The following is a 65,262-nucleotide window of genomic DNA, read 5'->3' as shown; positions in this document are numbered from 1 at the left end:
GAGCCAGTGTAGATAGAACAAGACTGGAGTGATATGGTCCCTGTGACCCACTCCAGTCAAAATTCTGGCTGCAGCATTCTGTACCCACAGGAGACACTCAGCTCTCTTGCACAGGAATTACGCTGGCTCATAGTCAGCTGAATCACTTCTAAGTCACATCAATAGAATGGTTTCCCAAGCAAAACCTCAAGTAAATGAATAAATCTCAGGGTCTGAGAAAAATTGCAACTCTTTACAACTTACATGAAAACTGTATTGCAGTACTTGGATCTTCTTTGTATATTAAGGATACAAAGGTAGTACTCTCTTCCTTAGAAGCTGCTCAGAACCTTCTATCAAACACAGTGCTTTACCGGTACAATGCTATTTACCATCAAAGGTTCACCTTAAGGGAATCTGCCAACTCTGGTCATCAGATATCCAGACCTCTGTGACCCCTGTAATCAATCAATCAATCAATCAATCAATCAATCAATCAATCAATCAATCAATCAATCAATCAATCAATCAATCAATCAATCAATCAATCAATCAATCAATCAATCAGCCCTTATTTTCCACCTGTGTACTCAAGTACTCGAACTTCCAAGCCCAAATTAATCCAAATTACCCAGTTAGACTACAGACACGTTCCAAGTGGCCATATTAATTAATCTCGTTTGCATCGTGCATAGGTGAGCTATAGTATAAAGACTGCATTTTAACAAAGGTTCTTGGGCTTTTAACTCTTGGAGTTATTCTGTGTCTTCTTCCTGCTCTTCTTAAGCATTCCCCCAAGTGCTTGGAGCCTCCCTTTGTCTTCCATTATTTTCCTGATGCATCTTTTTTTCTGTTCTTCCAATGTGCCCCCAAAGTGCCCTGTGCTCTCTGTGTGCCTGTACATCAGGCACCATTTTGGCTTGTGAGTGCAGCTAGCTGTGATCCCTTGCATTTACCATTTCGGAGGTACTCTGGGAGACTGTCATGAGTCAGCCCACTGTGCCCACGACACCGCTGGCCGTTGTGTCCTCCTCAAAGGCCAAGGAAACAGAGGAGCCAGGCCTTGCACCAAAAGAGCCTTCAGGGGAGCATCCATCGGAGCAGCAGGAACCAGAGACAAGATCCACAAAGGAGGTCCCCATGGCGAAGGGCTCATTCTGGGACAAGGGGAAGCCAGGACCATAGGAACCTATGTTGTTGACATCCCCCAAGCCAATCAAGAGACAGAGACACCGGGAGTGGGAGGCAGCCCAGGAGTGACAGAGGAGTGTCCAGCTATGTGCACGGCACCAGGCTGCACTACTCTCTGAGGGCGTGGCACTGGAATCAGAAGAGGCAACACCTGTGCCTCAGCCTGTTAACTAATCAAGAGGATAAAAGAAACTCTGTTTGGAGTGGAAGCAACCTTGGACACCACTTTCTATGTCCTGCATTTCCTCGCTAGAATTTTCTCAACCCTGACCTCCACTCTGAACTCCACAGATTGAATTCCTGGCCTTTGACCCCAGACTGCCTCTCAGACTGGAACCTGCCTGGTCCTGCTTTTGGACTGAATTACTCTTGGACTGCCTTCCGTGAGTACCAACCCTGGACCATTCTATGGACTTGCTCTCGCCTTGCCCCTCAGTGTGGCATTCTGACTCGGGCTGGTCCATGGACTCTGCCCTATCCGAGCCCTCCTGTAGTATGGCCCAGCCCGAGGACGACATGTTGCTTCCAACCAAACTCTCCAAGATGGAGGCTAGGGCAGCCATGGGTCTCGCAGCTCAAAATCAAGTGTTGCAACAGCAAATCGACCAGCTCACCAATGCTGTGACTCTGCTCCAGCAGCGTCTCCAACACCAAGCACAACTGCTCCAGCCGCCTCCTCCCCTGAGTGTGAAGGCCCCACCTCCCAAGTGTCCCATGAGCCCACTAGAGAAGTTTTCGGGAGAGAAGAGTTCCCTGTGGTTTTGGCTCAGTGTCAGCTGTACATCAGCCTATGACCACAGGACTTCCCAGACAATAAAATCAAAGTGGGGTTCATCCTGAGGTACTCAAGGGACAGGCAGCCAAATGGTCCATCCCACTCCTCCTAGAGCCATCAGCTCTTCTGCAGAACCATGACAGCTTCCTAGAGCACCTCCACACGGCCTTTGCCAACCCGGTTCACACCAACAACGCCAACAGACGGCTCCGCCACCTCCAACGAGGGTGCAGGACCATAGCGGCATATGCTGCCAAGTTCCAGCTTCTAGCGCAGGACTTGTCCTGGAATGAGGTGGCACTGATGAACCAATTCATGGAAGGACTCGCAGACAAGATTCTGGATGAACTGTCCCGGACCGAATGCCCCACCATACTCTAGTGGTGCTGTGTCAGCGTATCAACAGAAAGCTCTCAACTGAGTCAGCAAGTGTCAGCTGAATGCCGTTGAACATGGGAAGCATTCACATTTGTTCCCCATGAGAAAGGGTTGACCAAGGGATTTCAAGGAAACCAAACCTTAAGGAGCTATCAGATGAATAAAGTATTTCCATCATGTTCTGTACTAATTAACTGTTTGTATATTTCTGGTAATAGATCAAAATGTTACATTGCTTGGCCTTTTGCTTCCTGGCGTTGTTGAGGCATCCGTTGACCCATGATCCCAGAGGTCCCTTCCAGCCCTGTGATTCTATGATTCAATACTGATTGGCAAGACATCCTCAATCTCTTTTTAGCAGTAACTTCCGTAAGAAATAAATAAAATTTCATGTTTAGCAAAATGGTCCTAGCTAGGGTTGCCAGGCCCCCTCGATCTCCCAGTGGGAGACTGGGGCCTGGCTCTTACCTTGGAGGAGCTCGTGTGCATGCTCCTGCAAGCGTGATGATGTCACTTCTGGGAGTGACGTCATCACGCAGCCCCTGTTTGGGCACTGATCGGGCCTGTTGTGGGCCCCTGCGGAGCACAGGAACACTCCCACACCCCACAGGGACCCACAACGGGCCCAATCCGCACCAAAACGGGCCCAATCCGCGCCCATTTTGGCACGGATCGGGTCTGTTTTGACACAGATTGGGCCCATTTTGGACCCCTGTGGAGTGTGGGACTGTTCCTGCGCTCCGCAGGGGCCCACAATGGGCCCAATCCGTGCCAAAACTGACCCAATCCGTGCCCAAATGGGCGCGGATTGGGCCCGTTGTGGGCCCCTGCGGAGCGCAGGAACGCTCCTGCGCTCCACAGGGGCCCCAATCCAGGCCAAAACAGGCCTGATCCTGGGGCTGCTGAGCGCGGGGGTGAGCAGCACCGCAGGGGGGGCACGCATGGAAGGTGCAGCCCCCCCCGCTGGCCAGGTAAGTGGGGGCGGGGGTGGGAGGGCGGGGGTGGGGGATCCCCCGCCCCCACCGGGGGTCTGGCAGCCCTAGTCCTAGCTTGTTAAGAGGAAGGATGTATCCCGGTTGCTGGGTCAAGGAACAGAGCCCAGCCAGCAAGCTTGGGCGCTACTTGGGAGGACCCAGAGATGCCCGACTGATTGTGGCTGGGCTTCAGCCTGATCAACTCAGGTCCTTCTGGCTGCCCTACGAATGGTGTGAACTGAAATCCGTGGCTGCGCCTTCCCTGCCACGTTGGGTCCTTCCCAGTCCTCGCGGATCAGCCTGTGGTGCGTTGCCCCATATTTCTTTCCCCCCACATTTTGAAGGAAGGGACTCAAGTCCTTTAAAGCATTTTTATGGTCTGCTTCAAGCCTGAATTCTGTTATGTGTCATTTTTAGGCTGCTGTTACCTCGTTGGCTTGATTTTAACAGCTTGCTTTCATATGATGGGTTTTTTGGACATTGTTTTCAATATTCTACTGTATTGTTTTACTTTCTGAGCTGCCTTCAGCAGGTTTGTGGAGAGGCAGGATAGAAATTTTCCAAATAAATAAATGAGCAAGATGCAGGAGGCCGTGGGCCAGGGTTTTTAATGTATTGTGTGCTCCCACAAAAACATGAAACACAATTTAAAGACCTTAACGATGAACAACATTTATTTCAATATGAACAGTTCCTTGTTTGGAACAGGCTTCCCTGGAAGATGTCGGGGTCTCCTTTGGAGGTTTTTAAGCAGAGACTAGATGGCTGTCTGTCAGCAATGCTAATTCTGTGACTCAATATGAACTTAGGCAGATCGTGAGAAGGAGGGCATGAAGGGATGAGCTGGCGCTAGACTCTTGTGTCCCTTTCTTACTTGCCCAGGCTATGCTGATTGCCACTTGGCATCAAAAAGGAATTTTCCTCCAGGCCAGATTGGCCGGGGATACTGCAGGTTTTTTGCCTTCCTCTGGGCATAGAGCAGGGGACACTGCAGGAGCTGGGGGCGGAGGGGGAGAGAAAGCTGTAAATGCCCTGCATTGTGCCGGGGACTGGACTAGCCTCCTTCCAGCTTGTATGAGCTTTTGTGATTCACAACTCACTTCTTCAGATATGTGTGGAAATCAAACTGGGAATCTGTAGAAGCTATGGTGAAGGGAGAGAAGAGAGGATCTAACTCAGAGGCTGCAGCACATTGGGTTTCAAGATATATCATGTTTATTGCCTCTAGTCCATCTGTAGATGTGTGGTCCTTTCTCATACCATCTTTTAAATGGGTTTAAACTATAGGAGTGAAGGTACTAGCTGGACATTAGGAAAAACTTATTCCCATTAAGAGTAGTTCAGCAGTGGAATTGGATGCCTGGGGCTGTGGTGGGTTCCCCCTCATTGGCAGCCTTCAAGGACTGACTGGAAAAATCCTTGTCAGGGATATTTTAGGCAATTCCTGCAGTGGTTGTTGTGGGTGTCGTGTCATGATGGCCTTTGTTCTAATTGGCATTCCTTATCATGACATCCTCTGGGAACACCGTGCATTCCTACCGGCGTGTCAGCGGGCAAGCTAGCAAACCCCTGGGAGTTTGCCCACCACCAGCAGGCACCCGGGAACCGTAATCTGGGTGGATCCTCCCACCCCTATCCTACCACACCATTCAGCAAAGTTTATTTATTTACTGATTCATTTATTAAAATGTTTATACCCCACCTTCCTTCCTTTTGGTTCATGTCTGAAGCCTTTCAATCTAAGGAGCCATCCTCCAACTTAAGCAGCAGAGGAAGAGCTGCTTAAGTTGAAGGAAGGTGTCTTCACTTGGAAGAATCTCTATAGAGAATGGTTGGGCTCTACTATTGGGGCTGATGGTACCTCCTCCCACTGGGTGTTTTCTTTTGAGTGTTTTTGGCTGCCTCCCTCCCTGAAGGAGAGACACAGCAGTGTTCTAATTAAAGCTCTCATGCTATAAAAACCACAAGCAGAGTCCAGAAAAAGGAGCCAGGTTCAGTTTGTGCAGCAAAGTCAGGTAAGTGCAAGGGGCTATTCATGATATCAAGGAGACACTATAGACTTATATCAGGAGGTTCTGAATTACCCAGAACTCTTCATCAGTCAGGATGCTGTGATAAGGATAGCGCGTGAGTCTTTCAGCAATGTTCTCTTCCACATATTCATTGAGGGACGTTTCCACTCCAGGAATCTTTTTGTTGAGGGAGCAGAATGTAAATATTTTAAATAAATAAATTGTTCTGCATGTTTAAGGAAGTTTTACTTATTAAAAGTTTAACTTGCTAAAATTTCCTCCCTGTGCTAATCCAGCGCTGGAGTACTAATTGAAGAGTACAAGATGGGTAGCCATGTTAGTCTGTCTGTAGCAGTAGGAAAGAGCAAGAGTCCAGTAGCACCTATAAGACAAACAACATTTGTGGTAGCGTATGAACTTTCGAGAGCCACAGCTCACTTCTTCAGTAATGAAGAAGTGAAGAACGGAAGTGAAGAACTGAAGAAGTGAGGTGTGGCTCTCGGAAGTTCATACGCTACCACAAATTTTTGAGAGGATAATGTCTTTGAATTCAGTTAAGTAACAGGTTAGAGCTAAAGCCTTCCAACGCTTAAAGGAACAACCTGGAGGACATCGCAGGAACCAGGCCTCTGTCTTTAGCTTGAAAAATACAGCCCTGCAATAATAATATGATTCCAATAATGAAGCCATTCATGCTAAATTTACCACCCCGCTTTCCAATCAACATTTTCAATGTTATACAAGGGGGTTAGAGTCCAGAATTGTACGTATCTCCCCAGCAAACGATCTTTCCCTTGTATTGCAAGCTTCCATTCCCAGGCTCTACCCCTACTGGACTAAACCATTTAGAGCTAAACTACAAGTGACGCCTGACACAGGTTGGACACTTGTCAGCTTCCCTCAAGTTTTGATGGGAAATGTAGGCACATCTTGGTCTTGCAGCTGTAATGGAGAGCCAAGCTGTAAAACCAGACTGCCTACATTTCCCATCAAAACTTGAGGGAAGCTGACAAGTGTCCAACCTGTGTAAGGCGTCACTTGTAGCTTGGCTCTCAGTTCCTGAAGGCATACAAGCACACCCTGATGGGACTCCTGGAAAAAGGGGAACAAAGCCAAGGCACTGAGAAGAAGCCGGGGGGGGGGAGCAAGGCTCCTCCAGCCTAGCCCAGGGGGAGTTTCCTGCTGGTTGGGAAGGCTCCCGCTCTCACCCCAAGGCAGAGAACAGCCAGCCAGATTGAAAGGCTGAGAGACTCCATCGCAAGCTGCTCAACACAGCAGGCAGGAGGACTAGCAAGGTATGCCAGAAGAAAAACCACTAAGAACACATTTACAGGGAAGGAGAGAGACATTTAGGGTCTGTTGGGTTTAATTTAGAAATGTTTTTAATCATTATTGGAGACCACCTTGAACTATGTGGAAAGGTGGGATCTAAATGTTTAAATAAATACAACAATCAGATATGCCACATTCACACAATCTTTAAAATTCCACAGTATCTCTGTCCCAGTAGTCCTTTGGAGGATGAGGTCAGCCAAAAGCTTCAACGTCAGCACTGCGAACCACCAAACTTTTCTCCTAGTTGGCATTCCTGGCATGCGGGAGTACAATTCTTGGATGGCCTTCCCTCTGTTTGTGCTCTATGCTCTAACTCTGCTTGGAAACCTTGTGATCCTCTTTGTCATCAAGACAGAGCAAAGCCTCCACGAGCCCATGTACATCTTCCTCTCCATCCTGGCCTGCTCAGATCTGGGCCTCTCCTTGGCCACCATACCAACAATGCTGAGTGTTTATTGGTTTGACTCCAGAGAAATCTCATTCAATGCCTGCGTCACTCAGATGTTCTTCATCCACTTATTTCAATGGATAGAATCTGGAATCCTTGTGGCAATGGCCTTTGATCGTGTCATTGCTATACAAAAACCTCTAAGATACACTTTACTTCTCCCAAATACAGTGATTGGAAAAATTGGACTAGCTATCTTGGGCAGAAGTTTCTGTGTCTGCTTCCCAGTCCCCTTCCTTATTAAACGGCTGCCCTTCTGCGAGTCCAATGTCCTCTCTCACTCCTATTGTCTCCATCCAGATGCAATGAAGCTAGCCTGTGCAGACACTACAGTCAATGTGTTGTATGGGTTGATTATAGTAATTTGTACATTAGGTTTGGACGTCGTGATCATTCTCGTCTCGTACTTCCTGATCCTGAAGACTGTTTTGAGCATCGCCTCACAAGAGGAACGTTTCAAGACTCTGAACACCTGCGTCTCGCATATCTGTGCCATCTTGATTTTTTACGTTCCAATGATTGGTGTCACTGCAGTTCACCGGTTCGGAAGACACCTGTCCCCCATTGTGCACATGATGATGGCCAACATCTACATTGCAGTGCCGCCCGTTCTTAATCCCATTGTGTACAGTGTGAAAACCCAACAGATTCGGCAAAGGATACACAAAATGTTCCAGCAAAAGATTTTTTAAACAAATTAAAGATTTGTTAAAGGGTTTCAATGAGACTGAAAGTATTAAGAAGCAATCAGAGCAATAAATTATGTCAATCCAATGCACTTTTTAAAGTAATCCAAGTATTTAAAGTAATCCGAGTACTTTTTTAAAAGTGTAAAGATCAAATTAAAAGTATCTTTAGGGAAACCTAAATTCTCTGAAAGAATTTTAATTAAAGAAAATTAATAGATTTCCCCCCCTAAAGACAAATATTTTTGGAGTGATGCAAATATTGTTTCATGTGGAACAATAAAAAATGTGCACAGACCTAACTAGCTTGCTTGGATTCTGAATCATAAGATCATCAGAACATACAAAGAACCAAGTTGGATAGGACCTGACTTCCTCCTGCATCCAGACAACTGGTTACGGCACAAGGAGGAACACTATGAGCTCTTAGACCCAGGACAAGGATGTACGGCCTCAAGTCGCTTGCATGAAAGTGGAAATACAGACCAGCTGCTACCTGGAAGCACGGCGATTCGAACGCTTCTCCAAATGGACGCCACTTGTTCTAGGGGTGGCACGCCTTATCCACTTCTCTCGTCGCCGGAACAAAGATCCGACCCTAGCAGAAGCGCGACGCAGGGCTGAAATCCTGATCCTCCAGAGTGTACAACACGAGTTGTCTATTTAGTCCAGCATCTTGTTCCAAACGGTGGCCAACAGCACCCTGTAGGATGAACACGGCTTTCTTCTGTTGTTGCCTCCATGTACTGAGATTCAGCGGTTTGCTTGTCCTCTGTGAGTGGATATATTTTAAGTCTCTGTGAGAAAAGACAGTCCCAGCATTTCTCAATAAATAACACTAACTTTGCCAAGGTGCCATTTGATTAAGTCCACCAGCTCCTGAGTGCAGGGCAGCCAGTGGTTCCCCTCCTTGCTACAAGATCCACCCCCCCCCCCCCAGCCATGAGCTACTGGTCCCCAGAAAGGGAAAGCACCACCCCCCTGCTCCAGCTTTACATGCACCCAACTTGCTCCATTCAGGAGTTAGACATAAGAACTGGATGCCCCCCCCCGCCCCGAAACGGAATCATCATCAGGGCTGAATTCAAATGTCTGGGAAGAGACTGGCTCTTGCCTCCTTTCATTTGTGTTTCTGTTGATGGGCATTTGCATTTGATTTCGTTTCAATTTGATGTAAACCGCTTTGAGTCCTTTGATTAGAAGAAAATGAGATTCGTTTTAAACTAATTCATTAATAAATTTTAAAAAGCAAATACCTAAGAGAGATCTGCACACAGTACCCACCCCCGGTGGGCACAGCTCACATGCTTAGCGTGGGAGTAGACATTGCTGTGCAGCAGGATTCTCGGACACCATAAGCACTTCACCGGGATTCCAGCGCAGGACACAATTATTCCCAAGTAAACTGCTGATCTCACGAGTGCGGTTTTGGGGGGGGGGTACGCTTGCTAGCAGGTCAGGCACCTGTATCTAAACACTTGTGGGTTGTGTGGCTAGCAGGATGGCATCAGCAGATTATAGAAGCCAGGCTTTCACAACTGCCACACAACACCACCACAACCCAGCTCCTGTACAGCCAAAAATGTTCATCTGTGTGTGTGTGAAATTTGCTAATAGCCCTCAAGAAATCTGCCGCAATCATTCCAAAAAAACACAGAATGATCAACTTATTTATGTATTTTACTTTGTTTATAACCCACCATTCTCTCTGGTGGAGACCCAAAGTGCCTTACAACATCCTCCTCCATTTTATCCTCCAAACACCCCTGTCAGGTAGGCTAGGCTGGGAGTGTGTGACTGGTCCAAGACTGCCTAACAACTTCAATGGCAGAGCAGGGATTTGAACCTGGGTCTCCCAGATCCTAGTCCAATACTAGAACCGCCACACCATAGTGGGGCTTTCACGCTGCTCCACCCTCCTTTTTCAGACATTTCTGGTTGTTCCGCAAGTGGTGAATTGCAGGAACCAACTCGAGAGAGCCCTGCCAGTTGTGTTTGTGCCCATTTAACCTGGAACAGCTGGACACTTTCCAGAGGAGAGGGCAGGATTGATGCAAGACTTTGGGAGATGTGAATGAGAAGGCATCGATGGCCTTCCAGCAGATTGTACAAAGGGTGGTGGCAATTTACAGAGCCCCTAAACCAGGTCCCTCTCTGAGCAGCCACACTGAAATCTTTATTCTAATTCCTAAAATGGCTGTCGATAAGCAGTCAGCAGCAGAACCTCAGCGGGTGCCCAATGTTTAAAAAAAACAAAGCCCTGTCTGTATTCATTTCATTTCCCTACTCTTACAATGATTAGCAATAAAAAATTAGCTTTCTACTAAAAAATCTGCGCTTGCAGTCCTTACTTCCTTCTTTCCTTGTTGTGATTTATTGTTTTGTTTCTGTATGAAGCAGACACACCCAATTTCCTACTGTGGGTGTTGATCACAGCCACCACAGACTACCTAGGCAGTAAGAAGTTTCCTGTTCTGTTTATTTGTGAGACGTTTCAGTCTCCAGGTTCATTCTTTCATAAATATTCATAGTTCATAAATATCTTTTAGTTTATTCAATACAGATACAAATAGTGTTACTGAGCATAAAGCACTCTAGTTCAGACAATAGGCAAGAACAACAAGTATTACTAGCTAACAGCTACCTGTCTAAAAAGACTTTAAAACGTGCTACCTAAGCTTCTTCGATGTAGCTTCTTAGCTCACCATATGGTTCTCACCATATTTGTCAGTTGATATAGCAAAGTTGCAGAGTCAGGAAAGTATGAGATCAAGAGTGGTGAAACACTACAACAACCACTATTTTGCAACAGATAAAACTTGGATTGAAATTGATTTACATTCAGTTACAATTCCTTAGTAGCAAAATAGAAACCTAATGTCAGGCATACTATCCACTGTACGACCATATTGCTTTTCTGATGTATCTCACAACAACTGTAATTTCCCAGAGTTGTCTGTCTGCAGGCTCACAGGAGGCAGCTGTGTTCCCAGAGCGGCTTTATCTATCCCAACTAACCACCGACCTTGGAGGAGCTTCCCTCGCCTTCCCAGGCCTCTGCTTTGACTGGGCAGATGGGGGGGGGGAATGGAAAGGAGGTGTTGATATATTGCTACATGTAACTAACACGTCATTCTCAACAAAGCCTTGTGTTCCGCCAGAAGCACTCTAGCATTTGGATTTATTATGGGCAACTGTACTTTGAATATAATCTTTCAATGAAGACCCTTTTGACTCAAAAAGAGTCCAGTAGCACCTTTAAGACTAACCAACTTTATTGTCGCATAAGCTTTTGAGAATCACAGTTCTCTTCGTCAGGTGCAGATGCATCTGACGAAGAGAACTGTGATTCTCGAAAGCTTATGCTACAATAAAGTTGGTTAGTCTTAAAGGTGCTACTGGACTCTTTTTGATTTTGCTACTACAGACTAACACGGCTAACTCCTCTGCACCTTTTGACTCAAGAGACCTTGGAGTTCTTGCAGCAAGCGGTGGGAGATGAAATCAGAGTAACTTGAATTCCATAAACTGACACCTAATCTAAATAATGTTATTCCCTTTTACAAGTGGCTAGACACTTTGGCTGCACGTGAGCAAGAGTATGGTGGTGCCTCTTGCAAGCTTGCTCTGCAGAACCATCTTCCTTCTTGCAAGACCAGCAGGAGAGAGAGAACAAAGGGCACAGAAGACAGAAGCTTTCACACCAAACAAAGGGAGGAAGCACACAAATATACAGTCTGCTTCTGTTGTAAAGGGTAAAATAGCACCTTCCAGTGTTCAGGCATGCTGAGTTGCTTCTATTCCAACAGATGATATCTTGATGTCACGTCTGCTGTGGCCTACATGTGACATCATTCTCCCAGAGTGATGCAATAGCATTCACCCAAAATTCTGAGTCTTTGATGAAAGCTAGAGAATCACCTGACACAACAGGTCACTTTCAGATCATGCCAGAAGTGACATCATGATGTTGGCATGATGTCAATCGCTCTCCCATTTCCCTTGGCATTCTTCCCATACCACCCAGTTGAGCAATGGTCAGCGGAGCTGGCATGGGGCAGGAGGTCTTTTGCTAAAGAATGAAACCTGACCTCCCTTTTATTTATTTATTTATTTATTTATTTATTTATTCAATTTATATGCCACCCATCCCAGGGGCTCTGGGCGGTGAACAGTTAAAATTGATAAAAACAAAAACTAAAATCAATATACAAATAATAAAACAAATTAACAAGGTGCAGCGGTGGGGAGAACCTTCCCCACCCCAAAGGTGGGAGGCTTGAGGGAGCCCTAAGGATGGCTCCCTGCCCAATGAACTAGCATCTTAGCCTGGATGAGTCTGGCTTAAAGGGGCAACAGAGGAGCCCTCTGTCTTAGCAAGGAGGAATTTGCATACCTGCAGTTTCGACTACAAGACTCTGCTTGCCTGCCTGAAACCCACCCGCCTTCTCCAGGTCTGCTGCCCTCCCAGTGGCTGGACCGTGCTTCCAAAGCACAGATAATATGATCCTTGACAGACCAATGGCTGGACTTTGAATAGGGGAGCATCATATGTTCAGAGTGGCTGCCATCCAATTCTTTTGCAAAGTGAGGACAGAGGCATTGCATTTGGCTCTGCCTCCTGTGGCAGCCATTTTGACTTTAGCACTCATCAAAGGTGCCCAGAGACTCAAATATATTGGGGTCTATTGCAGAGGCAGGCAGGAAAGAGCTTGGGGGGGGGGCAATCTGGGTTGGTGGGGCACTGTCCCATTAGCCCTAATGGACCAGGCTTCACGGATACAGACACACTCACATTTCCCCTCAAAACTCTTCTAGGCTTGCACCTGTTCTGGAAAAGAATGGTTAAAAGAGGCTACAAGGCTTTCTTTAAGCAGCTGCTGTTGTACCAAATGGAGAGCCACAGCTATAGGGAAGTCCTCTTTTATGAGTTACAGAACAAAGAAGCTAGTATTCATTGATTTATCAAAGTAGGAAGGCACATCTGTTAACACAGGTGGGTTCATTCATACTGAAGCAAACTTCAGTGGCAGATGACACCTCTGATGCCTGCTTATATACAACTTGATGCTTTATCACAAGAGAGACACAGAAAGGGGGAAACAGCAGCACCGTACATGGCCTGCATCCACCTGCTTATCTCTATGTTCCTTACCCTGCGATCTGTGCAACTGTCTCGCTCTCCCTCCAATGAAACGGCTGTTTTCTAATAGATTCTAAAATGGCTTCTGCAGTTCTCCACCAATCTCTCAACTTGACTTTTGCCTCACTCCTAGGAGATAAGAGATCCCAACATGCCCACCGAAGCCATAAAATTTGTGCTATTCTTGCACAGGAGCCACGGGGCTTCCACAATCGCTGCTTCTGGGATTTATGGAAATGCCTCCCATGCGGATTTCTTCAGAGGGAGTTGGGCAGCCTCCGTAACCCCTCCCAGGGACACACAGTCTTTAAATATGACTCTAATGATATAAAAAGCACAGGGAGGATTTCTCTTGCCAGCGGTCAAGCACAGTCACCCTTTCAAGCTAAGGAAACTGGGCCAGTTCGTGGTCTGTTACAAAGCGAGGTGAGTGTGAGCATTTGAGAAACCAAGGAGACAAACCTTTTGATTTCTAGGATTGCCTCCAGGAGCATGCAAATTTCTCAAATGCACAGCATCCTTCAGCAGTCACAATGCTATGCAGAATTTAGTCTTTAGGTATTGGCTGGATAACCACACATAAAGAGTAGTTTTCAGTAGCAACACGTTGATTGGAGGGAGGGGTCCAGTGGAGTGCCACAGGGCTCGGTTCTGGGCCCAGTGCTTTTCAATATTTTTATAAATGGTCTGGACGAGGGTATGAAGGGATTACTCATTACATTTGCAGATGACACCAAACTGGGAGGAGCAGCAAATACCCTTGAAGACAGGGATAGAATTGAACAAGATCTGAACACACTGGGAAAATGGACAGATCCGAATGAGATGTGATTTAACAAAGATAAGTGCCAAGTTCTCCACCTGGGTAAGAAAAATGCAAAGCCTGCATACTGGATGAGGGATACACTTCTGGGTAGCAGTGTGTGTGAACAAGATCTTGGGATATGGGTGAATGGGAAGCAAAATGGGAAGAGCTGGTGTAGTGCAGTGGATAAGTGGTTTGGCTGCGAACCAGCACTCTACTGGTTTAAATCCCACTACTGCCATGAGCTCAGTAGGTGGCCTTGGGGAAGCCACTCCCCTCAGCCCCCGGGTCCTCAATTGTATTGTGGGGATAATAACAACATTAACTTGTTCACCGCTCTAGGTGAGGCACTAATCTATCTAGAAGAGCAGTATATAAGCAGTTATTATTATTAAAATATGAGCAGTCAGTCTGAGCAGTGAGCTGCAAGAAAGACAAACACAGTCTTGGGGTGTATCAAGAAAGGCATAACATCCAAATCACAGGATGTCATTCTCCCACTATATACAGTATTGGTTAAGCCCCTCCTAGAGTATTGTGTGCAGTCCTGGAGGGCTCACTGCAAAAGGATGTATACAAATTGGAAAGAGAGCAGAGGAGAGCAACCAGGATGATCAGAGGCCCGTAGACCAAGCCCTAGGAGGACAGACTGAGGGACCTGGGACTGTTCAGATTGGAGAAGACGAGGTGGAGGGGAGACATGATTGCTGTCTTTAAGGGTTTAAAAGGCTGTCACTTAGGGCCAAGGTACAAGTGATGAATGACACTTGAACGGCAAATGAACAGACTCACATGCATTCCTCCCTGTTCTCTTGTTTTTTGTTTTTTGTTTTTTTTAATAAAATACTTTGTTTTATTCCGAATATAACAACCCGTCACCGACATCACCCGTGTAGGGACCTCCAGGCGGTAGATACATAAATATTATTCCATACAATATTATTTCATGTTCACAATTACTCCCTGTACAACTCATTCCACTTAGCCTTATAATTAAATTAACCTCTCAATTTCCTATTAACCGACTAATCATCTCAAAATGTTTAAACGTTTCTAAGTACCCCACCATACTTCTAAACCAATTCTCCTCTTGTTCTCTAACCTTTAACCCATTCATTCTACGTATCTTCTTCGTAAGGTACTCTAAAACTATTATATTATTCATATTTCCCCTCCAGTGATTAATCGTCAATTCCTCAGCTTCTTTCCAATTCCTTGCTATAACCTGTCTTGCTGCTACTAACATCAAATTTATCCACATAGATTCCTCTCTTAACCTTAGCCCTATTCCATCCAAATTAATAAGTGCCATTGCTTTAGATATGCTTACCCTTCTTCTCACTATCCTCGACATTTCCATACCAATTTGATCCCAAAACTTTTTTACTAAAGGACAGTCCCACCACATGTGACTGAACATTCCCAATTCTCCACATTTCCTCCAACAATTTTTACTCCCTGATTTTGAAATATAATATAACTTAACCGGTGTATAGTACCATTTCTGTATCATCTTCAGACCTTGCTCCTGCATTAACCTAGATGTAGTAACTAAGGGAGGTAACCTAAACATCATTTCCCACTCTTCATCCCTAATTTTACCTTGAATATCTATTTCCCAATATTCCTTCAAGAATTCTCTCAGTGACTCCCCTGTGCCTAATAAAACCTTATACAATTTTGAAACTATTTTTGTTTTATCTTCTCCATACTCTTTCACCAATTTTTCAAAGGGAGTAATTAATCGTTTACCAATATCATTAATTTCTTCCTCCTTCAACAAGGAGGAAATTTGTTTTTTTTGCAGCCAATTAATCCTACTCAAAATACTATTCTCCTCTTCCACCATCCCCACACCTTTTTCAACTCTGTAATCGTCATCTTCTTTAATTTATCTCCTACCTCCTTTGACATTGATCCCCTCAACCTCCCTGTTCTCTTGTGCTCTACTCGATCACATAGTGATCAAGTGGAGAGAAAGTGAACAGGGAGGAATATGTATGAGTCTGTTCACTTGCCATTCAAGTGTCATTTGTCACTTCTAGCTTGTCCCTGAGAGGAAGGAAAGGAGCTGTTCCTGTTGTCAGCAGAGGATAGGACTCAAAACAATGTGTTTAAACTACAGGAGGGAAGGTACCGGCTGGACATTAGGAAAAACATCTTCATATTAAGAGTAATCCAGCATGGAGTCAGCTGCCCAGGGATGCGGTGGGTTCGCCCTCACTGGCAGTCTTCAAGGAATGACTGGACAAACACTTGTCAGTGAGGCTTCAGGCTGTTACTGCATTGGGCAAGGGGTTGGACTAGATGGCTTGTAAAACCCCTTCCAACTCTATGATTCTCTGTGATGGGCAGGAGACTTCTTGCACCTGAATTGTCCTATATTACGCTACCAGGAATGCTGACTTATTAAAATTCCCTCCTAGCTGATTACTGCTTGTATGCTGTAAAGTCAGCACTGCAGTAAAAATTGTTCCCTTTTACTCTTTGGAGGGAGCCGGTTGTGTGCAAGGACAGGACCACAGCAACACTTCAGGGACACAGTTCAGCAACACACTTGAAAGGAATCAAGGGCCAGTTCCTTAATGGGTAATTTTGCTGAGCTTTAGATGGTTTGATTGTATTACACATCAAATTAAACCATTATAGTCTACAAATTCAACTGTGACCATATTGGATAAAAGGCTTTGGCCGCAATAGCAACTAGTCCCTGAATCCAATCATCTGAGGCTATTTTGCATGGACATTGTGTTTCTGGTTTTTGCCTTTTCTTGAATTTCTGAAGGAAGAGAGTGCTCCCTAGCAGTCCTTTAACTGGTTGGCTATCCACATAAAGATTTACGCAGCACTTATCATTTGAAAATTCTGTGACTGTTATTTCCATTTGACACATGGTGACTGAGAAATCGGACTCAATCAAGGCCACACATCTTTAATCTTTCACATCATTTCACCAAATGCCTTCAGGAGATGTCAACTTCAATGACAGTGCTGTGAATCACCAAACTTTTCTCCTAGTTGGCATTCCTGGCATGCGGGAGTACAATTCTTGGATGGCCTTCCCTCTGTTTGTGCTCTACGCTCTAACTCTGCTTGGAAATCTTGTGATCCTCTTTGTCATCAAGACAGAGCAAAGCCTCCACGAGCCCATGTACATCTTCCTCTCCATCCTGGCCTGCTCAGATCTGGGCCTCTCCGTGGCCACCATGCCAACAATGTTGGGTGTTTATTGGTTTGACTCCAGGGAAATCTCATTCAATGCCTGCATCACTCAGATGTTCTTCATCCATTTCTTTCAATGGACGGAGTCTGGAATCCTTGTGGCAATGGCTTTTGACCGCTTCATTGCCATTCGTGATCCCCTGAGATATTCTTTACTGCTCCCAAATACAGTAATTATAAAACTAGGAATTGCGATCTTATCCAGAGGATTCTGCCTCATCTTCCCAGTCCCCTTCCTTATTAAACGGCTGCCCTTCTGCAGATCCAATGTTCTTTCTCACTCCTATTGTCTCCACCAGAATATAATGAATTTGGCCTGTGCAGACACTACAGTGAATGTGTTGTATGGATTGATTATCGTCGTGAGCACATTGGGGTTGGACATCGTCATCATTCTTGTCTCGTACATCCTGATTCTACAGACTGTCTTGAGCATTGCTTCCCAAACAGAGCGCCTGAAGGCTCTCAACACCTGTGTGTCCCATGTGTGTGCCATCCTGATTTTCTATGTCCCCATGATAGGCGTCTCGGTGGTTCATCGCTTCGGAAGGCACCTCTCTCTCATTGTGTACATGCTGATGGCCAACATCTACATTGCGGTCCCGCCTGTTCTAAATCCCATCGTGTACAGTGTGAAAACGAAGCAGATTCGGGAAAGGATCTGCAAAATGTTCCAGTAAGAGAGATTATCAGATCAGCCATGTCAAGGCAGGGGGTCAGCAGAATTTCATTGAAAATGGGAAGCGTTCCCCTTTTTTTCCCCATGAGAAAGGGTTGACAAAGGGATTTCAATGAAACCAAACCTAAAGGAACTATCAGATGAATAAAATGAAATATTTCATTCATGTTCTGTACTAAGTAACTGTTTTTCTATTTCTGGTAGTAGATCAGAATGATGGTTGTTGTGGATTTTCCGGGCTGTATTGCCGTGGTCTTGGCACTGTAGTTCCTGACATTTCGCCAGCAGCTGTGACTGGCATCTTCAAAGGTGTAGCACATAAAAACAGAGATCTCTCAGAGTCAGTGTCATGTCAGGAACTACAATGCCAAGACCACATCTATACAGCCCGGAAAATCTACAACAACCATCATTCTCTGGCCATGAAAGCCTTGGACAATATATAATAGATCAGAATGTTATATTGCTCAGCTTTTTGCTTCCTGGCGTTGTTTAGGCATCCATTGACCCTTGACCCTAGAGGTCCCTTCCAGCTCTATGATTCTATGATTCAGTACTGATTGGCAAGACATCCTCAACCTCTTTTTAGCAGTAATTTCTGTAAGAAATAAATAAAATTTCATGTTTAGCCAAATGATCCTGGCTTGTTAAGAGGAAGGATGTATCCCAGTTGCTGGGTCAAGGAACAGAGCCCAACCAGCAAGCTTGGGCGCTACTCAGGAGGGCCCAGAGATGCCTGATCAACTCAGGTCCTTCTGGCTGCCCTACGAATTGTGTGAACTGAAATGCCACATTGGGTCCTTCCCAGTCCTCACAGATCAGCCTATGGTGTGTTGCCTTTTCCTCAGTTTAGAGAGCTGTTGCTACGTCTGGAACTTGTTGCAACTGCCATTTCCCTACCCAGCATTATATTGTTAATTTGACTGTGCTGTGCCATGAAAAATATCACTCTGTGTGTACGTGTAAAGTGCTATCAAGTTGCAACTAACTTACAGTGACCCTGTAGGCAAGAGACTTCAGAGTTGGTTTGCCGATGCCTGCCTATGAGCTATATAGTGGATAACCACAACCAAGGGGAGAAGATGCAAAAGTAATATTAATATAATTTCTAATAAAGTACAAAAATGACAAAGTGCTGGTACATAATAAATATACACTTTCATAGTAAATACATCTCACAAGTAGAATATGCCCATCCACAATCTTACTATATAATTGAGTAAGCGTGTTTCAGAAAACTCACTTCATACCCTGGTGCACCACCAGAGGGTGATGCCGCAGAGGAAAGGCCAGGTAACTCACCATATCGCTCCAGAAAACATGCCATGGTGGGAAGCCCAGGCCGGGAACAGGAGCAGAGCAGGTGGCAGTGCCCTCCCCATGCTTTAACCAGGCTGAAATTAGGAGTGGAGCAGGTGGCAATGCCTGCCCCTCCTTCAGCCAGCTGGTATTAGGAGTGGAAGAGGTGGCAATGCCCACCACCACCTTAACCCAGCTGGTATTAGTAGTGGAGAAAGTGGCAATGCTCGCCCACTTCAACCAGATGGTATTAGGAGTGGAGAAGGTGGCAATGCCCATCATCCACTTTAAACCAGCTGGTATTAGGAGTGGAGCAGGTGGCAATACCTTCCCCCTGCATTAACACAGCTGAAATTAGTAGCAGAGCAGATGGCAATACCCGCCCCCCTTCAGCCAGCTAGGATCAAGAGCGGAGCAGATGCCAATGCCCACTCTCTGCCTTAACCCAGCTGTTATTAGGAGCAGAGAAGGTGGCAATGCCCTCCCCCCTTCACCCAGCTGGGATCAGGAGCAGAGCAGGTGGCTATGCCCACTCTCTGCCTTAACCCAGCCGGTATTTGGAGCGGAGCAGGTGGCAATGCCCATCTCCTGCCTTAACACAGATGGTAAAAAGAGCAGAGTAGGTGGCAATGTCCACTCCCATCTTAACCCAGCTGGTATTAGGAGCAGAGCAGGAGGCAATGCCCGCCCCCCTTCAACCACCTGGTATTAGGAGCGGAGCAGGTGGCAATTCCCGCCCGCCCCCCGCCTTCACCCAGCTGGTGTTAGGAGCGGAGCAGGTAGCAATTCCCCCCCACTGCCTTAACCCAGTTGGTATTACAAGTAGAATAGGTGGGAATGCCCATCCCCCACCTTAACACAGCAGATATTAGGAGCGTAACAGGTGGCAATGCCCATCCCCCCTTCAGCCAGCTGCTATTAGGAGTGGAACAGGTGGCAATGCCCACCACCACCTTAACCCAGCTGGTATTAGTAGCGGAGCAGGTGACAATGTCTGCCCCCTTCAGCCAGATGGTATTAGGAGTGGAGCAGGTGGCAATGCCTGTCCTCCACCTTAAACCAGCTGGTATTAGGAGCAGAGCAGGTGGAAATACCCCCCCCCCCTTCAGCCAGCCGGGATCAGGAGCAGAAAAAAACAGACCAACGTCCCTGTCAGGTTCTGACTATGTTTCTTGTGTGTTCAAACCAAAGAGACTCCATTTTAATCCTGTCAGTGTTTTAAGTGCTTCTTTTGCAGGTGGCAAGCAGTTCAGTAGCAGTTATCTTAGTGAAGAGGAATGTTATGACTACAACCTTTCCAGCCTTGGGAAACTTTCACTTTCTCAGCCTCAAGCCGTTTGTTTTGAGAATTGTGGGGGGAGGATGGGGCCTGCAGGGGTATGCTATTCTGTACCTTAACCTTTGCCTGTCATTCGTAACAATACTCGTGTACCAGCCAAGATATTGCATCTTGGATAGTGGACTATAATGGTTGCTTATATTCAGTAAATCTTTTGAAACCAATGGACTCATGTCTGATTGCAAGGGGTAGTCTGGATTGCAACTTTTAGTAAGCCACTGTCTGACAGTCCCCGTATATCAAACCAATAACGAAAGTTCACAATGTATTGTCGAAGGCTTTCACGGCCGGAGAACAATGGTTGTTGTGGGTTTTCCGGGCTGTATTGCCGTGGTCTTGGCATTGTAGTTCCTGACGTTTCGCCAGCAGCTGTGGCTGGCATCTTCAGAGGTGTAGCACCAAAAGACAGAGATCTCTCAGTGTCACAGTGTGGAAAAGATGTAGGTCATTTGTATCTACTCAGGAGGGGTGGGGTTGAGCTGAGTCATCCTGTAAGAGTTTCCCAGGGTGTGGAATGCTAATGGTGGGAGGCTTCACTGTATCCTGAGGAGGTTCTTTTGCATATGGATGGGTGCTTGATGTGCTAATCTTCCTTAACCCAGATTAGCACATCAAGCACCAATCCATATGCAAAAGAACCTCCTCAGGATACAGTGAAGCCTCCCGCCATTAGCATTCCACACCCTGGGAAACTCTTACAGGATGACTCAGCTCAACCCCACCCCTCCTGAGTAGATACAAATGACCTGCCAACATCTTTTCCACACTGTGACACTGAGAGATCTCTGTCTTTTGGTGCTACACCTCTGAAGATGCCAGCCACAGCTGCTGGCGAAACGTCAGGAACTACAATGCCAAGACCACGGCTATACAGCCCGGAAAACCCACAACAACCATCAAAAGTTCACAACTTATACACCATTTATCTGCCTAAGAAATTAGGCGTCAATGATTATATAACAAAAATAATTCCAAAAAGGAACAAAGGAGCTGGACAAAATAATTGGCTCCTCACAATACACTGGAGCCTACACAGTGATTCCTATTGTAATTGCTAAACAAGTCCAGACCGGAGCTTTAAAATACACTATGACTCCTGTTCATGAATATGAAAAGAGTCCATATGATGATGGTGATATGTTGCCAAAAACGTGAATAGCCAGTAATTTTCCCAACAGGATTCCGTGTATCCTCCTCTTTCATGAGTTTCTTGATCACGGGAATTAACTGCAAAAAATCACATACATGATATGGCAATCTCTATATTCTCTTAAACCATTGCGTTCTTGCCCCCAAAGATACTCACTCCTTTACAGCTTGACAAAAGTTCCCGACCGCATTCCCTGCTTGGTCAACAGCTGTTAACAAGTATCCTAATTACAGAGTATTTAAGGATCCTATGCTATGGAGTCTTAAAGCTCCCCAACTCCTCAGTCACAATAACCATATAGTCCTTATCCCATTAGCATGTGCAAACAATTCAAACAAAGCCTGAGTAATCAATACATGAATTGAGCCCTAATGGCCCTAAATAATTCAACTCAAAGGTCCAAAAGGCTTCTCTTCTCCTGAGTTCTTTATTTAGATCCTTAGATCTGTCTGTCTTAAATACCTCCAGGACCAAATACCTAAATTCCCTTTCATTCCTGTGATGCTCAAGGAAATGTGGTGTAAGAGGTGCTTCCCTCTGATCGTTTCTGATACGAGAAATGTGTTCTTGAATACATATTTTGACAGGTCTGCTGGCACTGCCAACGTAAATACGTGAGCAAGTGCATTCAATAATGTAGACCACCCCAGGATCAGGAGCAGAGCACATGGCAATGCCCACCCCTGCCTTAACTCAGCTGGTATTAGGAGAGCAGGTAGCAATGCCCACTAACCACCTTAACCCAGCTGGTGCTAGGAGCAAAGCAGGTGGTAATGCCCACCACCCTCCTTATCACAACTGGCATTAGGAGCGGAGCAGGTGGCTATTTTTCACTTTCCGCCTTAACCCAGCCCGTATTAGGAGCAGTGGACAGAGAGGGAACAAGCCCATGGGAAGCACACACAAAACTAATCAAAGAATTTACAAAATTGTATTCAAAGTGCAAGTGCTATAAATAGTGGTAATTCATACATATATCAATTTCATTCACATTATCTCATTCCATATTCAGTGCACAAGCAAGTAAACTTAGCCATTGTGCTCCGGGCTTCAAAGATTGATGATGAATTAACATTAGATTAAGCTTGTTCCTCCCATAATGAAGGTAAAATTTTATTTTATTGTTAATTGGGGGTATGAATGGCTGTACATTGGATACGAAAGGATTTTTGTATTTTGTATTATAGCGAACAACACGCTCCTGATGAAGGTGCTACGAAATCTGCAGCGTTTAGCTGGCCCCAGATTGGGCGTGGTTTGAGAGTTTGTTCCTCATTTCAAACGGTGACGCTCCCTTTTCATCTGGGAGGTTCCAGGAATTTGCTTGTTCGACACAAGATTTTGCATAGGAATCTACAATAGACTCTGTTTGTGTTTATGCCCGATTGTTGGATGTACAATTGTGAAGGTGTTCCCTGTACAGTTTGTTATGGATATGGAATGAGATAATGTGAATGAAATTGATATATGTATGAATTACCACTATTTATAGCACTTGCACTTTGAATACAATTTTGTAAATTCTTTGATTAGTTTTGTGTGTGCTTCCCGTGGGCTTGTTCCCTCTCTGTTCACTTGTATATACGGGGGCAGCCAGCTGCTTTTTTCAGGTATTAGAAGCAGAGCAGGTGGCAATGCTCACCCCCCCCCCCTTCACCCAGGTGGGATCAGGAGCAGAGCAGATGCCAATGCCCACCCCCTTCACCCAGCTGGGATCAGGAGTGGAGCAGGTGCCAATGTCCACCCAGCGTCTTAACCTGGGTGGGATCAGGCACAAAACAGGAGGCAATCCCCTTCTGCCCTTCACCCAACTGGGATAAGAAGTGAAGCAGGTGGCAATGCCCACCCCCTTCAACCTACTGGAATATGGCACTGAGCAGGTGGCAATGTTCACCCCATCTTCAACCTGCCAGAATCAGGAGCAGAGAGGGTGGCAATGCCCGTACCCCCTTCACCCAGTTGGGATCAGGAGTGGAGTACATAGCAAAGCCCACCACCCGCCTTTGCCTGTCAGGATCAGGCGAGGAGCAGGAGGTAATGCCCGCTCCTTCCTTCACCCAGCTGGGAACAGGTGGCAGTGCCCACTCCTCTTCACCCAGCTGGGATCAGGCTTGGAGCAGGCAGCAATGCCTATCCCCCTTCACCCAGCCGTAAACAGGCATAGAGCAAAAGGCAATGCCTGTTTTCCTTTCACCTGGCTCGGATCAGAAGAAGAACAGGTGGCAATGCCTGTCCCCCTTTACCCGGCCTGTATCAGGCATGCAGCAGGCAGCAAAGCCCACCACCCCTTCATGTTGCTGAGATCAGGTACGGAGCAGGTGGAAATGCCCACCCCCCTCCTTCTCTGGCCAGGATCAGTGTCAGAGGAGGAGGGAATGCTTGCCTGCTCACTCTCCCCTTTGTAGAGCCCGTTGTATTTTTCCCCACAATGGGCTTTGTTTCTAGTACCTGTCATAATTATACTCTGCATTTGGTACCAGTCAATGCTGTTTGCCAGAGTTATATAATGTATTCTGTATAGATCATCTGAGAGTGTCTTAACTTCTGATATCAAGTGCAGGAGAGCCAGTGGGCCCCTCTATTATCTGTTGAAAATATGAACTTTCCCTTTTTCCAGCAAGTGTCCTTGAGGAAAGCTGCTAGCAGCGAACATTGTAACTTTCCCAGAGACTGGGATATTTTGCTTTGTACTTCATGCAGTCTAAACTAATCTGTTCCCATGCAACCTCTTTGGGGTTTTGCGCCAGAATGTCAACGGACCCCAGAGAGTGGGAAGTTTCCTTAAAATTAGTAATGCCTTTGTTTGAATTGTCACTTCTGCCAAATGCCACCTTCGGGTGAACACCTGTACTGTATGGATCTCAAAAAAGCTACTTCACCTGGAACACCTGCGTGTTAACTGTGGAGGGCTTGAGGGACCTAACTGCCAGGGACTGACAGCACGATGTCAACTGCTCTCCCATTTCCCTTGGCATTCTTCCCATCTCATCTAGCTGGGCGATGGTCAGCAACGTTAGCATGGGGCAGGAGGTCTTTTGCCGAAGAAGGAAGCGCGGTCTCCCTAGAGAGAGCCATAAGGATGGCACCCACCTGCTTCTCTCTATCTTCCTCACCCTGCTGTCCATGCAACTCTCTCATTCCTCCCATAAAATGGCTGTTTTCTAACAGATTCCAAAACGGCTTCTGCAGTTCTCCACCAATCTCTTAAGCTGACTTTTGCCTCACTCCTGGGAGATGAGAGATCCCAACATGCCCACTGAAGCCCAAATCTGTGCTATTGTTGCACAGAATCCACAGGGCTTCCACAATCGCTGCTTCTGGGATTTATGGAAATGCCTCCCATGCGGATTTCTTCAGAGGGAGTTGGGCAGCCTCCGTAACCCCTCCCAGGGACACACAGTCTTTAAATGTGACTCTAATGATATAAAAAGCACAGGGAGGATTTCTCTTGTCAGCGGTCAAGCACAGTCACCCTTTCAAGCTAAGGAAACTGGGCCGGTTCGTGGTCCGTTACAAAGCGAGGTGAGTGTGAGCATTTGAGAAACCAAGGAGACAAACCTTTTGATTTCTAGGACTGCCTCCAGGAGCATGAAATTTTCTAAAATATGCAGCATCCTTCAGCAGTCACAATGCTATGCAGAATTTAGTCTTTAGGAATCAGGTGAGCAAGAGACTTTTTGCACCCGAATTGTCCTATCAAAAACAGTCCAGTAGCACCTTTAAGACTAACCAACTTTATTGTAGCATAAGCTTTCGAGAATCACAGTTCTCTTTGTCAGATGCATGGAGGGCAAGAAGAAACTGGTCAGATATATAGGTGGAGAGGGGAGGAGTAGATGCAAACAGTAGCTTCTGATATGGAGATCAGTTTGCTTCTGTTAAGGAAGTCAGTTACTTCTGATAATGAGATAACCATTCATAGTCTCTATTCAATCCCAGCCTGACTGAGTCAAATTTACATATGAATTCCAATTCAGCAGCTTCCCGTTGGATTTTGTTTTTGAAAGGTTTCTGTTGAACTACAGTGACCTTTAAGTCCTTGATGGAATGTCCTGGTAGATTGAAGTGTTCTCCCACTGGTTTCTGGACGTTGCCATTTTTAATGTCAGATTTGTGTCCATTTATTCTTTTGCGCAGAGGTTGGCTGGTTTGCCCAATGTACAGAGCAGATGAACATTGTTGGCACATGAGGGCATATATCACATTGGAGGAGAGCAGTTGTAAGAGCCAGAGACAGTATAGTTGACGCCATTGGGTCCTGTAATTGTATTTCCTGGGTATCTCCTGTATTTCCTGGGCATTCCTCTACCAGGGATGCTGGCTTATTAAATTCCCTCCTAGCTGATTACTGGTTGTATTGTTCCCTTTTATTTATTTATTTTAAATTCCAAGGCGTGGAGGGAGCCAGTTGTGTGCAAGAACAGGATCACAGTAACACTTCAGGGACACAGTTCAGTAACACACTTGAAAGGAATCAAGGGCCAGTTCCTTAACGGGTAATTTTGCTGAGCTTTAGATGATTTGATTGTATTACACATCAAATTAAACCATTATAGTCTACAAATTCAACTGTGACCATATTGGATAAAAGGCTTTGGCCACAATAGCAACTAGTTCCTGAATCCAATCATCTGAGGCTATTTTGTGTGGACATTGTGTTTCTGGTTTTTGCCTTTTCTTGAATTTCTGAAGGAAGAGGATGCTCCCTAGCAGTCCTTTAACTGGTTGACTATCCACATAAAGATTTGCACAACACTTATCATTTGAAAATACAATGACCGTTATTTCCCTTTGGCAGATGGTGCCTGAGAAATTGGACTCAACCAAGTCCATACATCTCTAACTTTTTGCATCATTTCACCAAATGCATTCAGGAGATGTCAACCATCAGCTTCAACGGCAGTGCCGAGAACCACCAATCTTTTGTCTTAGTTGGCATTCCTGGCATGCGGGAATACAATTCTTGGATGGCCTTCCCTCTGTTTGTGCTCTACGTTCTAACTCTGCTTGGAAACCTTGTGATCCTCTTTGTCATCAAGACAGAGCAAAGCCTCCACGAGCCCATGTACATCTTCCTCTCCATCCTGGCCTGCTCAGATCTGGGCCTCTCCGTGGCCACCATGCCAACAATGTTGGGTGTTTATTGGTTTGACTCCAGGGAAATCTCATTCAATGCCTGCATCACTCAGATGTTCTTCATCCATTTATTTCAATGGACAGAGTCTGGAATCCTTGTGGCAATGGCTTTTGACCGCTTCGTTGCCATTCGTGATCCCCTGAGATATACTTTACTTCTCCCATCTACAGTAATTATAAAAATAGGAATTGCAATCTTATCCAGAGGATTTTGCCTCCTCTTCCCACTCCCCTTCCTTATTAAACGGCTGCCCTTCTGCAGGTCCAATGTCCTCTCCCACTCCTATTGTCTCCACCCTGATGCTATGAAATTAGCATGTGCAGACATAAAAGTCAATATATTATATGGATTGATTATAGTCGTGAGCACATTGGGGTTGGATGTTGTAATCATCCTTGTCTCGTACATCCTGATTCTGCAGACTGTCTTGAGCATTGCTTCCCAAACAGAGCGCCTGAAGGCTCTCAACACCTGTGTGTCCCACGTGTGTGCCATCCTGATTTTCTATGTCCCAATGTTAGGAGTCTCAGTGGTTCATCGCTTCGGAAGGCACCTTTCTCCTATTCTGCGCATGCTGATGGCCAACATCTACATTGCGGTCCCACCCGTTCTAAATCCCATTGTGTACAGTGTGAAAACGAAGCAGATTCGGGAAAGGATCTGCAAAATGTTCCAGTAAAAGAAATGATCAAATTAGCCATGTCAAGGCAGAGGGCCGTCTACCAGGCTAGACTGAGTGGGTAGAAGCTTTTTTGTGCCTGCATTAACGTGCTTCTCTAACAGCAATACTGGATCCAGTGTAAACCCTAAACTCTTAACTGAGTCAGCAAAGGTCAGCAGCATCCCGTTGAACGTGGGAAGCATTTACATTTGTTCCCCATGAGAAGGGGTCAACAAAAGGATTTCAATAAAACCAAAACTTAAGGAGCCATCAGATGAATAAGATAAAATATTTCAATCATTTTTTGTACTCGTTTTATATTTTTGGTAATAAATTAGAATTTTGTATTGCTCAGACTTTTGATTTCTGGAGACGTAGAGATATCCATTGGGAGGAAAAGCAGCATGGTGTAGCCTGATCTTGTCAGATCTCAGAAACTAAGCAGGCTCAGTATGTGGATGGGGGACCACCAAGGAAGACTCTGCAGAGGAAGGCAATGGCAAACCTCCCTTGCTCCTCGCTTGCCCTGTGGTCACCGTAAGTCAATTGCATCTTGACAGGACATTCACACAGAGCTTTCGAGAGTCACAGCTCTCTTCGTCAGAGGCATCTGACGAAGAGAGCTGTGGTTCTCGAAAGCTTATGCTACAATAAACTTAGTCTTAAAGGTGCTACTGGACTCTTTGCTATTTTTCTATTACAGGCTATCACGGCTAACCTCTCTGGATCTATGACCATTCACACAGAAAGAGACATCCATCACCACTATATTATTTGGCAGTAAATCCTCATTCTCTTTTTAGCAATAGTTTCTGTCAGAAATTTCATGTTTAGCTAAATGGATCTTGCTTGTTAAGAGGAAGTATGCCTCCCTCCAGGCCAAACTGGCTAGGAGTTCTGAAGGTGTTTTGCCTTCCTCTGGGCATTGACTAGGGGTCTCTGTTTGGAGTGTAGGTTAGCTGTGAATTTCCTTATTCCTTATACAGGAATAAGAATTGTATCTTATTCCTGTATAAGGAGCTGGACTCGATGATCCTTGGGCTCTCTTCCAGCTCTATGGTTCTATGATTTTATGAGCTTTTGTCAGAGCTCACTTCCTCAGATATATAATAATAATAACATTCGATTTATATACCGCCCTTCAGGACAACTTAATGCCCACTCAGAGCGGTTTACAAAGTGTTACAAAGTGTTATTATTACCCCACAACAATCACCCTGTGAGGTGGGTGGGGCTAAGAGAGCTCAAGAGAACTGTGACTCGCCCAAGGTCACCCAGCTGGCTTTGTGGAGGAGTGGGGAATCAAACCCGGCTCTCCAGATTAGAGTCCCGTGCTCTTAACCACTACACCAAACTGTGTAGAAATCAAACTGAGAAACCATAGCAGCTACTGGAGGGCCGGTGGGGGGAGAGGAGAGAGAGTAACTCTGAGGCTGCAGCACATTGGGCTTAAGGATTTATTATGTTTATTGTTATAACATATATCTACACCTCTGGTTCATCTGCAGGTACGTGGGCTCTTTATTAAAACACCCATTCCCACATGCTAGCCTCTCCTATCCTCTTTTAAGCCTCAACCACCCCATCATCAGGTAAACTCTTGACACAAGTAAAAATTGAAGTGTTGCTAGTGTGTGTTACCTCCACAGGTCTCTTCTTTGGGACCCAGCTAGAACTCTGTTGTAATTATTTATGCTGTACATATGAATCCCTTTCCCACAGAGATTTTGCCTGCCCAGACACGACACAGATGAAAATAAATGAGTTTTAATTTAAAATAAAATAAAGTATTTAATAGGGTAAATGTCTTGTGTGGAATGCTTCAGTTTATAGATTGAAACTGGCTCTTAGCTTCACCCCCAGATGTCACAAACTTTCACAATGAAAATAAATACTTTAGTAGTTAAGTACTTTAGTAGTTAATGTTAAATAAACACAGAGGGGAGATTCAGTTCTCTTTTCTCCAGGCAGTTTACCTCAGTTTACCAGATTTCATGAGAAGCTGTTAACACAACCGAAAGGGTCTACCAAAGGTGTAAGGTTGACCTTTCAACTTGCAGAGCTCCTGTCCCCCAGAATTTTGGTATTTCAACCCCTAAAAGGACACCTGTTTGTCTCAATAAAACAGGCTTTCTTTCGTAAGGAGACCTCATATCCTGTCTAGAAATCCAAATGCAAGCCTGGCTAAACTGATGCATTTATCCAGAGCCTCAGATTGCGTGCCTGAGGAAAATAGTCTTTTCCCCTGAGGCTCTTTCATCCTGTCTAGTAGAGTTCCATGGGTTCTGGTTGGATGACAAATGCCTAGATTTTCATGAGGCCCAAATCACAAGGCTTGGTTCAGAGCCCTGGAGGGGAGACTTTTGGGGATGATTGCCACAGGATCCTTTTATGGGAAAGACAGGAGGGAAAAAAGAACAAGAGTCCAGTAGTACCCATAAGCAGGGGTCATTTCGTAGAAAAAGAACTGGATGAACTCATTGGCATAACTCATTAGCATATGCTACACCCCTTGCCATCACCAGAAGTGTGTCATTAGTATAACTGATTTGCATATGCCACACCCCCTGACATCACCTATCCTGGCTGTTTTGGACCCAATCATGGCCATTCAGGGCCAAAATTGGGCCCAAAATGGCAAAAAGGGGCTGAAAATGGCTGAAAAGGGGCCCAAAATGGTCAGGATTGGGCCACTAAGTGGGAGAATGATCCACCATCTGTCAGAGACCCGATCCGGGCCATTTTGGCCCCAATCCAGGTCGAAACAGGCCCAAAATGGCCAAGAGTCAGGTGGGCGGGGCCACCTGTCATGTGACCTCTTTGGGGAACTGTTGGAACTGCATTCCTGTGCGTTCCCCCTCAAAATGAGCCCTGCGTATAAGACTTAACAAAATTTGTCATAAGTTATAAGCTTTTGAGTCATACCTCATTTCTTCAGATATCACTTTCATGAGCTGTGCCTCGTGAAAGTTCATACCATACCACCAATTTTGTTTGGCTTGTAGGTGCTACCAGACTTGCTTTTTTCTACTGCTGCAAACAGGCTAACACAGCTACCCATCTTGATCTATCTCTACGGGGAGGGGAGGTTAAGGCAGACATTAAATTACATCATGAATCTTTCAAGTGTAAATTCTTGGTGTGGGGGGGGAAAGAGTCAGAAAGGTTTAGTTAGGTTAGATTACATGATTTCTGTCATAAAACATCTGACTCCTCATACAAACCTGTCTTCCTCTGTGTACCCAACTTCTGAAGTGAGGTGGGTGATAACCAGAGATACTTAGCCTGTGGACTTCCCTCACTTCCCTTCCTAAACTGTGGAAAGCAAAAAAGGCTCAATGCCTACTTTGCCTCAGTTTTCTCCCTGAAGGAGAGAACAAGACCACCTAGAGATGGTAGTAGGCAAAGCGTGACTTTAGGGCTACTGGTTGCCATGGGCAGAGAAGTTGTGGAGAAGCACCTTGCTGTACTGGATGGGTACAAATCCCTTGGGGCAGATGGGGTGCACCCGAGAGTGATTAAAGAACTTTAAAAAGTGCTTGCAAATCCTTTGTCAATCATCTTCCAGGCCTCTTGGAGGACAGGTGATGTGCCTTAAGGCTGTGGGAGGGCAAACGTCATCCCAATCTTCAAGAAAGGGAAAAAGGATGATCCTGGGAACTACAAGCCCATCAGCCTGACCTCTGTCCCAGGGAAGATATTGGAAAAGATATTAAAGGCGTCATTCTGCAAGCATCTGACTGACAACATGGTGATATGGGGAAGTCAACATGGATTTGTCCCCAACAGGCCCTGCCAGAGCAACCTCATCTCCTTCTCTGATGAAGTGACAGGCTTACTGGATAGCGGGAATGCTGTTGAGGTAGTTTATCTGCATTGCAGTAAACCTTTTGACCAGGTTCCTCGTGATGTTCTGATGGGTAAACGGGTGGACTGTGGACTAGATTCTGGGATGGATAGGGAACGGACTGAAGAACCACACCCAAAGCGTACCTGCCAATGGCATCACATCTGATTGGAGGGAGGTGCTTAGTGGAGTGCCACAGGAGTTGGTCCGGGGTCCAGTGCTTTTCAATATTTTTATAAATGATCTGGACAAGTGTGAATGGATTACTCATTGAATTTGCAGAGGACAACAAGCTGGGAGGAGTAGCAAACTATTCAACGAGATCTGAACACACTGGAAAAGTAGGCAGATTTGAATAAGATGCAATTTAACATGGATAAATGCCAGGTTCTCCACCTGGATAAGAAAGATGCAAAGCATGCATACTGGCTGAGGGATACACTTCTGGGTAGCAGTGTGTGTGAACCAGGGCCGATTCCAGACGACTAACCCGAAGGCGCTGCATGCCGCCATGTTCCGGATCGCGACGGGGAAAATGCGAAATATTGCGTTTTCTCACATGAGTTTGGTGCGATGTCGCGCCAAACTCGCGCGAGAAAACGCGATATTTCGTGTTTTCCCCATCACGATCTGGAACATGGCGGCATGCAGCGCCTTCAGGTTAGTCGTCTGGAATCGGCCCAGATCTTGGGATATGGGTGGAAAGGAAGCTAAATATAAGCGCTCAGTGTGATGCTGGAGCAAAAAAGACACACACAATTTTGGGGTGTATTACCAAAGGCGTAACACCCAAATCACAGGACTTCGTTATCCCACTATATACAGCGTTGGTTAGGCCCCACCTGGAGGCCTCAAGTTTCCTCAGAAGAACCTAGAGCAACTACTTTCCCCCCACTCTTTCCCAGTAGTTTTACTTGATGAGGCATGAGGACCCTGGGAAAATAATAAACAATTTTACTTAAGAAGTCAAATAACACCTGGTTTTCAAAACTTTGCAGCCTTAAGAGAACAGTAAAGATAGGTAAACAAACAAAATAAACGACCCTAACGCATCTAACTAGACTGTTCCTAGCTGTCCCCGGTGATTGGCTTCAATCTGACTCACCCTTCTGACGAGGGTCCCTCCGTCTGCAGCAGCCTCTCTCCAGCTCTGCTTCCCAGGAGTGAACCCCGCCCACTGTGGAGAGGCCTTTTATACTTTCCGCCCAGGCACCACCCTCCTACTTCTCTATTGGTGCAATTTTCCCCTCCAAATCCCCTCTTAACCAATCTCAGGGTCCAAAGGGGACCTGGGAAATGTAGGCCCTGCAGTAACTCTAGTACAGGCTTCCCTGGAGCCACTAGGCCTCACTACACAGGCCCAGGTTTATAACATCTACAAAGAAAGACTGAGGGACCTGGGAATGTTCATTTGGAGAAGAGGAGGTTGAGGGGAGATATGGCAGCTCTCTTCAAGTATTTAAAAGGCTGTCACTTGGAGAGGGGAGGGAGTTGTTCCTGTTGGCAGCAGAGGATAGCAATCAAACGTTGGGTTTAAACTACAGAAAGGAAAGTGCTGGCTGGACATTAGGAAAAACTTGTTGGGGATACTTTAGGCAATTCCTGCATTGGGCTGGGGGTTGGACTAGATGGTCTGTAAGACCCCTTCCAGCTCTAGGATTCTGTGATTCTAGTTCGTTTCCAGAAGATGTCATGATGGCCTTTGTCCTAATTGACGTTCCTGGCAGGCAGGAGTACAATTTTTGGATGGCCTTCCCTCCGTTTCTGCTCTACGTCCCAACTTTGCTACTTGACAGCCATTGTAGGAATTAGTAGACAGAACTTAGTGAGGCTGCACAGAGAGGGGCCTACTTTGGACCTCTGAATAAAGAGTTGCTGGTGACATCTCATTTATTTGTCTTCATGGAAGAGATCGAGTCAGCACTTTCTCCTAAGGGGTGGAGTGCCAGTCTTTTCTTATGCAGAGTCCGTACAGATCCCCTAATAAGTATCGGGGTGGATCCTCTCACCACTATCCTACCACTCCACTCAAGCAAGTTTATTTATTTACTGATTCATTTATTAAAATATTTATACCCCACCTTCCTTCCTTCCTTTTGGTTCATGTTTGAAGCCTTTCTCTTCCCATCTAAGGAGACTTCCTCGAACTTAAGCAGCTTCCTCCGACTTAAGCAGCACAGAAAGAACTGCTTAAGTTAGAGGAAGGCATCTTAAGTTGGAAGAAGTCTCTGTAGAGAACAGCAGGGCTCCACGATTGGGATTTATGGTACCTCCTCTCAGTGGGGTTTTTCTTTTCAGTGGTTTGGGCTGCCTCGCTCCCTGAAGGAGAGTCACAGCAGTGTTCTCTAATACAATAAAAACCACAAGCAGAGTCCAGGAAAGGGAGCCAGGTTCAGTTTGTGCAGCGAAGTCAGGTAAGTGCAAGGGGGCCATTTCTGATATCGAGGAGACACCATGCTCGATTCTACAGATTTGTATCAGGACAGAAGCATGGAAGGTTCTGAATTACACAGAACGCTTCATCAATCAGGATGCTGTGATAAGGATAGAGCATGAATCTTTCAGCAATGTTCTCTTCCACATATTCATTTGGGGGATGTTTCCACACCAGGAAACTTTTTGGTGAGGGAGCGGGATGAAAATATTTTAAATAAATAAATTGTGCTGCATATTTAAGGAAGTTTTAGTTATTAAAAGTTCTACTTGATAAAATTTCCTTCTTGTGCTACTCTGGCGCTGGAGTACTAACTGAAGAGTACAAAACGGGTAGCCATGTTAGTCTGTCTGTGGCAGCAGGAAAGAGCAAGAGTCTAGTAGCACCTATAGTCTTATCATCTTGCTTGGGGAGGGGGGGGAATGCTCTGGAGAAAGCTGAGGAAGTTGCAGCTGCCCGCCCCCAAAGATCGTTGAGAGCAGGCTTGTGACCGGAGGAACGATTTGCAAAAGATGCTGTTGCCACAGGCGCTCTCTGACTTTTCAGGCAGCGATTCTAACAGTTCTAACAGAGAGTGGAAAGACCCTAGGACTTCACCAACATGTCAGCTTTCTTCAGAGCATCCCCCACCCCGCAGCAAGACGATTTGCAAAAGCTGCTGTTGCCGTAGGCTTTCTCCGCCTCTTCAGGCAGCCATTCTAACAGAGAGGGGAAGGAACAGAAGGAAAAGGGGTGGGGGAGAGGGACTTCAGTTCCCAGAAAGACTTGCGAAAATGATCAAGTGTCCTTCACGTGTAAAATGTCACTTGTAGCGAGGATCTGAGTATACTGACCAGTATCACTTCTGTTTTGCCTGGATACAATTACAGCTTGCTTTCCCTCATCCACTTGACTTAGTTAAAGAAATAAAGAACTGGGTGCTATCCAGAAATCATCTGTATTCATTGCAAGAGGAACAAACACAGAAGTATTACGGTTTGGCTTAGACTACCCAGAGAGTTCATGTATGAAGAAAGATATTAAACAGAAGCTTCACCTCTCACAGTTTGGACTTGTGGCCATCACATGAGACCGAATCTCTAGTATTTTAAGTGTACGGCAAAACATTCAGACTCTTTCTCTGCCTGTAGCCCTCTGGCTTGGGAAATGATAAGTTGCACAAGTTGATCCTCAGACTTGTAAAGGAGGAAATTAGGGGAATGTCAGAACCGGACTTTTAAAGCGAGGGTGCAGTCTCATTTGGATAGTGTTGGATAAGATGAGAAGGAGAGAGCAGGACAAATCTACACATTATTAATCACCTTAAGAGCCATTAGCCAGGGAGGAATGACATTTGTACCTTTTATGTCTGTTGGAGATGACTGTGGATCTGTTTTACAGGGAGGGAGAAAGGGATTCGGGGTCTGTTGGGTTAAATTTGGAATTTTTTTTAACCATTATTGTAAACTGCCTTGAACCATGTGGAAAGGTAGGATCTAAATGGTTAAATAAATAAACGTATCCCATGTTCACACGATCCTTAAAATTCCACAGTACCTCTGTGCCAGTAGTCCTTTGGAGGATGAGGTCAGCCAACAGCTTCAACGTCAGCACTGCGAACCACCAAACCTTTCTCCTAGTTGGCATTCCTGGCATGCGGGAGTACAATTCTTGGATGGCCTTCCCTCTGTTTCTGCTCTACGTCCTAACTCTGCTTGGAAACCTTGTGATTCTCTTTGTCATCAAGACAGAGCAAAGCCTCCATGAGCCCATGTACATCTTCCTCTCCATCCTCGCCTGCTCAGATCTGGGCCTCTCCTTGTCCACCATGCCAACGATGTTGGGTGTTTATTGGTTTGACTCCAGAGAAATCTCATTCAATGGCTGCATAACTCAGATGTTTTTCATCCATTTATTTCAATCGATAGAGTCCGGAATCCTTGTGGCAATGGCCTTTGATCGTGTCATTGCCATACAAAAACCTCTAAGATACACTTTACTTCTCCCAAATACAGTGATTGGAAAAATTGGACTAGCTGTCTTGGGCAGAAGTTTCTCCATCTGCTTACCAGTCCCCTTCCTTATTAAACGGCTGCCCTTCTGTAGGTCCAATGTCCTTTCTCAGTCCTATTGTCTCCACCCTGATACAATGAAGTTAGCCTGTGCAGACATAACAGTCAATATGTTATATGGGTTGATTATAGTCATTTGTACATTAGGTTTGGACGTCGTGATCATTCTCATCTCGTACTTCTTGATCCTGAAGACCGTTTTGAGCATCGCCTCGCATGAGGAACGTTTCAAGACTCTGAACACCTGCGTCTCGCATATCTGTGCCATCTTGATTTTTTACGTTCCAATGATTGGTGTCACTGCAGTTCACCGGTTCGGAAGACACCTGTCCCCCATTGTGCACATGATGATGGCCAACATCTACATTGCAGTGCCACCCGTTCTTAATCCCATTGTGTACAGTGTGAAAACCCAACAGATTTGGCAAAGGATACACAAAATGTTCCAGCAAAAGAAAAGCAGGAGTTGATTTTTTTTTAACAAAATAAAGATTTGTTAAAGGGTTAAATAGGTTTCGATGCGACAGAAAGTGTTAAAAAGCAATTAGTGTAATAAATTATCTTAATCTGATGCAGCACTAGCCAAGTACTTTTTAAAAAGTGTAAAGCTCATATTAAAAATATGCTTAGGGAAACTTAAATTCTCTAAAAGAATCTTAGTTAAGGAAAAATGCATGGATTTTAATTTTCTTTTTTCACTCTAAAGACTTAAAAACATTTCATGTGATGCAAACTATTGTTGTTTTGTTTGGAATAATAAAAAATGTGTACCTTTGCATAGACCTTAACGAGCTTGCTTGGATTCTGAATCATAAAAACACTAGAACACACAAAGAGCCCTGTTGGATCAGACCGATGATCCATTTAGTCCAGCATTTTGTTCTGAACTGTGGCCAACAATGTCCTGTAGGATGAACAAATGAGGCATAGAAGCCAAGGCTTCCTCCATACACCGGGGGTCAGAGGTTAGTTTGTCCTCTGTGAATGGACTTATTTTTGTCTGTGTTACATTAAGTCTCTGTGACAAAAGGCAGTCCCAGCATTTCTAAATAAATAACACTAACTTTGCCAAGGGGCCGTTTGATTAAGTCCGCCAATGCCTGAGTGTAAGGCAGCCAGTGGCAACCCCTACCCTATGAGGGTGCTTCAAGTTCTACCCCAACCATGCGCTACTGGTCCCCAGAAAAGGAAAGACCCCCTCAACTCCAGCTCCAACTTCCAATGTACCCCACTTGCTCCACTCAGGCGTTGGACATAAGGACTGGACGTGGGATTCCCAAGTCCCTTTACTTTCCTGGTGGGAGGAGGGGAGGTCCAGCACTTATCTGGAGTTGATTCCTGGAAGTGAAATCATCTCGCTGGCTACGGGGATGCTTCGGCATTTTGTGCGGTACAAATTCAGCCCATTTGGGGCATGCAGGAGTATGACCACGGCCACTGTGATCATGGCACTTTGGGAAGTGACATCGGTGCTTCCTGTTGGGAGCGTGCCCAGTGCATGCTTTTTCCGGGTTGCCTGCTGGTGGCAGGCAATCACCGAGGGCAGGGGTTGCCATCTCCTGCCAATCACCTGCAATTGGCAGGCAATGGGGCAAACTCCTGGGAGATTATCTGCCACCTGTGGGCAACTGGGAAGCCTAACTGGATGCCCCCCCCCCACATGAAAACAAATCACCGTCGGGGCTGTTCCCAAACGCTTGGAGAGATTGGCACTCCTTTCATTTGTATTTTTGTTGATGGGCATTTTGTTGGATATTATTAGCAGAGTGAATAAAACACAGCAGGATAATGCAGCACAGATACACGTGTGTTAAGCTTCTAAGAAAAATTTACTTTTAAAGTAAAAGGAGAGGGTTATATGGAAAAGAAAAACCACAACAGCCTAACTAAACTCCATCTTGCTTCTTTGTTCTCTCTTTATCTCTCCTGCTCTGCATATGTGCAGGATAGCGTGAAGTATTCCCAATATACCGGTCAGCCAATAGTCAGTCTTAGGGTCACCTCCTTTGGAATAAAACCTCCCCTTCTTTGGCAGGAAAAGTACACTCTGCGTCTAATTGGCCCTAGGATAAAACTTGCTATCCTTAGGCTACAGAAATTTCAGCTTAACCATTTCATGACAGAAGGGATAACACTTGCAAATCCCAACATATTTGCATTTGATTCGTTTTTCAATTTGATGTAAACCGCTTAGAGTGACCTTGATTAGGAGAAAAGAGATTAGTTTTAAATTAATTCATTAATAATTAAAAATAAAAGAAATACATAACAGAGGTTTGCGCACATCTCTTATCGTCAGTTGGCACAGCTTGCACGCTTACAGTGGGAGCAGACATCTGTGTGCAGTTGGAGTCTAGGACAGTATAAGCACTTCACCTGGCTTCCAGTGCACGACCCAATTACTCCCAAAGTAAATTGATGATCTTTGGAGGGGGGCAGGGTCTGCTTGCTAGCAGGTCATGCACCTACATCCAAATATTTATGGGTTGTGTGGCTGGCAGGACCACGACAGCAGATTACAGAAGCCAGGCTTTCACAACTGCCACACAACACCACCACAAACCAGCACTGGTACAGGTGAAAATGTGTATCCATATGTATGAGTATAAGAGCCCCATAGCACAGAGCGGCTGCAGTACTGCAGCCCAAGCTCTGCTCACAACCTGAGTTCGATCCTGGTGGAAGCTGGGTTCAGGTAGCTGGCTCAAGGTTGACTCAGCCTTCCAAGGTCGGTAAAATGAGTACCCAGTTTCCTGGGGGTAAAGTGTAGATGACTGGGGAAGGCAGTGGCAAGCAATCTCGTAAAAAGTCTGCCATGAAAATGTCATGATGCGATGTCCCCCCATGGGTCAGTAATGACTGGGTTCTTGCACAGGGAACGACCTTTATCTACGTATGAGTATGTGAAATTTTCTGTGTGTGAAATTTGCTAATTTCTTCCCCAAGAAATCAACCACAATTATTTCAAAAATCACACAATGAACCACTTATTTATGCATATTGCTTTGTTATACCCCGCCATTCTCCCCAGTGGAGACCCCAAGTGCCTTGCAATATCCTCCTCCATTTTATCCTCCAAACACCCCTGTGAGGTAGGATAGGCTGAGAGTGTGTGACTGGTCCAAGACTGGCCAGCAAGGTTCAATGGCAGAGCAGGGATTCTCCTAGATCCTCGCCCACTACTAGAACCACCGCACCACAGTGGCTTTCGTGCTGCGGCCCTCTTGTGTTCCTCCCTTTTCAGACCTTTCCGGTTGCTCCACAAGTGGTGAATTTCTGGAACCAGCACAAGAGAGCTGCCAGCTGTATTTGTGCCCATTTATCCTGGAACAGCTGGTTGCTTTCCAGAGGATACAGCAGGATTAATGCAGGGCTTTGGGAGATGTGAATGAGAAGGCATCAGTGGGCTTCCAGCAGATTGTGCAAAGGGGGATGGGAAGCGATTTTACGGAGCCCCACAAAGCAGATCCCTCTCTGCACAGCCACACTAAGTTCTCTCTAATGGCCATCAAAAAGCAGCCCACAGGAGAGCTTCATTGGACCCCAGTATATATATAAAAAACAAAGCTCTAGCTGTATTCATTTCCCTACTCTTATAATGATTAACCTCCCAAAAAATGCCTTCCCACTGAAAACCCTGCACTTGCCTTCCAAAGTGGGAGTATAAGTGTACCTCTTGCAAGCTTGCTCAGCAGAGCTCTGCAGAACCATCTTCTTGCAAGATCAGCAGGACAGAGAGAACAAAGGACACAGAAAGAGAACTCAAAAGCGTCCACATCAAAGAGAGGTATCTCACAAATGCACAGTCTGCTTTTGATGTAAAGAGAAAAATAGCACCCTCCAGTGCTCGGGCATGCTTCTATTCGAACAGCTGACACCTTGACATCACTTCTATTGTGACCTGGATGAGACATCATTGTCTGAGAGTGACGCACTAGCGTTCACCCCAAATTCTGAGTTTTTGGTGAAAGCTTGAGAATCACCCAACACAACGGCCTCACTTTCAGGTGATGTCAAAAGTGATATTACCTGGAAGGTGTTGGCATGATGTCAATTGATTTCCCATTCCCCTTGGAATTCTTTCCATACCACACAGCTGGGAGATGGACAGCAACATTGGCATGGGGCAGGAGGTCTTTTGCCAAAGCAGGAAACCTGGCCTCTTTAAAGGGAGTCATAAGGATGGCCACAAGGCCCAATGATCTAGCATCTTAGCCTGGATGAGCCTGGCTTAAAGGGGCAACAGAGGGGCCCTCTGTCTTAGCAAGGAGGAATTTGCATGCCTGCAGTTCCCACTTAAGACTCTGTTTGCCTGCCTGAAACCCACCCGCCTTCTCCAGGTCTGCTGTATTCCCAATGGCTGGAGCATGATTCCGAAGCACAGACAATACGAACCTTGACGGACCAATGGCTGGACTTTGAATAGGGGAGCATCGTGTTTCCAGAGTAGATGCCATGCAATTCTTTTGCAAAGCAAGGAGGAGGGCACTGCATTCGGCTCCGCCTCCTCTGGCAGCCATTTTGGCTTTGGCACCCACCAACACTGCCCACAGGCTCAAATACATTGGGGTCCAATGGGTTGGTGGGGCACTGCCCCGCTAGACCTAATGGACCAGGCTTCATGGATACAGACACACACAATTGTTTTAAAAGGAACAGCATCCCCATCCCAAAACTCTTCTGGACTTGAACCAAAAAAAAAAATCATGTACATCATGGAAAATAATAGTTAAAAGAAACTACAAGGCTATTTAAGCAGCTGCTGTTCTACCAAAATGGAGAACCACAGCTATGGCACAGTTCTCTTTTAAGACTTACAGAACAAAGAAGCTAGTATTCATTGATTTATCAAAGTAGGAAGGCACATCTGTTAACACAGGTGGGTTCATTCATACTGAAGCAAACTTCAATGGCAGAGGACACCTCTGATGCCTGCTTACATACAGGGGTCATTTCGTAGAAAAAGAGCTGGAGGAACCCCTTAGCATAACTCATTAGTATATGCCACGTCCCTTGACATCACCGGGAACGTGTCATTCACATAACTGATTTCCATATGCCACACCCCCTGACATCACCTATCCTGGCCTTTTTGGACCCAATCCTAGCCATTCAGGGCCGAAATTGGGCCCAAAATGGCAAAAAGGGGCTGAAAATGGCCAAAAAGGAGCCCAAAATGGTCAGGATTGGGCCACTGCTGAGTGGGAGAGTGATCCAGCACCCGCCAGAGGTCCGATCCGGGCTGTTTCGGCCCCAATCCAGGCTGAAACGGGCCCAAAATGGCCGAGTCAGGTGGGCGAGGCCTCCTGGCATGTGACCTCTTTGGGGAACTGCCAGAACTGCATTCCTGCGCGTTCCGCCTCCAAATGAGCCCTGCTTACATACAGCTTAATACTTTATCACAAGAGAGACACAGAAAGGGAAAAACATCCCCACCATATGTGGTCTGCATCCTCGTGCTTATTTTTTGTCTTTCTCTCCTTTCCTCCCAGAAATGGCTGTTTTCTAACAGATTCTAAAATGGCTTCTGCAGTTCTCCACCAATCTCTTAAGCTGACTTTTGCCTCACTCCTGGGAGATGAGAGATCCCAACATGCCCACTGAAGCCCAAATCTGTGCTATTGTTGCACAGAATCCACAGGGCTTCCACAATCGCTGCTTCTGGGATTTATGGAAATGCCTCCCATGCGGATTTCTTCAGAGGGAGTTGGGCAGCCTCCCCCCTCCCAGGAACACACAGTCTTTAAATGTGACTCTAATGAAATAAAAAGCACAGGGAGGATTTCTCTTGCCAGCGGTCAAGCACAGTCACCCTTTCAAGCTAAGGAAACTGGGCCGGTTCGTGGTCTGTTACAAAGCGAGGTGAGTGTGAGCAAACCTTCTGATTTCTAGGACTGCCTCCAGGAGCATGCAATCTTCTAAAATATGCAGCATCCTTCAGCGGTCACAATGCTATGCAGAATTTAGTCTTTAGGAATCAGGTGAGCAAGAAACTTTTTGCACCCAAATTGTCCCATCAAAAAGAGTCCAGTAGCACCTTTAAGACTAACCAACTTTATTGTAGCATAAGCTTTCGAGAATCACAGTTCTCTTTGTCAGATGCATGGAGGGCAAGAAGAAACTGGTCAGATATATAGGTGGAGAGGGGAGGAATAGATGCAAACAGTAGCTTCTGATATGGAGATCTGTTTGCTTCTGTTAAGGAAGTCAGTTACTTCTGATAATGAGATAACCATTCATAGTCTCTATTCAATCCCAGCCTGACTGAGTCAAATTTACATAGGAATTCCAATTCAGCAGCTTCCCGCTGGATTCTGTTCTTGGAAGGTTTCTGTTGAACTACAGTGACCTTTAAGTCCTTGATGGAATGTCCTGGTAGATTGAAGTGTTCTCCCACTGGTTTCTGGACGTTGCCATTTTTAATGTCAGATTTGTGTCCATTTATTCTTTTGCGCAGAGGTTGGCTGGTTTGCCCAATGTACAGAGCAGATGGACATTGTTGGCACATGAGGGCATATATCACATTGGAGGAGAGCAGTTGTAAGAGCCAGAGACAGTGTAGTTGACGCCATTGGGTCCTGTAATTGTATTTCCTGGGTATCTCCTGTATTTCCTAGGCATTCCTCTACCAGGGATGCTGGCTTATTAAATTCCCTCCTAGCTGATTACTGGTTGTATTGTTCCCTTTTATTTATTTATTTTAAAATCCAAGGAGTGGAGGGAGCCGGTTGTGTGCAAGGACAGGATCACAGCAACACTTCAGTGACACAGTTCAGTAACACACTTGAAAGGAATCAAGGGCCAGTTCCTTAACGGGTAATTTTGCTGAGCTTTAGATGGTTTGATTGTATTACACATCAAATTAAACCATTACAGTCTACACATTCAACTGTGACCATATTGGATAAAAGGCTTTGGCCGCAATAGCAACTAGTCCCTGAATCCAATCATCTGAGGCTATTTTGCATGGACATTGTGTTTCTGGTTTTTGCCTTTTCTTGAATTTCTGAAGGAAGAGAGTGCTCCCTAGCAGTCCTTTAACTGGTTGACTAGCCACATAAAGTCCGTCGTCACACAGGCATCTGTTCCGTTAAATTTACAGCATATAGCGTCATCGCTGATATCGGCACAGTAATGTTTCTTTGGGTCACCTCGTGTTTCTTCGCGCTCCCAGCTGTCCACACCTAAGTGCTCTGTTCCATTCTCTCTAATGGGCGCAGAAGCAGCTCCTCCCCCCTTTTTAAAAAAAAAAATTGGCGTTTAATTCCGCTATAACGGAATAACATTAAGCTACCTAATCTACTGCTGTTTCCTGAATAATCTGAAATCCGTGTGCACAACTGAAGTTGTTGTCAGCTGGATGAGGCTGCCGTCTTCCGCGCCTAAGATCCTCTCGGTAACGCAAAACTGAAAGCGGAAGTCGGATAGAACGGTTGCGGAGTTTAAAATTTTCCCACGCAAAAAAAAAAAGGCATTATATCGCTATAACATCATAATGTTAAAAAAAAACAACGGAAAATGACTGAACACAGCCATTTTTAGCAAGGTGTGGTTTTGGGTTAAAATAAAACTTTCTCTAATGGCAATTCAGTCATTTTTACTTGTTTTCTTCAGCAGAAAATTTTCATTGTGTGATGTCGTTATAGCAATATAAGGACATTATTACAAAAAAAAGGGGGAGTCACGGGAGAAATGGATTCTGGGATTGAGGAGAGAAAAAAAAGGGTGGGCCTATGGCGTGGCGAGGCGAAAAAGATAGATGTGAGGCATTCACACTGAGGCGCAAAATATCGTGACTATCAAGCACAAAGCAGAAGAGAGAAAATCGCATCACTGTGGGAACAAGGTGGGTGTTTGCTGGGAAATTGCACCATTTTCGCGCTAAATAGAAGCCCGTGTGATGACGGCCAAAGATTTGCACAGCACTAATCATTTGAAAATACAGTGACCATTATTTCCCTTTGGCAGATGGTGACTGAGAAATTGGACTCAACCAAGGCCATACAACATCTCTAACCTTTTGCATCATTTCACCAAATGCATTCAGGAGATGTCAACCGTCAGCTTCAACGGCAGTGCCGAGAACCACCAATCTTTTGTCTTAGTTGGCATTCCTGGCATGCGGGAATACAATTCTTGGATGGCCTTCCCTTTGTTTGTGCTCTACGTCCTAACTCTGCTTGGAAACCTTGTGATCCTCTTTGTCATCAAAACAGAGCAAAGCCTCCACGAGCCCATGTACATCTTCCTCTCCATCCTGGCCTGCTCAGATCTGGGCCTCTCCGTGGCCACCATGCCAACAATGTTGGGTGTTTATTGGTTTGACTCCAGGGAAATCTCATTCAATGCCTGCATCACTCAGATGTTCTTCATCCATTTATTTCAATGGACGGAGTCTGGAATCCTTGTGGCAATGGCTTTTGACCGCTTCGTTGCCATTCGTGATCCCCTGAGATATACTTTACTTCTCCCATATACGGTAATTATAAAAATAGGAATTGCAATCTTATCCAGAGGATTTTGCCTCCTCTTCCCAATCCCCTTCCTTATTAAACGGCTGCCCTTCTGCAGATCCAATGTCCTCTCCCACTCCTACTGTCTCCACCCTGATGCTATGAAATTAGCATGTGCAGACATAAAAGTCAATATGTTGTATGGATTGATTATCGTCGTGAGCACATTGGGGTTGGATGTCGTCGTCATTCTTGTCTCGTACATCCTGATTCTGCAGACTGTCTTGAGCATTGCTTCCCAAACAGAGCGCCTGAAGGCTCTCAACACCTGTGTGTCCCACGTGTGTGCCATCCTGATTTTCTATGTCCCCATGATAGGTGTCACGGTGGTTCACCGGTTTGGAAGACACCTCTCTCCCATTGTGCACATGCTGATGGCCAACATCTACATTGCAGTCCCACCTGTTCTAAATCCCATTGTGTACAGTGTGAAAATGAAGCAGATTCGGGAAAGGATCTACAAAATGTTTCAGTAAAAGAGATGGTCAGATCAGCCATGTCAAAGCAGACGGCCGTCTTCCAGGCTAGACTAAGTTGGTAGAAAGTCATATTTTTTTTTGTGACTGCATTAACGTGCTTCTCTAACAGCAGTGCTGGATCCAGTACAAACCCTAATCTTTTAACCAAATCAGCAAGGGTCAGCTGAATACCATTGAATGTGGGAAGCATTCACGTTTGTTCCCTATAAGAAAGGGTCGACAAAGGGGTATCAATGGAACTAAAACTTAAGGAGCCATCACATGAATAAGATAAAATATTTCAATCACGGGGGACATATTTTTTTCTGAGTTCCATTAAGTCTCTGTAAGAAAAGACAGTCCCAGCATTTCTCAATAAATAGCACTAACTTTGCCAAGGTGCCGTTTGGTTAAGTCCACCATCTCCTGAGTGCAGGGCAGCCAGTGGTGCCTCCCCTTGCTACAAGATCCCGCCCCCCCCTCCAGCCATGAGCTACTGGTCCCCAGAAAGGGAAAGCACCCCCCCCCCTGCTCCAGCTTTACATGCACCCAACTTGCTCCATTCAGGAGTTAGACATAAGGACAGGATGCCCCCCGCTCCTGAAACGGAATCATCATCAGGGCTGAATTCAAATGTCTGGGAAGAGACTGGCTCTTGCCTCCTTTCATTTGTATTTCTGTTGATGGGCATTTGCATGCGATTTCTTTTCAGTTTGATGTAAACTGCTTCGAGTCCTTTGATTAAAAGAAAATGAGATTCATTTTAAGCACATTCATTCATAAATAAAAATAAAGCAAATAAATAAGAGAAGTGCGCACACAGTACGCATCCCCAGTTGGCACAGCTCTGAGAGCCTCGCTACAAGTGACATCTTTCACGCGAAGGGCACTTGATCATTTTCGCAAGTCTTTCTGGGTACTGAAGTCCCTCTCCCACACCCCTTTTCCTTCTGTTCCTTCCCCTCTCCGTTAGCACGGCTGCCTGAAGAGACGGAGAAAGCCTACGACAGCAGCTTTTGCAAATCGTCTTGCTGGGGGGTGGGGAATGCTCTAGAGAAAGCTGACATGTGAAGTCCTCACCTCTCTGTTAGAACTGTTAGGATCGCTGCCTTAAAAGTCAGAGAAAGCCTGCGTTTGCAAATCGTTTCTCTAGTCGCAAGCCTGCTCTCAATGATCTTTGGGGGCGGGCAGCTGCAACTTTCTTAGCTTTCTCCAGAGCATCCCCCCCTCCCCGAGCAAGACGATTTGCAAAGTTGCAGCTGCCCGCCCCCAAAGATCATTGAGAGCAGGCTTGCGACTGGAGAAACGATTTGCAAACGCAGGCTTTCTCTGACTTTTAAGGCAGCAATCCTAACAGTTCTAACAGAGAGGGGAGGACTTCACCGACATGTCAGCTTTCTCTAGAGCATTCCCCACCCCCACCCCAGCAAGATGATTTGCAAAAGCTGCTGCCGCAGGCTTTCTCCGTCTCTTCAGGCAGCCGTGCTAACGGAGAGGGGAAGGAACAGAAGGAAAAGGGGTGTGGGAGAGGGACTTCAGTACCCAGAAAGACTTGCGAAAATGATCAAGTGCCCTTCGCGTGAAAGATGTCACTTGTAGCGAGGCTCTGAGGCTTCCAGTGGGAGCAGAAATCTCTGCGCAGTAGGATTCTAGGGCACTCTAAGTTCTTCTCCTGCCTTCCAGCGCAGGACCCCATTACTCCCAAAGCACACTGCTGACGTCAGTAATAGGGATTTTTGAGGGGAGGGGGGGGGTCATGCATGCTAGCAGGACACTTGTGGGTTGTGTGGCTAGCAGGACCGCATCAGCAGACTACAGAAACCAAGCTTTCACAACTGCCACACAACACCACCACAAACCAGGACTAGTTTAGGCGAAAATGTGTATCCATGCATATGAGTATGTGTGTGCATGAAATTTGCTAATGCCCCCCTCAAGAAATCCACCACAATTATTTCAAAAATCACACAACGAACCACTTGTTTTGTATGTTACTTTGTTTATACCCCACCATTCTCCTTAGTGGAGACCCAAAGTGCCTTGCAACATCCTCCTCCATTTTATCCTCCAAACACCCCTGTGAGGTAGGATAGGCTGAGAGTGTGTGACTGGTCCAAGACTGGCCAGCAAGGTTCAATGGCAGAGCAGGGATTCTCCTAGATCCTCGCCCACTACTACAACCACCGCATCACAGTGGCTTTCGCGCTGCTCCCCTCTTGTGTTCCTCCCTTTTCAGACTTTTCCAGTTGCTCCACAAGTGGTGAATTTCTGGAACCAGCACAAGAGAGCCCTGCCATCTGTGTTTATGCCCATTTATCCCGGAACAGCTGGACGTTTGAATCTGGGGCCTTCTGCATGCAGCGGCGTAGTGTGGCTGCAGTGCGCCCAGGGCAGGGACATCCTCTTCCCCCCTGCGTGCCTTGCACATGAAAACTCCCCGGCCTACATGATGATGTCACTTCTGGTGACATCATCACGCAAGACCCGGCCGCCACCCCCCCCCCCACACACCACCACAGTGAGCTCGGCTGGCTCGGTGCCCAGCAAGCCGCCTGCACGGCTGAAAGTGGGCAGCACGGCCACCCTCCTGAAGAGCACAAAGCAGTTGCCAACGCACTGATGAGGCTGCCGGCTCACTGGGTGCCAAGCCAGCTGCAGTGGAGCAGGTGACTGTGCTGCACTCTTTGGGAGGGCGGTCACGCTGCCCACTTGCAGCCAAGCTCACTGCGGTGGTGCAGGGTGGTGGCCACATCTTGCGCCCCTCCAAATGCTGCACCTGGGGCAACTGCCCCTCTTGCCCCTGGCACGCTATGCCACTGTCTGCATGCCAAGCGGATGCTCTGCCATTGGACCCCAACCCCTCCCATTCTCTGTCACACGACAAAAGTGTCTGATCAATGAGACCTTTACATGTTCAAGTATAGGTCACTGGAACCTCCATGTGCAGTTGCAGAGTACCAGAGAGTGTGGGGACATGCAACGCTCCCTCCGTGCCGGGTACAAAATAATGCGGCCAGAATGTTGACTGCAGTAGGCCATAAAGACGGTATCACTCCAGTCTTCTTCCGTCTACACTGGCTCTAGGGTTACCAGTCCCCCGGTGGGAGTGCGGGATCTGCCACTCCCAGCCTCCTCTCCCCGCCACCACTTACCTGGCCGACAGTGGGTGGGGAGAGTGCGGGGAATGGGCCAGAAGCTCCCGTAATGCGCGGAAGTTTTCCTTCTCACACTGTGATTGACGTCATTCCCCTCCCTGCGCCCCCCACACTCACCCCACAACTCCTCCTGTCCCCCAGGTTGGGTTCCAGGGGGCCTGGGAACTCCAATGGGTCCCAGTTTGCTTTTGGGCCAAATTCAAGGTGGTGGTGTTGACCTTTAAGCCCTATATGGCTCTGAAGGACCGCCGTCTCCTGTATGTACCTATCCATCTGGTCACCTTTGGGGGACCCCTGCAATAGGGTATGGACTGCAGAAATTTGAAAAGAAGCTTTGCTGCTGTCATGGCCTCTTCCAATGGGCTCTGTTGTTCATTCTATCAGACTCAGCACGAATTTTCTGCCAGTGACTTTCTAGACATCTTCCAGCCCTCTTTAGATCACCCAGCTCCATGATAAAATATGGAGCTGGCTTCTGACCCAAGGCAGGAGAGGTCGATGAGGAGCAAGCTTTTTCAACGGCTTCCTGTTCTTAGCTTCCATCATAGCCTGCATTTTGGAATCCAGAAGGGTCCATGAGCTCCCGTGGGCAGGCAGTTTTAGCAGGTCCCTCCTTTTTGTGGGCTGTTGGGGCCTTATGCGCCCTTGTCTTCAGTAAGGAACAGTCAGACCAGGTTCAGGCTGAATCTCCGACCCGGAAAGAAGACTTTTGCTTGTGAAGAGGCACACTAAGGATTGAGCAGGTACCAAAACACACACGCTCGCACATACAAAAGCAATAATAAACGAATGTTTATGTCAAGGAACTGGCGGCTCTTGGTCCATTTGGGTTTTTTTTAAATTTTCGATTTAGGCTTTGGGGCTTGGTTAGGCCCTAGAAGGCCCATCTCTGGGAAATTACAGTCGCTTTGACTTTGCAGTTTCCAGAGAGATGAAGGGATGGGCTGGAAGTTGGAACTGAGGCGCACAGGGGCCGATGAGATGACGGGGATGGAGAGCTTCAAGGCCAGTGACCAGGAGGGAGCTTCGCACTCATATCCCGTCTCATTCGCACAAGAATCCCCAGCTGAGAGTCAGTGGCTGTGATTCCACACGTGCTCCCCTTGCAGAGGAGCAGGGCCATATGTCCTGGCAACACCCATGGATTGGCCAAGCAGCATCAGGTGGTGCTGCAGGCAGCCTGGCGTGAAGTAAGGGTCTGCGTTCTAGTCTGCTGGTGGTGGTGGTGGTATACCTGCTGCTTACATGCCGTTGTGTGCGCTGGACTTGAGTACCCGCTTAGGTAGTCAAGTCCCTCATCTGGATTTGGGACTTCAGCGTTCTACGTCAACGCTTGTGGTTCTAACCTGACAAGGTACGATCTGGGATAGGGGACCAAAACTTGAACAGTATTTTAGAGCAGTTATTTAGTTTTATGATTTTCTTTCTTGTCTTGCACACTTTCTATATTTAATCTTTTGCCCACTTCTTAATTAACGTTATTCATTATACTTCTGTGGTGTTATTTGGGGGGGGGGGGGCTTCAGTCTATATGCAGTACTTTGGCCTATTTGGCTACTACAGCTAACAAAGGATTGTCTTTGTGGAACTCAGCCTACATGTGTTCTAACTTGCAGGGCTGACTTCTTGATTAACACCTGGAAAGTCTGGAGACCTGAGTCCTCGGTCCCTCAGCTTTGCATTAGTTAAGAGGAACTGGTGGTGGCTCCCATTACCCTGGGAGGTGAGGATTTGCATGTACACTATTGGGGGGGGGGGGAGAGCATGCGCATAAAAGTGCAAATGAAAACGTATGAGCCTGTTCTGAAGAGGGGGGATGTCCTGGGGGGTCCGAAGAAGAGAGTACACACAACACTTGTGCACCAGGCAAGCCCTGGTGGTGATCTGGTGCAGAGTGCAAAGAAAGGGGGCCGCTCAGAGTCTCCCAGTGTCCTGTGCAAAGTCATAGGGGCAGGAGCGAAACAGCCCAGGGAAAGCGGCTGCTGTGGCTAACTGCAAAGTACTGGCGTTTCGAGGGCTACTTTTATCGGCACAATGTCCCGGGAGAGTAAGGACTTAGTTACTCTTGGGCCCTGATTGGGTCAAGGATGGAAAGTTTAAACTTTATTGGTGGGTTTGCATTTTAATGGTGAGGTGAGAAAATTTCATTCAGAGTTGGTAAAACAATGGGTGTCCAGAATGACGGTGGGCCTGAGAGGATCCAGGGGGGACAAAAGACTGGAAGCATGGGGCCCTCTGCTCGGGGAAGCCGATGAGTTTATGACAAGGGTGAGCATCTGGTAGGTCCTCCCAAGCATTAAGGCTCATGAGGTCTAATGACTGAGACGCTGCTATGGTTCGGGTGGGGGGGCGGTGGTATGTGATCACCTTCAGGCAGACCTTTCAGCAGAACAGGGGTTGCTTCCCCTTGGTGGTGCAAGGAGGGCTTTAGAGCACTGCTGACCATCCCTGGGAGTCCCCTTGTCAGTTGGCCACATGATTTATTCCAAACCTCAGCAGAGACTGAATTAAGAAGTACAAGTGCCATAATTTCTGGGGGTTCCTACGACAGGGCTTCAGCTGTGCAGCATCACTTGAGACCCTGCACCTGCCCAGGCCATGTGAGTTGGGAAGGCCAACAACAGGAGCCAGCGCTTGCTCAGAGGAGGCTTCCCCCCCCCCCCCGGAGGGGCTCAGAGCTCCTGTAGCAAATCCCCCTCCGCTGAGCTGAGCATCCCTCAACTGCAGCATCCCTCAAGGGCTCCCCTCTATAAATACTCCCAGACAGCCAAGGCTGCCCTCAGGTGCTTCCTTCAGAGCAAGAGACTCAAGACTGCAGCACAGACAACGCTCTTCTTCTCCGAGCTGCCTGGAACGCAACGGAGACAAAGAATGGGAGGCCCTGCCCTGGACTGAAAGAATATCTGCACAGTTCCAGGTAAGAGAGCATCTTTCCCAAAACCTTTCAGCATCCTGGTTCCAGAAACAACCAGGGAAGGGTCCTCCAGGCAACCATCTCAAACTTTTCTAAGTTCTTTCCTGCTCACAAGGAAGCTTGAGCTGATTCTCCAGCCTATTATTGTGTCCTGGAGGTTGGGCACGTTCCTGTTGCCGCAGAATAGTTCTGACTGGTGAGTGATCAGGTTGCCTGCCAGTGGACTCTGCAAACGTCTCGGTGGATTTTCCATTAGGAAGCCCTGTTTCCTGGGAGAGAGGACAATATCCAAAATCTGCCCAGAGAGAGACATGTCTCTGCACCCTTGGTGCCTTTCTAGGACGTGTGAAGATTCTCTGACTTCTCATGACCAAAGTCTATTCTCTATTCAGGTGACTCGCTCTTTTTGTTCTGCCACCTGGCCAGCAGCGTTAGGGATCATCCAGGCAGGTGTGTGGAATTTTAACAGTGAGACTCCCTGTTGAATTTCCAAGTGACTTTGGTTTCAGTACTTCCTTGCATTTCACAGAATGTTAAATATTACTTGTGGCTCACCATGGCACTGTTAACTCAAGCCAATCACAGCACCACACGGTTTACCCTGCGTGGCTTCCCAGGGATGGAGGCAGCGCACTGCTGGATTGGCATCCCCATTTTTTCCGCCTACCTGTTTGCAGTGCTGGGCAACTGCACCATTCTGTACATCATACGGACAGAGCCGAGCCTGCACCAGCCCATGTACTATTTCCTGGCCATGCTGGCTACCACCGACCTGGGCCTCTGCATCACCACCGTGCCCACCGTGATGGGAGTCCTCTGGTTCCAGCTGCAAAAGATCAGCAAACATGGATGCCTTTCTCAAGGCTACATCTTCCACTCATTATCCTTCATGGAGTCAGCTGTGCTCTTCGCCATGTCTGTGGACCGCTACCTTGCCATCTGCTTTCCTCTGAGATATGCAGCTCTGCTGACCGCCAGTCGAGTGGCCAGAATTGGCCTGGTCCTCCTGCTAAGAAGCACCTTGACCTTAATTCCCCCCCTGTATATCCTCCTGCACTTTCCCTATTGTCCAGTTGCAATCCTTTCTCACTCATTCTGTGTGCACCAAGACGTGATCCGCCTAGCATGCGCTGACACAACCGTTACCAGTTTCTATGGCCTCACCATTATCCTTTTCACCTTGGGCTGTGATCTCCTCTTCATCCTCATCTCCTACAGCCTGATCTTGAAGGCAGTCCTGGGCATGAGTGCTGGGAATGAAGGCCACCAGAAGGCCCTGGGTACCTGCATCTCCCACATCTGCGCCGTCCTGGTCTTCTACGTCCCAGTGCTCGGGCTCTCCATTGTGCACCGGTTCGGCCAGCATGCCTCTCCCCTTCTCCATGTCATTATGGGCAACATCTACATCCTTCTCCCACCCGTGATGAACCCCGTCATCTACAGCATCAAAACAAAGCAGATCTACACCCGGATCCTCAGAATAACTTCTGCCTTGAATCCTTTTGGAAGAAAAGGGAGCTAAAATAAATGAAATAGTCTCACTCAAGACAGTCTAGAGAAACAAAATAAGGCTGACGGAGCAGCATCTGGGCTACTAACTCTCATTTCACAGTCATCAGTTTTGTGCCATGTGCGTTATGTTACGTTACATTATGTACCGTCAAGACCTCCGAAACATCCTATCATTAACAGCATTGCTCAGATCTTGCAAACTGGAGGACGTGACTTCTTATACTGAGTCAAGTCATCTGGTTTTAGGTCTTCCTCTTTTTCCTGCTGCCTTCCACTTTTCCTAGCATTATTGACTTTTCCAGAGAATCTGGTCTTTTCATGATGTGGCCGAAGTATGACAGCCTCAGTTTTGTCTTTTTAGCTTCTAGGGAGAATTCAGGCTTGATTTGATCTGGTACCCACTTATTTATCTTTTTGGCCATGGTATCCGCAAAACTCTCCTCCAGCGCCACATTTCAAATGAATCCATTTTCTTCCTGTCCGCTTTCTTCACTGTCCAACTTTCACATCCATACATAATACTGGAGAATAATTTAGTTTGCTTTTTCTTGATGGTCCCCAGAGAGGCATCCCTGTCTTTAAGGATCTCTTCTAGTTCCCTCACAGCTGCTCTTCCAAGCCTCAACCTTCTTCTGATTTCTTGGTTGCAGTCTCCCTTTTGGTTTCCTGCCTCCAGGTCTGCCCGAACTGTAGCTACTCTTTGCATGGTTGTTCTGTGCTTGCTTATCTGTACCCTCGGTGTTACTGTTTTTCTTCTGCTTTCCCTGAAGAAAGCTCCTTGCCCAAGATTATGCACTTTGCCCTGGGTTCCTTTAAAGTTCTGACTTTTCTTCCTGCTTGCTTTCTAGTTGCGCAGCATTCATTAAGAGAGTGGACAGCGATGTTAGAAGCTCTCATTGTTAAATAGTGTTTTGGCAGAGAAATCAGGGAACGAGAGTGGAAGTGAAAGGTCAAGCTACCAAGCACTTTCAGGTTAGGCAAAGGAGACGGTGGGCTTGATGCTTTTAGAAATGAGCAATCCAGGGAGCTCTCTTCACCTGCCTGCTGGATTTTCTGCCCCCCTCCCCAGGTGATGGAAATGGCTTGATCCTGTTGCAGTACAACCCTCCCAAGTTCTCAGTGCAGAACAGCACGAACTTGATGGTGGGGGGAGGGGCTGCCTGCCTGCAGGATTTCCATCTTTCTCAATCTTTCTGCCTTTCATCTTCCTGAAGAAGGGATCTCTGATTGATGAAAGCTCAAACCCTGGAAATCCCTTTTTTCTTTTTGGGGGGTGGGAGGGGGGCTATTTTTATTAAAACAGAAAAGTGGATACAAACTGAAAAGCTCAAACCCTAGAAATCTTGTCGGTCTCTTCAGAGCCACTGGACTCAAATCCTGCCATTCTACTGGTGACCAACATGGCTACCCATCTAAATCCATCTTTCTCTGGGGTTTCTGCCCCCCGCAGATTTCTATTCTGGCGTGTTTGTCCCTGGTACAGGGACAAGATGCCCTGACCTGGATAGCCCAGGTGGGCCCGATTTCCTTAAATCTCAGAAGCTAAGCTGGGTTGGCCCTGGATGGAAGACCTCCAAAGAAGACCAGGGCTGCAGAGGCAGGCAATAGCAAACCACCTCTGATAGTTTCTTGCCATGAAAACCCCACCAGGGGTCACCATAAGTCAACTATGACTTGAAGGCACCACACAGACACACACAGAGGGACAAGATAGTGGTTCTGCTGACATGCCAACTACCCCTGAGACCCTGTCCCTGATCCAAAGTGGGTGACCTTTTTTTGTAGCATTGGACTCTCATGGGGGCAGCTGGTTCTGGGGGTTTCAGCACCCATGAAGAGGCTGCTTTGTCAGGTATCGCTTAAGGCTTCATGGTGGAGGTGTGCATTTGGATACACCTGAGCTGAAATTATACCTCAAACTAGCTGTATAGAATCAGTTTATGGACACCCAAAATGACCCCAAGCATTCTCAATATTCTGGAAGTTATGAAAATTTATCTCCTAGAATTTCAGATGAGTTTCATGTATTATTTATTTGTTTGTTTTGTTCGATTTGTATTCCGCCCTCCTACAATATCTTTAAAACCAATAAAACAGCTTAAATATTTAAAAAAGAACACACACAACAAGCAATACAGCAGCAGGTTTTGAAAAACACGTGGCAGCAGGTTCCACCATGTACTTCAGGAACGGGGAGAGAAAGAGAAGAAACCAGCCTGGGAAGCAGCTGCTAGCTGGAATCCCCCTTCCTTTCGGGAGAGAGACCGACAGTTGAAGGTTAGGTAGACCTGGCCTCCACCCATGGCCCTTTAAGTATTAAAAGGGAAAGAACTGAACTGGCCCTGGACTCATGATGATGCTGGCATGGTCTGCTCTGAAGGTTTCTCCACACTGCCAGCATCAGAGCCAGTGAAGTGTCCCCCCCCCCCACTTCTGGAAAACGGTTGGCAGGCTTTGGACTCTTTCCAGACTTGGCTGTTGCAGCAGAGGGATCATTTTTTTAATCAGCAGTTGAATAGCATTACATTGATATACAAATGTTGCAATATATGCACCTGTTTTTTCTGAATTTCAAATTTTAATTCTTTTAGAAAAGTAACTCTCCAGACCCTTCCATTGTGGAGACCTGCCTTTTCCTTTATATCTCTGTAAGAGAATGGGCTAGAGACATGCTTAAAATTAAAAAATTAAAAACTGGACCCTCAAAAGTCCTGGTAGGCACATTGCTATACTGTTATATTGATATAAAGCTATTCCACTGGCTGCTTTTTAATAATAACATTCGATTTAAACAAAATAAAAAGTCATCTGTTTGCAGAGGATGAAACAGCTGCTGCAAAGGCCAAGAACTACAAGAGTCCAGGAGCCCAGCACGCCCCCCCCCATCATTTTCAAGCTGGCAGTGATAACAATACTTACTGTGCTTATAATAACAATAACTGCTGGCAAGGAAAAGCTTCCAGCCGGAATGGTGACGGCATGGTGGGGCTGGGAGCTTCTTTTCCCCTCCCTCTCCACCCGTTTATGCTGCCCCAGGGACAAAAATTATAGTCCTAGTTTTAGGGACACCCGCCCCCCCCCCATCCCAATTCAACAACAGTTTTTGTCAGCATAATGAAAACTCTGCCCTACCTAAAATCCAGTTCTCAAATTGTTACGAAAATTTGCGCAACCGTATTTCATAGTCACCATGAAGACCATTGTACTGTTCCAAAACATTATTGACCTGGTGCAGGCAGCAGAGGTCATACACTCGGGCCCGTTTTCTCCTCTGGGCAGGAGGAGGCTGATCTGAGAGTGGGGGAACCAGTTTAGGCACTTACAGGTCCCATCAAGCCATACAGCCACACGTAATAAACAGGCCGACACACCAACCAAAATCCAGGCTCCTCTTCCACCAGCAGCACACAGCAAGAACTAAAAAAGGAAGCTATCTCAAATATGCAACTGCAATAGAGTTTAAACAGTTACTTTCGTATGTGTCAGATGTCCATGCAGTATGTTATTAAGTACTCAGCATTAGAAGCAATTAGATCTCATTCTGGAAATCAATGCCTCCATTGTACGGTCAGAAATGATGATGAGACTCTCTCCTTCAGAAGATACTTAGAGCCAAACTACAAGCGACGTCTTACACAGGTTGGACACTAGTCGGCTTCCCTCAAGTTTTGATGGGAAATGTAGGCACCCAGGTTTTACAGCTTGGCTCTCCATTACAGCTGCAAGACCAGGATGCCTACATTTCCCATCAAAACTTGAAGGAAGCCGACTAGTGTCCAACCTGTGTCAGGCGTCACTTGTAGCTTGGCTCTTAGTGAATCTACAGCACAGAACTCAAAGTTCATGGAGTGCAGATCCCTCAAGAAAGGGCTCCGTCCGGCAGGGCAATCAGGGAATCTACTGCAGAGTATTCAAACCCATTCAAAGCAGCAGGGGACTCCAGAAAATGACCCGAACCGCAGAACCAGTGAATAGGCAGCCCCCGGGTTGAACTCCGGAATGAGGAAATGAAAAGGGCCCAGGCAGCTGACACGACTGTTCCTAGGCCCCGTCTCTCCTGCCTACTCCACATAGGGCAGACCTGCAGGACTCTTCTGGGGGGGGGTCGGGGGCCTATTGGGTTCTGGCCTGCAGAAGGAGGTGGACTGCTCCACTATGTGGATAAAATCTCTTGCCTCTGCTCCAACTTGCATTCTACATTAGCACTGACAGGATTGGATGGTCCCAGGGTGCCGACGTGTCCCGTTTTTGGGATACTTTTCAGTTTGTCAGGAAGTGGAGAGGATGCTTGGAAGTTTGAGATCTGCTACGACTTGTCAGACACGTGTACCATCTCTGCCATAAAGGTGTTTTATCCATGATGCTGATTTCCTGAGAGTACAAGAAATGTGCTGCCTTACGCACTGCTAACGTGTATGAGTGTGTGCCATGTAGTTCAGCTAGGATCATGGCTGTTCTCTTTATCTCATAGGTGTTTACTTTCACTGCTGGAAGAGACGGGAGAATGGCCTTGGAGGCAAGGAGGTGGCTCAAAGCTTAAAATGATTTCATTCTTGCTTCCTTTCTCAGACTATGAACCCTTCTCCCCTGCCCCCCGCCCCAAGAATCTTAACTATCCCCTTTCCCTATAACTAACCTAACCTTTCATACCCACGTTGCTTCTGCCAATAAAGCTGTTAGTGTACACTGACCTGTAGACCCTGAATAAAGCAATTTAAACTCATGCACCTGGAGTGTTTGATGTGAAGTACTATTTGGGTCTAACTGCCAGAACCTGACACTACTACTACTACTACTACTAATACTACTACTACTACTATTACTACTACTAGCAAAAACAACAACATTCGATTTATATACCACCCTTTAGGACGACTTAACACCCACTCAGAGCAGTTTACAAAGTATGTCATTATTATCCCCACAACAAAACACCCTGTGAGGTGGGTGGGGCTGAGAGAACTCTGAGAGAGCTAAATCAAAAAGAGTCCAGTAGCACCTTTAAGACTAACCAATTTTATTGTAGCAGAAGCTTTCAAGAATCATGTTCTCTTCGTCAGATGCAGAGAGAGAGATCAGTCACAGAGAGAGCTGTGACTGAGCCAAGGTCACCCAGCTGGCTTCAAGTGGAGGAGTGGGGAATCAAACCTGGCTCTCCAGATTAGAGTCACGCGCTCTTAACCACTACACCAAACTGGCTCTCACCTGATTATACAACCCTTGCCCTTCCTGGGTGTTTAATAGTGCAATCCTCAACAGAGTTACTCCAATCTAAGCCCGCTGAAATCAATGGGCTGAGACTGGAGTGACTCTGCTGAGGATTGCAGTGCAAATCTGCTGGGAGGGGTGGCTGGCATGCCGGGGGGTCCTGGAGAGAGCAAATGTATCCCTGAGGAAGGGGGGTGGGGTGGTCCCCTGCCATAAACTGGGCAGTGGTGCGTCCGCTCCTAAAGAAACCTGCGCAGGACCCAGGAGAGATGAATATCCAAAATCCAGTTATGTGTTCTTTTCTGCTTCAATTTTTGGCACATTATAAATCATACATTCAGAGTATTTTAATATAAGTTTTTAAATCTGTTTTTAAAGTTGACAATTAATTTATTGTGGTTTAATGATGATGTGAGCCGCCCTGAGCCCATTCGTGGGGAGGGCGGGATATAAGTCAAATAAAATAAATAAATAATTTTAAAATATTCTAAATAAATTAACAGTAAAATCTATTCTTTAACAATCCTGTTCACCTTCCTTTGCTGTTTCTTATCTGGCGGAGCGTGCCCTCAAGTCACCATACGCTGACTTACGGTGTCCCCTGGCAGGGTTTTCATGGCAAGAGACTAACAGAGGTGGGTAGTCAATTGCCTGCCTCTGCAACCCTGGTCTTCCTTGGAGGTTTCCCACCCAATTACTAACCGAGAGATCTGCTGAGATCAGGTTCACCTGGGAGATGCAGGTCAGGTTTGAAACAGGGTCATACAGAGAGCGGCAGGTGGACTCTTCGCCGGGGGACCCGAAGTGGCTCTCGGCAGCCCTGCTTGGGCCTAATTGCGGCAGTTCCACCGGCTGGGCTTAATGACAGCCAGCACAACTTCTCCTCCTCCTCCTCCTCCAAACATGGCTTCCTCCTTACCCGTACCATTCTGTGTAACCCACCGCTCCCGCAGCGTCCAGGGGTTCAACTCCCAGGCTGCCCTCCCAAGCGCTGCTCTCAGCCGCTCAGCCCCCTCACGGCCTCCCCTTCTTTCTCTTCTCTGGGGGGATTTCCACACAGCTGCCAGAAGTGCAAGGCGCAGGCGTATATATGCTGTGGCTTGTTCATATAGGTGAACATGTGCAGAGTCCCAGGGACTCTCATAAGGCAGCAACAAGGCCAAAAAAGACCCCAAACACTGAACTCTCTCTTGTTGAACTAGTTAACTAAACATGGAATAAGTTCAACTGCCTTTTCCCCCAGAAGAAACTTAAGGAATTCCCTTTTTTTTCCAGTAGATTTCCCCCCTTTCTCCCTGAGGCGCCGCCTTTCCTCACGTTGTCAGCCAATCAGGGGCCCCCTTGCCATCCCTGTTGCTAGGCTACGGCAAGACTCCCTTCCCCATAGGCCTTCACAGACTCAGGAGCCTGAGAGCGGAACTCAGGCAGCTTGGCGGAATGTTGGACAAGTGACAGTTGAAAAGTCCATTGGGCAGCAGTCAGAGAGCCAAGCTGCGAGACAAGGATGCCTACATTTCCCATCAAAACTTGAGGGAAGCTGACAAGGGTCCAACCTGTGCCTTTTGTCACTTGTAGTTCCGCTCTGAACAAGGCCCTCCATAGAAGTGCGTCTAGGGCTGTGGCCGGCCCAGGCAAGCAGGCCGGCTCTCTGCTGATCTCCCCCTCACGCACACAGATTCACTGTCTATACTGAGCCTGGCGCTCATAAGGATTTCAGCCCAGAGTGATTTCAGCTCAACACAACCTACTTTATTGCAAGCCAGAACAGACAGACAACTCCAGTTCAACAGAAGCCCAATCTATAGACATAAACCCCGCCCCTGTATTAACCATCAACCAATAGCAACATGCACCCTAGAATACCATCATTTGCATGAACTACATACAGTATAACATATTTACACAATAATGATTGGTCTTTATTCAGAGAGGACCGATTGGCTGCTGCCAACTGTAACATCCAATGAAAATTGAAGCCAGAGGAGCCTAACTTTTATTGAAGCTAAGGCCAATCCACAACACACACCCTGCTGTTGAGCTCTGGCGGCTTCTGGCACCAGCTGAGAGCTCACCTGGGCACTTCAGGTGTGCAGGGCTGGCAACAGATCTGTTAGTAGGTGGGCAGGCCTGGATTTGGGACTGAGGCAGCTTTCGTTGCACTGGTGGACATAGGTGTAAACTATGGGGGGCTGAGTCACACAAGAGTAAGTGTTTTGCTTTTCTTTTGGGTAATTGCAAAAACCTTAGTGCGAACTCTATTTTCCCTCATTTGTGTGCTCTTTCTCTTTTTCTGTAGTTAAATGACGGCCTGTCTCATTTAAGATAAAGTTGTATTAGTTCTCACTCACATGCCTGCCACCTAGTTGCCTCCCAGAACTTTGTGTATGTTCAGAGGCTAACCAGCTCTCCCCGGCAGCTGGTAAGCCTATTCCCAGTCAGGGTGGTGGCATGTTAAAGTAAAGGTACCCTGTGCAAGCCAGCTGAATAGTAGTGGGAAGCACCCACTGGTGGTAGGGGATCCCTGCTTGTATGGATTCTGATTTGCAAATTAGCTGTTGCGGTTTTGCTTTTTGCTGATAATGCCTGTCTTGTTCAGTTCAACTTAGAAGCCAGTTTAGGGATCGCTTCAGTGCTGGAAACGTCAGCTGCATCCGCTTGTCGGAATGTGATGCCTCATTTCAGGTTGGTCTCCATGACTGGATATTAGGAAAAAAATTTTCACGGTCAGAATAGTTCAAAAGCGGAACCAGCTGCCTAGGGAGGTGGTGAGCTCCCCTTCACTGGCAGTTTTCAAGAAGAGGCTGGATGAATACTTGTCAGAGATGCTTTAGGCTGATCCTGCACTGGGCAGGGGGTTGGACTAGATGGTTTGTATGGCCCCCTTCCAACTCTATGATTCTATGACTGATGTAGAGAGAGTTTGGAGCTGTTAAATAAGAACGTGAACATTCTTTTGGTGGAGATCATTCATTCATTTACATCCACCTTTCCCTGTGAGACTCAAGGTGGATTATACAGGGTAAGTTAATATGATTAATGGGTGGGGTATTCAATAAATAATACAATATAGAGTATAAATTACAGGAATTTTAAAACATGCATCAATCCAAATACAAGGGCCGTTTCCAGACGGCTTACCTGCCTCTGGAACGTCGCACCATCTTGTGGGGAAAATGTGAAATATCGCGTTTTCTCGCGCGAGTTTTGCGCGACGTCGCGCAAAACTCGCGCGAGAAAACGTGATATTTCACGTTTTCCCCGCAAGATGGCGTGACGTTCCAGAGGCAGGTAAGCCGTCTGGAAACGGCCAAGGATGAAATATTGCTGAAACAAAATGTAATTAATTTGACATGACATATTAAATGATGCGGAAACTACCGGGTAGCTGTTGATTTTGTCCAACTATAGGCTGATACCTACAGAAGGCCCTGTCCAGATGAGCAAAGCTGCTGTTGTGGTCCTGCTGATGTAAGGGGGAAAGGATTTTGCATGTGATAGTCAAAACCTTGAAATGAGCCTGGTAACTGATGGGTAGCCAGTGGAGGGACTACAAAATGGGAGCAATATTTATGTTCCACCTAGCTTCTAATAAGAATCAAGCTGTGGCATTCAGAGTAGACTTCTCGGGGTGACCTACGCAGGGTGCATTACAGTGGTCTAGTCTCAATGTTACTGTGGTGTGAATCCAGTTGGCCAGACTGGCCGTGTCAAGGGAGGGTCCATCTTCAAGGCTAGTTTGAGTTGGGAGAAGGACTTTCTTTACCTGCTTCTCTACTTTTGCTTTGTTCACATTTCTGTAATCCTAGTCCAATCGCACTGTTTATTAGATGCCTCACCCTCTCGATTGCATTGACTTTCTCTGTGTCATCTGCCTTCAGTCTCAGCGAGAAGCAAAGCAAATAAAGAAATAAACGTGTGTCAGCCTGCCTTTCACGGTCAGTTCCGGGCTTGCATATTTTGTGCTCAGTTATGTGCATCTGAGTACAAAACATAACGTGAGACGCAACTCTTCTTGTGCCTCCTCAGTTCAGACAAATTAACTGGAGGAAGGTCCCAAGAGCCTGTGTGTCGTGGTGGCTGGTTCTCATGTAAGGCTTCAGTGTGCAAAATTCAATACGCTTGTCTATTCCGGGGAGGGTCCATGGCTCAGCGGCAGAGTATATGCTTGGCGTGCAGAAGGCCCCAGGTTCAATCCCTGGCTTCTCCATCCAAAATGGATTAGGGTTCAGGGGATGTGGAAGTCCTCAATCTGACACCGTGGGGAGCCGCTCCCCCCCCCCCCAGAAGAGACAAGTCTGGCCCTAACAAGCCAAGAGACTAATGCAGGAGAAGGCCACTTCGTGTATGTTCACCCTCGTGTGGCATAATTTCATCTCTGCAAAGGGAGGAAATAGAAGAAATCCTCTGAAATAAATGGACAACATATCTTTTATTGCCTATTAAGTTACTGTGTAACAGTACAGATAATGCCGGACAGCGACAAGATGGGAGACAAAACAAGGCCGCAGTTGACTGGACATCTCCTCACTGATTTGGGCCTCCACCTGCAGGGGGTGGGTCAGTTCTGATCAAAGCTCCTCCTCCTCCCACTGCTCATAGAATCCGAGGGTTGGGAGGGACCTGCAGGGCCATCTAGTCCAACCCCCTGCACAATGCAGGAAATTCACGACTACTCCCCCTCCCCACACCCCCAGTGACTCCCTGCTCCCTAATCAAACTGGCCAGGGGGAAATTGCTACCTGGCCCCAAGGCGGCAATTGGTGTTCCCTTGGGCACATCAGAGGGGGCCACAAGAACTAAGCACTGTTGATCAGCTTCTGTAGAGGCTTCTCTCCATGGTCTATTTCTGTTGTTGTTGTTTTTTAAGGAACTGATTTGTTCCACCATTTCACGCCACCATGTGATTATTCTCCTACCCACCTCCCACTGCTTCTCACTAGCAAATCCACAAACTCTGCATCCAGCACACAGGGAGCAACTGTGCCACTCTTCCCTCCTGCACCAAAGACTGTGCCCCAGTCACCCCAAACACAGCTCCCTCTAGCTAGACATTCCGAGCCCTCCTTCCCAAACTCTATTTTTAACATAACCTAAGAAGAGCCCTGCCAGAACTGAACAGTGGTCCAGCCAATCCAGGGGTCTCCTCTGATATCACACAGGGGGAAATGGGGCTAAATGTCAGGTCTTGCCAGGTACTTGCCAAAAGACTTCACTGCATCACAGGAGTGAATGAGTTAAAGTTGGTTTTATTAAAGAAGAATACCAAGTGGCTCAAGGTAGCAGAGCAAGGTTAATTATAGGTCAAAGCTCCCCCACCACACACACAAGTGGGAAAGAAAGTCCTTTAGGATTTTGGCACGCTGAGATGGGGAGGAGGGAAAGGATGAGCTCTGCTCAGTCTCTCAAGAGTTTGGTGCAGTCTCAGGTGTAACTTCAAGGCCACGTTCTCAGACCTACCAGGAAATTGTAACCAAAACATCTGAAAGATAAGCAGCTAGCAGCAACCACTCAACAAAACAGGTTGCTCTCTGCATGTTCTCAGAGGTACACTATACACTGCAGCAAGAAATCCATAACACATGGCAGATTTGCTGGAGGCGTATCTGACACAAATGCTTCCAGGTGCTAGGCTACCCAACATCTTTTTCTTTAAAAAAAAATGCAACAGCTGTGGCTGCACCCAGAGGATGCAGGCAAGGCAGGAAATTGTGCTGATTGCTCACAGACCAGCAACACTCCACAAAGGACGCTCTTCTGTCTGTGACAAACAGCAGGTCCTGGCAACAAGTCAACTCCTGGGAAAATCAAAAGTATAACGGGGAGAGAATGGGGGCCGCAGTATAGCCACCATCAGAAGCTCAAGTGCACATAGAATCATAGGATCAGAGGGTTGGAAGGGACCTCCGGGGTCATCTAGTCCAACCCCCTGCACAGTGCAAGAAATTCACAGCTACCTCCTCGCCCCAGCTTCCCCAGTGCCCCCTGCGCCATGCCCTGAAGATGGCAAAACACCGTCAGGATCCCTAGTCAAACTGGCCTGGGGGAAATTGCTACCTGGCCCCAAAGTGGCGATCGGCCTTACCCTGGGCACGCAAGAAGGGGCCGCGAGAACCAAGCACTGGTTGGATCCAATTAGCAGTGAAATCCTAAACAGAGTTACTCCAGTCTAAGCCCATTGATTTCCGTGGGCTTAGATTGGAGTAACTCTGCTTAGGATTTCAATGCAAGTATGTCAACAGCTTTTGCAGCCACTGGTCCTCCCACCCTTCAATTTAAACAGTGTAAGGGAACCACAGGCTATACTAGCTTTGTATTTCTACAAGTATTATTCCAATCATTTCAACATTCTTCCAATAAAAATAATTCCTGGACAAATCTTCAGCGTTTCATCTCTGTATTTCCTGTAGTTGAATGTTATGTCTCTGCAATGCATATTAGATCGCAGCAGCATAGCAGCATAGAGTTGGAAGGAACCACCAGGGTCATCTAGTCCAACCCCTGCACAGATCAGGAAATTCACAGCTATCTCCCCCCACACCCCCAGTGCCCCCTGTTCCATGCCCAGAAGATGGCAAAACACCGTCAGGATCCCTAGTCAAACTGGCCTGGGGGAAATTGCTACCTGGCCCCAAAGTGGCAATCGGCCTTACCCTGGGCACGTAAGAAGGGGCCGCGAGAACCAAGCACTGCTGTAACCCTTCCTGCCCTCCCTCTCATGATCTGCCCAGGTCCACAGAATCAGCATTGCTGTCAGGTGGCCATCTAGCCTCTGGGGGGAAGCAGGTCTCAGCATGGCCTGGCTACCTGACCAGCTGCATATAAACCCCTCACCCAAATGATGCCACAACTCTAATAAAAAATGGGAAGGGGACATGATGAGGAGTGCCCTCCCAAGAAGAGTTCGACGCGTCTAAGCCCATTGCAGTTAATAGAGAAGAGTGTCACTCTACTTAGGATGACACCGTTAAGTTTTCTCAAGTTGTGGACGGGGGTGGAAAGAAAGACTTTTCTTCCTCTCTCACGATCCTAGAACTTTTTCAAAGGCAGCACCCCATTGAATTGCATTTCCTGGGGGACACCAGGGGGACTTCCTGCGGGGGGGGAGGGGGGGCCGTGATTAGCCACTGGGGGAAACAGGAAGTCTTCTCAGTGCTGTTCAGTGGCGTCTGACAGCCACTTTGTGAGTGTTGTTATTATGTAAGAAAAGATTTCTCATCCATTTCTCTGCACAAGCAGTTTACAACTCGATGCTTCACCACTGCAAGAATATTTTCTCCTTGTTTTTAATTATCTGTTGTCTTGAGCCAAGTCTACACTTCCACCTGCAGCCCTCCAGCAACATGAAATACTGGAGCCGTCTCCTTATGAGCAAGGAAAGCGTCGCCCAAAGAGAAGTTCCATCCCTGCTTCCTTTGCGTGGTTAAAAGGCTGCGTTGCCAAAGCTGGGTCAGGAGTGTGCCATCTTGCAAAAAAGGAGGTCATGGACCTCGCTCTGCTTGCTCCACGGAAATACTAGGCACCCCACGAGGCCACGTAGGAAGACACTCACAAAGAGCACCCCATGAAAAGCATCAGGGTCCATCAGACGGGTTGACCATTCACAGGCTCAGCTGCAGGGCTTTTTTTCTGGGAAAAGAGGCGGTGGGACTCAGTGGGTTGCCAGCACATGGGGCAACTCCTGGTGGGAGGTGGTGCCCCTGGTACCGCATGCACGCACAGCACGCACACGCCCAGGACCGCATGATGATGTCACTTCCGGGAAGTGACATCATCATGCAGGGTGCAGCCACGCCCCCAGGAGCGCTCCTGCAAAGGGGGGAGTTTAAATCCCCCTCCGTGGGGCTGGTGATCTAAACTCCACCCTCCTTGCTCCAGCTGTCTGGCGCCAGTCAGCTGGAGGAAAGGGGGATTTTTTACAGTTTAAATCGTGATCTAAACTCCTCCCTGTCTGGAGATC

At 46.7% G+C, this 65,262-nt stretch overlaps 6 protein-coding genes across 6 annotated transcripts; all 6 read left to right on the top strand.

Annotated features, from left to right (window-relative positions):
* Positions 1-6,830: 6,830 nt before the first annotated feature.
* On the top strand, positions 6,831-7,784 carry LOC129325928 (olfactory receptor 51H1-like). The gene has a single exon (XM_054973933.1). The coding sequence runs from the start codon at positions 6,831-6,833 to the stop codon at positions 7,782-7,784; it is 954 nt and encodes a 317-aa protein (XP_054829908.1).
* Positions 7,785-16,683: 8,899 nt separating this feature from the next.
* LOC129326386 (olfactory receptor 51H1-like) lies at positions 16,684-17,628 on the top strand. Its single transcript, XM_054974543.1, has one exon. It carries the CDS (start codon positions 16,684-16,686, stop codon positions 17,626-17,628), a length of 945 nt encoding a protein of 314 aa, XP_054830518.1.
* Positions 17,629-26,292: 8,664 nt separating this feature from the next.
* LOC129325920 (olfactory receptor 51H1-like) lies at positions 26,293-27,231 on the top strand. The gene has a single exon (XM_054973920.1). It carries the CDS (start codon positions 26,293-26,295, stop codon positions 27,229-27,231), a length of 939 nt encoding a protein of 312 aa, XP_054829895.1.
* Positions 27,232-35,055: 7,824 nt separating this feature from the next.
* Positions 35,056-36,015, top strand: LOC129325956 (olfactory receptor 51H1-like). Its single transcript, XM_054973972.1, has one exon. The coding sequence runs from the start codon at positions 35,056-35,058 to the stop codon at positions 36,013-36,015; it is 960 nt and encodes a 319-aa protein (XP_054829947.1).
* A 7,580-nt stretch (positions 36,016-43,595) lies between these two features.
* LOC129325910 (olfactory receptor 51H1-like) lies at positions 43,596-44,534 on the top strand. The gene has a single exon (XM_054973900.1). It carries the CDS (start codon positions 43,596-43,598, stop codon positions 44,532-44,534), a length of 939 nt encoding a protein of 312 aa, XP_054829875.1.
* Positions 44,535-51,141: 6,607 nt separating this feature from the next.
* LOC129326385 (olfactory receptor 51V1-like) lies at positions 51,142-52,107 on the top strand. Its single transcript, XM_054974542.1, has one exon. The coding sequence runs from the start codon at positions 51,142-51,144 to the stop codon at positions 52,105-52,107; it is 966 nt and encodes a 321-aa protein (XP_054830517.1).
* The last annotated feature ends 13,155 nt before the right edge of the window (positions 52,108-65,262 follow it).

This window comes from Eublepharis macularius, chromosome 3, assembly GCF_028583425.1.
Source record: "Eublepharis macularius isolate TG4126 chromosome 3, MPM_Emac_v1.0, whole genome shotgun sequence".
Lineage (NCBI taxonomy): Eukaryota > Metazoa > Chordata > Lepidosauria > Squamata > Eublepharidae > Eublepharis > Eublepharis macularius.
Note: the sequence above shows the minus strand (reverse complement) of the source record. Positions and strands in the feature narration are given on the sequence as shown.

What these genes read in the sequence shown, in the direction of transcription:
- LOC129325928 (XM_054973933.1), top strand. Translation starts at nt 6,831, where the DNA reads ATGAGGTCAGCCAAAAGCTTCAACGTCAGCACTGCGAACCACCAAACT.
- LOC129326386 (XM_054974543.1), top strand. Translation starts at nt 16,684, where the DNA reads ATGCCTTCAGGAGATGTCAACTTCAATGACAGTGCTGTGAATCACCAA.
- LOC129325920 (XM_054973920.1), top strand. Translation starts at nt 26,293, where the DNA reads ATGTCAACCATCAGCTTCAACGGCAGTGCCGAGAACCACCAATCTTTT.
- LOC129325956 (XM_054973972.1), top strand. Translation starts at nt 35,056, where the DNA reads ATGAGGTCAGCCAACAGCTTCAACGTCAGCACTGCGAACCACCAAACC.
- LOC129325910 (XM_054973900.1), top strand. Translation starts at nt 43,596, where the DNA reads ATGTCAACCGTCAGCTTCAACGGCAGTGCCGAGAACCACCAATCTTTT.
- LOC129326385 (XM_054974542.1), top strand. Translation starts at nt 51,142, where the DNA reads ATGGCACTGTTAACTCAAGCCAATCACAGCACCACACGGTTTACCCTG.